Here is a 72,089-nt window from a genome sequence, read left to right on the forward strand (position 1 = left end):
GTGGTTGTACAAGTTTGCAATCCCACCAACAATGGAGGAGTGTTCCTCTTTCTCCACATCCTTTCCAGCATCTACTGTCACATGAATTTTTTACCTTAGCCATTCTGACTGTTGTGACGTGGCATCTCAGGTTTGTTTTGATTTGCTATTCCCTGATGATTAAGGATGCTGAGCATTTTTTCAAGAGATGGGGTTTCTCTGTATAGCCCTGGCTGTCCTGGAACTCACTTTGTAGACTAGGCTGGCTTCGAACTCAGAAACCCACCTGCCTCTGCCTCTCAAGTGCTGGGATTAAAGGTGTGTGCCACCACTGCCCAGCTCAGGGTTAAAATTTCGAGATGGCTGACTGGCTGCTTCGCTCAACTGAGAGCCATGCCTATGCACTGAGGGTAGTCTCTTAAGGTTCTATCTCTCCTTTGCTCCTTATTTCAGCTAGGGACATGTTGGGAACAAAAAAAATTGGGGGGGGCAGAGGAAGGCCCTGGGAGGAGGGGGAAGGGAAAAGGGGCCCATATCTGGCCAGAGTTCCTGTACTCTGGGCAGGTGGACGCAGGCACTGGAGGGCTGATGGACACTTTCCACTTGGCCCTGGGTGAGCATAGCTTCTGTCCCAGTTAGCAGGGGATGGAGAAGGGGCAGCCCCTGATCTGAGAACCCCAAGGCCACACCCTGTAGCCCCAGGGTTAGGAGAGCGAGGAATAAGGGAAGAGGTTCCCAACACTGACCAGAGTGCACAGTGGATCTTGATGGAGCAGAGACTCTCTCTGGTTTAAGAGCTTTATTATAGAAATGCAGGGAGAGAGAAGGGAGAGAGAGAGAGAGAGAGAGAGAGCAAGCAAGAGAGAGAGAGAGAAGAGAAAGAGGGAGAGAGAAGAGGAGAGAAGACAAAGAGAGGGGAGAGAGAGGGTGAGAATGAAGGGTAAGAAGTAAGAGCATAAGAGTAAGAGAGAGTGAGTTGTGGGCTGAACACCTCTTTTATGGTCTTTACTGTTGCTAGGTAACTGTGTAGGAGTTGAGCATGAAGGTCAGAAGCTTGGGCCATTGTCTATGTCACTACTGACCATGCTTCTCTTGTGGGGGCTGTGGTGGGCGGTAACTTAGGGAGGGGTCAGAGTTCCAGGACCATGAGGGAATGCCTAACATGTCATGAAGGTGAATTATGACCATCGGGGTTCAGACCTCAGCTCAACTGGATACTAGCCTGCAATTTCCCACAGTGACATCCTCATTGAGTCCTGTGAGTCTCTCCCATTTTTCTATCTACCTTTCATTCACTTGCTTTTTTTTTTCTTTTTTTATTGTTTTTTATTAGGTATTTTCCTCATTTACATTTCCAATGCTATCCCAAAAGTCCCCCATACCCTCTCTCGCACTCCCCTTACCATCCACTCCCACTTTTTGAACCTGGCGTTCCCCTGTACTGGGGCATATAAAGTTTGTCCAATGGGCCTCTCTTTCCAGTGATGGCCGACTAGGCCATGTTTTGATACATATGCAGCTAGAGACAAGAGCTCCAGGGTACTGGTTAGTTTATAATGTTGTTCCACCTATAGTGTTGCAAATCCCTTTAGCTCCTTGGGTACTTTCTCTAGCTCCTCCATTGGGGGCCCTGTAATCCATCCAATAGCTGACTGTGAGCATCCACTTATGTGTTTGCTAGGCCCGGCATAGTCTCACAAGAGACAGCTATATCAGGGTCATTTCCACAAAATCTTGCTAGTGTATACAATGGTGTCAGCCTTTGCAGGCTGATTATGGGATGGGTCCCTGGATATGGCAGTCTCAAGATGGTCCATTCTTTTGTCTCAGCTCCAATCTTTGTCTCTGTAACTCCTTCCATGGGTGTTTTGTTCCCAATTCTAATAAGGGGCAAAGAGTCCACACTTTGGTCTTTCTTCTTCTTGAGTTTCATGTATTTTGCAAATTGTATCTTATATCTTGGGTATTCTAAGTTTCTGGGATAATATCCATATATCAGTGAGTACATATCATTTGAGTTCTTTTGTGATTGGGTTACCTCACTCAGGATAATGCCATCCAGGTCCAACCATTTGCCTAGGAATTTCATAAATTCATTCTTTTTAATAGCTGAGTAGTAGTCCATTGTGTAAATGTACCACAATTTTTTTATCCATTCCTCTGTTGAGGGACATCTGGGTTATTTCCAGTTCGGGCTATTATAAATAGGTCTGCTATGAACATAGTGGAGCATGTGTCTTTCTTGCTAGTTGGAATATCTTCTGCCGAGAGATTAATTCATCAGATGAACACAGATTCTGACTCTTCTCTTAAGTATCATTCTGAAGACTAAAATTCCTCTTGTGCTTAAAATTCAGCTGGGAATGAATGCTCCCAGAAGAACTCTTTTCCTGCTACTCTCTGGGCCTGCTACCCAACAGGAGGCTAGAGATTAACCTCAGCTTTACTATTTACATTTAAATAAAGTACCTGGACTTTCCCAAAAGAATTTCTGCTTTCCTACTTTCTCACTGTCGAGATTTTGTGTTTCAAGCAGGTTAATCAACATTCTCCAGCCAGATCAGCAGATGTACATCCCCGCCCCCTAGAGCGCACAGGTGGCAGCTGTTACTTCAGTCCCAGGACATTCCAGCACGTGGCTTTCAGTCTAAGTTAAAAATTAGGTTTACCAAGAGGGCTAGAAAAGTAGATATTTCTAATATTAATAGAGATTAGTTTTTATTTTGATAGATGGGTTTAGTCCCTTAGCTGACCTCTGGCTTTTCACCCTTGCTGTTACTGCAAGGTGTCCTTAGTTCCTCAGGCTGTGGAAAATACAGGGATGAGGAGAAACGACTTCCAGCTCCTATTTTAGCCACAAATCGTGGTGTTACTAATAACATAATTCTTGCCTAGGCCTTGCTAAATCTGAGGTTGATAATTCTCCTTTAGGAGCTACACAGTACTCAGAACTGTGCATACTATTTCGTAATCATACGAATATAGTATGGGTATCGCTTGGTGCAGAGAACTACTGCAGGGACAAGTCCAGCTTGACCATTTCTGATTTTCCTGTGGGTTATACCCGGTTTAAAAAGGAGGTTGATATCTAATAAACAAAAAATATCTATGGCTCTGCCTCCCCTCCCCAAAACATACCAAGAGCCACAGGTGTGGGTCGTGACAGCACCCATGGGAGGAATCCTGTCAATGTCCACCCAAGCCAAGGTTAAAAGCCCACTCATCTATGGATGAGAAAATCTTTTGATCACCTCAGTTAAGCGTTGCCTTATTTAACTTAATTAATGGGGGGAGAGAGGTTGGAGACCATACTGTCTTCACTGCCTCCCACCCCAATATAAAAAGCCAATTGGCCTTGTACTATGGAGCCGGTCATACACCTCCTCCCTGTTTCCCGCCTGTCATCCAAAAGTGTGGAGGAATATCAACTAAGTGTTATTCTTAATAAAGTGTATTTCAAATTTGTTCAGCCAAACTTAGCCAGGGTTCCAACGCCTTGCTTAAAATTCAACTAGGAAGTTACCTATTCAGTACTAATTAGCATTATAAAGTCAGAGCCTACAGCTCCAGGCTTTTCTGTTAGTTATTTACTAGGATAGAAAGGACAGTCTTAGCCAGATACAGTTTACCATAAAAAAAGTTAGGGAATCCCACTAAGACAGGTTTTTTTCTTTAGCCCTAAAATTCAGGCAAAACTACAGAGCATAAATAAATTTTTTGCCTTAGGCCATCTTTTTCTTTTTTTTCTTTTTTTGTTAACAAAAGGGAGGAGATGTAGTCTCCCCTCCCCCAGCCTGAAACCTGTTTGCTCAGGGGTGGAGCTTCCCATTCAATTGTTCTGCCATGCCCACTGCTGGAACCTGCCTCTTTGCTGTTTGGAGCCGTGCACGTGGTCACCCTGCTATTGGACTCCAAGATTAATTGTGGAGAATCGGGCCCCCTTCCCCTGCTTTATAATTGCATGCAGAACAGTAAAATTGAGCTTTGATCAGAATGCCTGTCTTAGCTGCATTTCTTTATCTTGCCACCTAGCCCCTCTTCTCTTCCAGGTTTCCAAAATGCCTTTCCAGGCTAGAACCCATGTTGTGATCTACTGGCCGGACAGAACAGATATATACCCAAGGGAGGTATTGCAGGTTCCTCCTGCAGTACTATGTCCAATTTTCTGAGGAACCACCAGACTAACTTTCAGAGTGGTTATACAAGCTTGTAATCCCACCAACAATGGGGGAGTGTTCCTCTTTCTCCACATCCTTGCCAGCATCTGCTGTTACCTGAAATTTTTATGTTAGCTGTTCTGACTGGTGTGAGATGGAATCTCGGGGTTGTTTTGACTTGCATTTCTCTGATGATTAAGGATACTGCTCATTTTTTCAGGTGTTTCTCAGCCATTCGGTATTCCACAGGTGAGAATTCTTTGTTTAGCTCTGTACCCCATTTTTAATGGGATTATTTGATTTTCTGGAGTCCACCCTCTTCAGTTCTTTATATATATTGGATATTAGCCCCCTATCTGATTTAGGATAGGTAAAGATCCTTTCCCAATCTGTTGGTGGCCTTTTTGTCTTATTGACAGTGTCTTTTGCCTTACAGAAGCTTTGCAGTTTCATGGCGTCCCATTTGTTGACTCTTGATCTTACAGCACAAGCCATTGCTCTTCTATTCAGGAATTTTTCCCCTGTGCCAATATCTTCGAGGCTTTTCCCCACTTTTTCCTCTATAAGTTTCAGCGTCTCTGGTTTTATGTGGAGCTCCTTGATCCACTTAGATTTGACCTTAGTACAAGGAGATAGGAATAATCAATTCACATTCTTCTAAATGATAACCACCAGTTGTGCCAGCACCATTTGTTGAAAAGGCTGTCTTTTTTTCACTGGATGGTTTTATCTCCTTCGTCAAAAATCAAGTGACCATAGGTGTGTGGGTTCATTTCTGGGTCTTCAATTCTATTCCATTGGTCTACCTGTCTGTCACTATACCAGTACCATGCAGTTTTTATCACAATTGCTCTGTAGTACAGCTTTAGGTCAGGCACGGTGATTCCACCAGATATTCTTTTATCCTTGAGAAGAGTTTTTGCTATCCTAGGTTTTTTGTATTTCAGATGAATTTTCAGATTGCTTTTTCTAATTCATTGAAGAATTGAGTTGGAATTTTGATGGGGATTGCAATGAATCTGTAGATTGCTTTTGGCAAGATAGCCATTTTTACAATGTTGATCCTGCCAATCCATGAGCATGGGAAATGTTTCCATCCTCTGAGATCTTCTTTAATTTCTTTCCTCAGAGACTTGAAGTACTTATCATACAGACCTTTCACTTCCTTAGTTAGAGTCACACCAAGGTATTTTTTATTATTTGTGACTATTGAGAAGGGTGTTGTTTCCCTAATTTCTTTCTCAGCCTGCTTATTCTTTGTGTAGAGAAAGGCCATTGACTTGTTTGAGTTAATTTTATATCCAGCTACTTCATTGAAGCTTTTTATCAGGTTTAGGAGTTCTCTGGCAGAATTTTTGGGGTCACTTATATATACTATCATGTCATCTGCAAAAAGTGATATTTTGACTTCTTCTTTTCCAATTTGTATCCCGTTGATCTCCTTTTGTTGTTGAATTGCTTTGGCTAGGACTTCAAGTACAAAGTTGAATAGGTAGGGAGAAAGTGGGCAGACTTGTCTAATCCCTGATGTTAGTGGGATTGCTTTCAGCTTCTCCCCATTTACTTTAATGTTGGCAACTGGTTTGCTGTAGATTGCTTTTGTCATGTTTAGGTATGGGCCTTGAATTCCTGATCTTTCCAAGAGTTTTATCATGAATGGGTGTTGGATTTTGTCAAATGCTTTCTCATAGTCTAAGGAGATGATTATGTGTTTTTTGTCTTTGAGTTTGTTTATATAATGGATTAAGTTGATGGATTTATGTATATTAAACCATCCCTGCATCCGTGGAAATAAAATCTACTTGGTCAGGATGGATGATTGTTTTAAAGTGTTCTTGGGTTCGGTTAGCTCGAATTTTATTGAGTATTTTTGCATCGATATTCATAACAGAAATTGGTCTGAAGTTCTCTATCTGGTCTGATAGAATTCTGCCCTAAACCCATCTGGTCCTGGGCTTTTTTTGTTTGGGAGACGATTAATGACTACTGCTAAATTTTTAGGGGATATAGGACTGTTTAGATCATTAACTTGATCCTGGTTTAACTTTGGTACCTGGTATCTGTCTAAAATTTGTCCATTTCATCCAGGTTTTCCTGTTTTGTTGAGTATAGCCTTTTATAAACAGATCTGATGTGTTTTTGATTTTTTCAGGATTTGTTGTTATGTCTCCCTTTTCATTTCTGATTTTGTTAATTAGGATGCTGTCCCTGTGCCCTCTCATTAGTCTGGGTAAGGGTTTATCTATCTTGTTGATTTTCTCAAAGAACCAGCTCCTTGTTTGGTTGATTTTTTGAATAGTTCTTCTTGTTTCCACTTGGTTGATTTCGCCCCTGAATTTGATTAATTCCTGTCATCTACACCTTTGTGGTGAATTTCCTTCCTTTTTCTCTAGAGCTTTTAGGTGTGTTGTCAAGCTGCCAGTGTGTACTCTCTCTAGTTTCATTTCGGAGGCACTCAGAGCTATGAGTTTTCCTCTCAGAAATGCTTTTATTCTGTCCCATAACATGGGGTATGTATGGGCTTCATTTTCATTAAACTCTAAAAAGTCTTTAATTTCTTTCTTTATTCCTTCCTTGACAAAGGTATCATTGAGAAGAGTGTTGTTCAGTTTCCACGTGAATGTTGGCTTTCTATTATTTATGTTGTTATTGAAGATCAGCCTTAGTCCATGGTGATCTAACAGGATGCTTGGGACAATTTCAATGTTTTTGTATCTTTTGAGGCCTTTTTTATGACCAATTATATGATCAATTTTGGAGAAGGTACCATGAGGTGCTGAGAAGAAAGTATATCCTTTTGTTTTAGGAAAAAATGTGCTGTAGATATCTGTTAAATCCATTTGTTTCACCACTTCTGTTAGTTTCACTGTGTCCCTGTTTAGTTTCTGTTTCCACGATCTTTCCATTGATGAAAGTGGTGTGTTGAAGTCTCCCACTATTATTGAGTGAGGTGCAATGTGTGTTTGAGCTTTACTAAAGTTTCTTTAATGAATGTGGCTGCCCTTGCATTTGGAGCATAGATACTCAGAATTGAGAGTTCTCCTTGGAAGACTTTACATTTGATGAGTATGAAGTGTCCTTCCTTGTCTTTTTTGATAACTTTGGGTTGGAAATTGATTTTATTAGATATTAGAATGCCTATTCCAGATTGTTTCTTCAGACCATTTGCTTGGAAAATTGTTTTCTAGCCTTTTATTCTGAGGTAGTGTCTGTCTTTTTCCCTCAGATGGGTTTCCTGTAGGCAGGAAAATGTTGGGTCCTTTTTGTGTAGCCAGTCTGTTACTCTATGTTTTTTATTGGGAAATTGAGTTCATTGATATTAAGATGTATTAAGGTAAAGTAATTGTTGCTTACTATTATTTTTGTTGTTAGAGTTGGAATTCTGTTCTTGTGTCTTTCTTTTTTACGTTTGTTGAAGGATTACTTTCTTGCTTTATGTAGGGCGTGGTTTCTGTCCTTGTATTTTTTTTCTGTTATTATCCTTTGAAGGGCTGGATTCGTGGAAAGATAATGTGTGAATTTGGTTTTTTCCTGGAATACTTTGATTTCTCCATCTATGGTAATTGAGAGTTTGGCTGGGTATAGTAGCCTGGGCTGGCATTTGTGTTCTCTTAGTGTCTGTATAACATCTGTCCAGCATCTTCTGGCTTTCATAGTCTCTGGTGAAAAGTCTGGTGTAATTTTGTTAGGCCTGCCTTTATATGTTACTTGGCCTTTTTCCCTTACAGCTTTTAATATTCTATGTTTATTTAGTGCATTTGTTGTTCTGATTATTATGTGTCGGGAGGAATTTCTTTTCTGGTCCAGTCTATTTGGAGGTCTGTAGACTTCTTTTATGTTCATGAGCGTGTCTTTTTTAGATTTGGGAAATTTTCTCCTATTATTTTGTTGAAGATATTTGCTGGCCCTTTAAGTTGAAAATCTTCATTCTCATATACTCCTATTATCTGTAGGTTTGGTGTTCTCATTGTGTCCCGGATTTTCTGGATATTTCGATTTAGGATTCTTTTGCATTTTGCATTTTCTTTGGTTGTTGTGCAGATGTTCTCTATGGAATCTTCTGCACATAAGATTCTCTCTTCCATCTCTTGTATTCTGTTGCTGATGCTCTCATCCATGATTCCTGATTTCTTTCCTAGGGTTTCTATCTCCAGTGTTGCCTCATTTTGTGTTTTCTTTATTGTGTCTACTTCCCTTTTTAGGTCTAGTATGGTTTTGTTCATTTCCATCACCTGTTTGGATGTGTTTTCCTGTTTTTCTTCAAGGACTTCTACCAGTTTGGTTGTGTTTTCCTGTTTTTCTTTAAGGACTTGTAACTCTTTAGCATATTCTCCTGCAGTACTTTAACTGAGCTATTAAAGTTCTTCTTGGTGTCCTCTACCATCATCATGAGATATGCTTTTAAATCCAGGTCTAGCTTTTCAGGTGTGTTGGGGTGCCCAGGGCTGGACAAGTTGGGAGTGCTGCGTTTTGATGTTGGTGATTGGTCTTGGTTTCTGTTAGTAAGATTCTTACGTTTGCCTTTCTTCATCTGGTATTCTCTGGACATATTTGTTATAGTTGTCTCTGGTTAGAGCTTGTTGATGTCGTGATTCTGTTAGCCCTCATCAGCAGACCTGGGAGACTAGCTCTCTCCTGAGTTTCAGTAGTCAGAGCACTCTCTGCAGGCAAGCTCTCCTTTTATAGGGAAGGTGCCCAGATATCTGGCGTTTGAACCTGCCTACTGGCAGAAGTTGTGTTCTACTCACCAGAAGTCCTAAGATCAAGTAGAGAGTCCTCTAGTGACCTTGGGGGTGTCCGCTGACTTCATGCCTAAGGTGACCAGGTCCTGGCGCCAAAAGGAAGGAACTTGTGACCCTGGTCAGGCCGCATTTTCTGTTTCCCTAATTAATGCTGTCTCAGGTCCAGCGCTATTAGATTGGAACAGAACTTGTGTTCCATTCACCAGGGGGTCCTAAGATACTGTAGAGAGTCCTCTGGGGACCTTGGGGTTGTCTGCCAACTCTGCGCCCCCTTGAATATTTTTTATGCAGAGCACATCACTGAATTGGAGTTGAATTGAACCCTGTTAGAGTTGGCATATTTTGTTCACTACTTTGGGCAGCTGTGAAATCTTTGAAAAGTCTTCCTGGTATCCCTTCCTGGTATCACCTTTCCTATTTTCAATAGAACAAGAGTCAGAGAAGCCAAGTGTATCAACAAGTTTACTTCTCAGTTCTTCTTATTCAACTGTCTCCAGCAACTTTTCATGTTCTGCGTCCATTTTTTCATATCCCAGATGAATCAGGTCCTACGGTAGGCCATAATGGAGAGCTGGTTCAGCTATCAGAGCAAGTCTGTCTGTCTTATCATAAGGATTAGTGGTACATGATGCCAGCCAGCCACTAGGAACAAACATTTAGAGACCAATAAGAATCAGAAAGTTATGTCTTGTTTCTATGTACACTGAGATAAACAAGGGAAATTTTACAAGGTAAATCAGTGTCTCAGATGAGAACTCCTGATGGAGAGAAGCGATTGGGTGTAAATAGTAGGTTAGAGCTAGTAAAAATTAGTTGTAATTGAAATCATTCCCACAGAATCAAATGGAAAGGGAAGAGAAAGGGGAGACTGTAGTGAGGAGTAAGGGTACTCATTGGCACATTGTGAACATGGGTTATATGGTCTGAACTATGAGAGTAGCCTTCTATATTTACCCAGTTTCCATGAGTGAAATATTTTGAGCCCAAGTAGCACTGAGTGCATGGGATAGGAGGTAGAGCTTGGGCTGTAAATGAGAGCAAGCATGACTGCAGTGGGAATGAAAGTATGCAGATTCAGTGAACACACAGCAAATATTGGGATCCTGTCAAAAATTTCATGGGATGGAAATTTCTTCTGAGTGCTTTCTGGGCTTAAGGAATGAATTGATTTTTAGCTTGAGAGTGAGGACAGGAGATGAATTGTGGGGTTGAATGGACTGAACAGGTTCCAATAGAAAGTATCATAAATGATGTCCTTGATCATTTAGTCAAACTGAACTTGGGGCACGCACCTGGTTCTTTCTACTCAGTATATCCCTGCCAAACCTCTACAAGACCATTTGACTGAACTAACTCTCTGTCTCCTTTAACCCTAGGTTCCTTGTGACACCCTTGAAGACCCTCTCCATTAGTTACTCCCTAATTTCACAGAGAGACCTGGATTCCTTCTCCTGCTGTCAGATCCTCTTTCAGCTAAAACATCTGGGATTGAGAGGTGTGGTTTTACTGGATTTTGATCTTATGGCTCTGAGGTGTCTCCTCATGAAAGTGGTAAGCACTCTTGAGACTCTGGATTTGCAAGGATGTAGGGTGAATGACTCCCAGGTCAATGCCCTCCTACCTGGATTCAAACAATGCACTCAGATCTCCAATGTCAACTTCTACAACAGTGATTTCTCCATGCCCATTGTCTTAGTCAGGGTTTCTATTCCTGCACAAACATCATGACCAAGAAACAAGTTGGGGAGGAAAGGGTTTATTCGGCTTACACTTCCATGCTGCTGTTCATCACCAAAGGAAGTCAGGACTGGAACTCAAACAGGTCAGGGAGCAGGAGCTGATGCAGAGGCCATGGAGGGATGTTCTTTACTGGCTTGCCTCACCTGGCTTGCTCAGCCTGCTTTCTTATAGAACCAAGACTACCAGCCCTGAGATGGTCCCACCCACAAGGGGCCTTTCCCCCTTGATCACTAATTGAGAAAATGCCTTACAGTTGGATCTCATGGAGGCATTTCCTCAACTGTAGCTCCTTTCTCTGTGATAACTCCAGCTGTGTCAAGTTGACACAAAACTAGCCAGTACACCCATCCTGAAGGACCTTTCGCATCAACAGCCAACTGGACCAAGATGAATGTGAAACAATACACTGCCCCTCTGGAGTGCTATGATGTATTGGCTCAGGAGCCCATAGATACACTCAGGGCAAAAAGGCAGCCCAAGAAGAGTTCATTTGTTACAGATATATGCCATACATGTGGTGAGTGCTGTGTCTAACACCAGGTGTTCAGACGTTGTTGTTGTTGTTGGCAGCAAATTGGGAAATATGAGTTCTGGATTTGAATAAACAATAGGCTTGATATACATCTTTCATCTGGGGACCTAGGAGCCCATGGTTTCTGATACTGCTCAGATGGTTGGAAACATAAGGATGTACAGTGACTGGTGTCTTGGAGACTGAGCTTGACATGGAGGAACAGTTGGAAGGGTGGAGGGAACAGGGGCCAATTGGAGTCAGAAACACAGTTTGGCATTGATACCTGGCTTCTCCCCAGACAAACTAACTAGATGCTTAGTTCTATACTTATAAACCTGGATGTTCTCTCTGTGTGGTCTTTGACTGTTACCAACCTCACTATCTGGTTCAGAGTCAGAAAGGTTAGATGGGCCCAGGAATGGAAAACACTGGTATTTCATGGGAAGAAAAAGTCTGTTTGAAATTGGAAATGTAGTGACAGACAAGTAGACCAATGGAACAGAATTGAAGACCCAGAGATGAATCCACACACCTATGGTCACTTGATCTTTGTCAAGGGAGCTAAAACCATCCAGTGGAAAAAAGACAGCCTTTTCAACAAATGGTACTGGCACAACTGGCAGTTATCATGTAGAAGAATGCAAATTGATCCGTTTCTATCTCCTTGTACTAAGGTCAAATCTAAGTGGATTAAGGAACTCCACATAAAACCGGACACACTGAAACTTATAGAGGAGAAAGTAGGGAAAAGCCTCGAAGATATGGGTACAGGGGAAAAATTCCTGAATAGAACAACAATGGCTTGTGCTGTAAGATCAAGAATCGATAAATGGGACCTCATAAAATTGCAAAGCTTCTGCAAATCAAAAGACAACATCAATAAGACAAAAAGGCCACCAACAGATTGGGAAAGGATCTTTACCTATCCCAAATCGGATAGGGGACTAATATCCAATATATATAAAGAACTCAAGAAGGTGGACTCCAGAAAGTCAAATAACCCCATGAAAAATGGGGCTCAGAGCTGAACAAAGAATTCTCACCTGAGGAATATCGAATGGCAGAGAAGCACCTGAAAAAATGTTCAACATCCTTAATCATCAGGGAAATACAGATCAAAACAACACTGAGATTCCACTTCACTCCAGTCAGAATGGCTAAGATCAAAAACTCAGGTGACAGCAGATGCTGGCGAGGATGTGGAGAAAGGGGAATACTCCTCTATTTTTGGTGGGATTGCAAGCTTGTACATCTACTCTGGAAATCAGTCTGACCATTCCTCAGAAAATTGGACATAGTACTACAGGAGAATCCCACAATACCTCTCCTGGACATATATCCAGAAAATGTCCCAACTGGTAAGAAGAACACATGCTCCACTATGTTCATAGCAGCCTTGTTTATAATAGCCAGAAGCTGGAAAGAACCCAGATGCCCCTCAACAGATGAATGGATACAGAAAATGTGGTACATTTACACAATGGAATACTACTCAGCTATTAAAAAATGAATTTATGAAATTCCTAGGCAAATGGATGGACCTGGACGGTATCATCCTGAGTGAAGTAACCCAATCACAAAGGAACTCGCACAATATGTACTCACTGATAAGTGGATATTAGCCCAGAAACTTAGGATACCCAAGATATAAGATACAACTTGGCAAACACATGAAATTCAAGAAGAACGAAGACCAAAATGTGGACCCTTTACCCTTTCTTAGAAATGGGAACAAAACACCCATGGAAGGAGTTACAGAGACAAAATTTGGAGCTGTGAGGAAAGGATGGACCATCTAGTGATTGCCTTATGCAGGGATCCATCCCATAATCAGCTTCCAAATGCTGACACCATTGCATACACTAGCAAGATTTTGCTGAAAGGACCCAGATATAGCTCTCTTGTGAGACTATGCCGGGGCCTAGCAAACACAGTAGTGGATGATCACAGTCAGCTATTGGATGGGTGACACGGCCTCCAATGGAGGAGCTAGAGAAATTACCCAAGGAGCTAAAGGGAACTGCAACCCTATAGTTGGAACAACAATATGAACTAACCAGTACTCGGGAGCTCTTGTCTTTAGCTGCATATGTATCAAAAGATGGCCTAGTCGGCCATCACTGCAAAGAGAGGTCCATTGGACTTGCAAACTTTATATGCCCCAGTACAAGGGAATGCCAGGGCCAAAAAGGGGGAATGGGTGGGTAGGGGATTGGGGGGTGGGTATGGGGGACCTTTGGGATAGCATTGAAAATGTAAACGAGGAAAATACCTAATTTAAAAAAAAAAAAGAGTATTGTTGTGGAAAGAACACACACACAAAAAAAAAGAAATTGGAAATGTATAAAATGAAACTTTTCTTGACACTTATTTCCCTTGTACTTTGCCTGGGTTACATGTACAACCCTCCTGGGTGGCTGATCAGTTATGTGCACAAAATATTTAAACAATTTGAGCTACATAGTCACACCTCCTATGAAGGAAGATTAAAAGGATCACAATTAATATCTAGTACATTCAGATTTCAAGGCACCTTGGACTCAACCGAGATGCCTAAAGGAAAGAAGACAACATAGGGCAAAGTAAACAGGATTTCCAGTCTGGCTTTGTAATCTTGATCTTTTTATCATGCTTTAATGAAGTGACTACTGGAACCTCTTTATCCATCCATTATGCCACATGTCTCTAAAGCCTTATTCCAGTGGACTCCAAAACTCTATGACACACCAATATTTTATATAAAGGTATCCCATAATATGCAGGTCTCTCCACTACATAAAGCATGTACTTTACAAAACAAATGTACTTTAATTCTTCAGTTGTAATAAAAAAAAGAACAAAAGAAAAAAGACTCCCTCTGCCAAGTCATTATACCCCTTTTCTGTATAGTAAACCATCAATAAAATAATTTGTTACTCTGCATTTATTGAACACTTAGAATATGAGTTCTTCATTTACACATCATTGTTACTGTCTGAATTGAATAAAGTATCTAAATTTAAGGACTCTGCTACAAATGCCCTCTGGAGTGAAGTTAAAATGTACACATTGATGCCAGGCCTTTCACAATCTTTGGAAGATGGATAAAGTTATCAGCTAAGGTGGGACCCATATGGACATTTAGGCTGGCCTAAGGTAAAGAAGAAGAAAGACCAAACAACAAATCTCTCTTACACTCCTTCTTTCTGTCTTCCCTTGCAACCTGTCTTCCTATCTCAACAGTTCCCTGACCTTGTTCCTTAGGACTCACCTGAGATTTCCCCACATTTAACGTGCATTTGTATTCTTAAAATAAACAAGGCATAGATGGAGAGAGACTCTTCATTGGTGGAGAGCACACGCTGCTTTTGCAGAGGAGCAAAGTTCTGTTTCAGAGCTAATAATCAGGTGTCTGTCCAATGGAACTCAGGCTTCAGGTGATAGGACCCTCTTTTCTGGCCTCTGTGAATGCCCCCTTTCACATACACAAACCCACATAATATACATGTAGCTATACACCTAGTCAAAGAAGTTCTTAAAGAAAAAAGGACTCAGTTTCACAAAGTAATAAAGAAAATGGCCCAATTAATTAAAACTTGGATGGTGATCATCAACAGTTGTGTGGCTCTGTGAAGAGAGCATGTGAACTTACAGGTGTGTCCATTGAGCTCAGCTGGAGAGCAATAGGGTAGGGTGCTTTGGGCTCCAGAGTTTGAGCTCCTAAACTATGGATGAGTAGAGGAAATTAGGAATTTGTCAATGTACAACATTTATTTCTGTATGCATTTTATGTTTATTCCTGTTCTATTACTATGTAAGCTGGCATGACAGAAAAAGGCATCAGAACCCTGTATAGATGGTTATCAGCTACCAGGTAATTGTCTAGAATTGAACTCAGGTTGTCTGAAAGAGCAACCAACCAAGACTCTTACTTACTGAGCCATCATCTCTCCAGGCCTATGTTTGAAAAGGGAAAAAAAGCACTCACAGATACAGATTCACAAGGAAGCAGGTATCTATGTTGCAGGAAAGCTTACCAGTTTGGCATTATATTTAATTAATTACATTTCAAATATTTGGTGACCTTGTGCATGTTGATGGTGTGTTTGTTTGTTTGTTTGTTTGTTTTTAGATAATCACTGTGTAGATATATCAAAGTAATACCAATGTCCTAAGTCAATCCAAGAAATCTCTGGATGTGTTTTACTTTGTAAAGTGTTTTTCTATCCATTCACTGGATCTGTGAACCCCATTAACAGGATGTAATAATACATAAGAGTTATCTCCACACCCTGTAGGTTGAGACTGCAGAGGAGAAATTCTATGTCATTCTATCTACTTATCTAAATAACTAATATCAAAATCCACAAAACTTCCTCCTGACATGGAGCTAGAATCCCTTAGCACTTTCCTTCCGGTCTCTCTTGACTTCATCTTATCCCTGCTCAGGAATGGAATAAAAGCTGTGACAAATAAGTAAATAAAATTCAAAAGAATAAAAAACCTGAACAATTTTTATAGTATAAACTTTAAGCATATACTGATAAGAGAGAAGAAAGAAACAATGTGCAGAGGGGGGAGATAAGGAACTAAAATAAATATAACCCTACCTATTTATATCTGTAGGATGATGTCTGACTGAACAACATTGTGTGTGTATAATTTGCATATGCTAATTATCAGTTATAAGTACATACTAACTATAGCAACCAAGCTTCACACCAATCCTCACAACTTTATCATATACCAAAACTTTTGCATATTTAATCATTATTTAGTTTAATTATAAGTAGCTCATGAATACATAGGTTGCTAACATATTTCAGGGAGAACACATTTCTATTCAGTTTGCAGTTGACAAAGTTTAAATGTTAAACATGTCTAGCTCCCTATTTATCATTTCTGTTTATTTTCACTCATTCATTTATGCACTTTACCATTTGATCACATCCTGCCTTCCCTTTCCTCCTAGGCCTACCCTTCGACCCTTTCTCATCATTTCCTCCTCCCATTCTCCCAAGAGAAGGAAAGGTATTCACTATGCAACCCCATCAGCTACCACACCACCCTGGCAAACCAAGTTGCATCAGGAACAAATACATCCTCTCCTACTGTGGCCAAACAAGGCAGCCCCACTAGGTTCCCATAGATTCCAATAGAAGGCAGCAAAGTTCAATAAGAGACAACCCCCCATCTACTTGTTAGGTGACACACATTAAGACCAAGCTTCACATCTGCTCCACATTTGTAGGGGCCCTAGGTCTGGACCATGCATGCTTTTTGGTTGGTGGCTCAATCTCTATGAATGCCCAAAGGGTCCAGGTGACTTGGCTCTCTAGGTCTCCTTCTGGTATACTTGACCCATCTGGCTCCCTCAATCCTTCCTCTGACTATATCAAAAGATTCCCTGAATTCTGCCTAATATTTGGCTGTGCATGTCCATCTGTTGCCATCACTTGCTGTATGAATCCTCACATGATGTTTATGCTAGGCTTCTGTCCTGAAGTGCAACCAAGTATCATCAAGAGTGTCAGGGTTTGGCTCTCCTCTATGAGGTAGGTCTCAAGTTTGTGCACTCATTGGTTGGTTATTCCTTCAATCTCAGCTCCATCTTTATCCCTGTATATCTTGTAGGCAGGGACATTTTTGGATGGAAGGTTTTGTGGGTAGGTTGTTGTCCCCCTCCTTCCACTGGAAATCCTGCCTGGCTACAGGAAGTGGCCATTTCAGTCTCCTTATTCCTAGCTCCTTGAGTCTCACCCAGGGTAACTCCCATATCCTCCCAGGAGCTTGACCCACCCCAGGTCTCTGCTTGTCCCTGAGATTCCCCCACATGGACTGCTTTTAGCTATCCTTGAAGACTCTTTTTCACTTTCTCTTCTACTAGATTCAGTGTGTCTTGATTTATGTTGAGATCCTTAATCCACTTGGACTTGAGCTTTGTTCAAGGTGACAAATGTGGGTCTATTTTCATTCTTCTACAAACAAACAGCCAGTTAGACCAGCATCATTTATTGAAGATGCTTTCTTTATTCCATTGTATATTTTTGGTGTTTTTGTCAAAGACCAAATGACCATAAGTGTGAGCTTTTATTTCTGGGTCTTCAATTCTATTCTATTGTTCAACATGTCTGTCTCTCTACCAATACTGTGCAGTTTTTATCACCATTGCTTTGTAGTAAAGCTTCATGTCAGGGATGGTGATTCCCCCAGCTGCTCTTCTACTGTTAAGAATTGTTTTCACTATTCTGGGATTTTTTCCTTTCCAGACAAATTTGAGAATTGCTCTTTCTATGTCTTTGAAGAATTGTGTTGGGATTTTGATGGGGATTACATTGAATCTATAGATTGCCTTTGGCAGAATGGCCATTTTTACTATGTTAATTCTATCAATCTATGAGCATAGGAGCCATGAGTCCCATGATGTGTAGTCTTTAGTTGGTGGTTTAGTTCCTGGGAACTCTGGGGATAATGGTTAGTTCATAATGTTGTTCCTCCTATGGTGCTGCAAAACCTGTCAGCTCCTTGGGTCCTTTCTGTAGGTCATTCATTGGGGATCCTGTGCTCAGCCAATGGTAGACTGTGAGTATCCACATCTGTATTTGTCAGACACTGGTAGAACAACTGCTCTGAGTGCAGCAGGTCCTCTAGGATAGATTGGGATATGGAGTCTTCACAGAGCAGACCAACTAGAAGTCTGCCACAGCAGGAAGGATCAGGTAGAAGGGGTGGAATGGATGGAAGAAAGGAGAGCAGTATTCGGGGATGGGGGTGGGGGGTGGTTGATGGGTTCCAAGTCTACCAGGCTCCCAGCAGCAGCTCCAAGACTCTGAATGCAGTGGTTGCTCTAGGATGGACCAGGATATGGAGTCTACTCGGGAGCAGACCAACAAAAGTTTAACCCAGCAGCAAGTACCTTGCTAATTCTTTTTTTTTCTTTTTCTTTTTTTTTTAATATTTTTTTATTACGTATTTTCCTCAATTACATTTCCAATACTATCCCAAAAGTCCCCCATACCCTCCCTCCAACTTCCCTACCCACCCATTCCCATTTTTTGGCCCTGGCATTCCCCTGTACTGGAGCATATAAAGTTTGCATGTCCAATGGGGCTCTTTCCAGTGATGGCCCACTAGGCCATCCTTTGATACACATGCAGCTAGAGTCAAGAGCTCCTGGGTACTGGTTAGTTCATAATGTTGTTGCACCTACAGGGTTGCAGATCTCTTTAGCTCCTTGGATACTTTCTCTAGCTCCTCCATTGGGGGCCCTGTGCTCCATCCAATAGCTGACTGTGAGCATCCACTTATGTGTTTGCTAGGCCCCAGCCTAGTCTCACAAGAGACAGCTATATCAGGGTCCTTGCAGCAAATGCTTACTAGTGTATGCGATGGTGTCACCGTTTGGAGGCTAATTATGGGATGGATCCCTGGATATTGCAGTCTCTAGATGGTCTATCCTTTTGTCTCAGCTCCAAACTTTGTCTCTGTAACTCCTTCCATGGGTGATTGTTTCCATTTCTAAGAAGGGGCAAAGTGTCCACATTTTGGTCTTCGTTCTTCTTCAGTTTCATGTGTTTTGCAAATTGTATCTTATTTTTAAATTAGATATTTTCTTTATATACATTTGAAATGCTACCCCGAAAGTTCCCCCCACCCTGCTCCCCTACCCACCCACTCCTGCTTCTTGGCCCTGGCATTTCCCTGTACTGGGGTATATAAAGTTTGCAATACCAAGGGGCCTCTCTTCCCAGTGATGGCCGACTAGGCTATCTTCTGCTACATATGCAGCTAGAGGTATGAGCTCTGGGGGTACTGGTTAGTTCATATTGTTGTTCCCACCTATAGGGTTGCAGACCCCTTCAGCTTCTTGGATGCTTTCTCTAGCTTCTCCATTGGGGACCCTGTGTTTGATATTATAGATGAATGTGAGCATCCACTTCTGTATTTGCCAGGCACTCATATGAGACAGCTATAACAGGGTCCCTTCAGCAAAATCTTTCTGACATATGCAATAGTGTCTGGGCTTGGTGGCTGACTATGGGATGGATCCCCAGGCGGGGTAGTCTCTGGATAGTCCATTCTTTCATCTTAGCTCCAAACTTTATCTCTGTTACTCCTTTCATGGATATTTTGTTCCCTATTCTAAGGAGGAATGAATTATCCACAAATTGTTCTTCATTCTTCTTGATTTTCTTGTGTTTTGCAAATTGAATCTTGGCTGTTCTATGTTTCTAGGCTAATATCCATTTATAAGTGAGTGCATATCTAATGACTTCTTTTGTGATTGGGTTATCTCACTAAGGATGATATCCTCCAGATACATCCATTTGTCCAAGAATTTCATAAATCCATTTTGTTAATAGCTGAGTAGTACTCAATTGGAACTTAGTGCTATGAATTTGCCTCTTAACACTGCTTTCATTGTATCCTTTAGGTTTCGGTATGTTCTGCCTTCATCTTCATTGAATTTTACAATGTCTTTAATATATTTCTTCTCTGACCCATTGAGTAATCATTGAGTAGAGGGTTGTTAGTTTCCAGGAATTTGTTGGCTTTCTGTTGTTTATACTGCTGTTGAAATCCAGTTTGATCCATTTTGGTCTGTTAAGATACAGGTAATTATTTCAGTTTTCATGTATCTCTTAAGGTTTGCTTGGTAAGCAACTACATGGCCACTTTTGGAGAAGGTTCCATGGGGTGCTGAGAAGGTATATTCTTTCTTGTTTGGGTGAAATGTTCTAAAGGTATCTGTTAAGTCCCTTTGATTCATAACTTCTGCTTGTTTCATTATTTCTGATTTTTTTGCTTAGGTTCTGCCTCGATAATCTGTCTTTTGGTTAAAGCAAGGTGTTGAAGTCTCCCACTACCAATGTATGATATTGGAAGTGTGATTTAAGCATTAGTAATCTTTTACAAATATGTGTTCCCTGGCATTTGTGGAACTATTCATAATTGAGACATTCTTATAGTGGATTTTTATATTTTTTGAATATGAAGTGTCCTTCCATAATGTACATTGAAAGTCAAAATATATTATGATGGCTACACTGACTTGCTTCTTGGTCTTTTTGCTTAGAAAATCTTTTTCCTGCCCTTTACTTTAAGGTAATGTCTATCTTTGTTGTTGAATTCTGTTTCTTTTATGAAGCAAATTCAGGGTCTTGTTTTCACATCCATTCTGTTAGTCTGTGTCTTTGGACTGGAAAATTGAGCCCATTGATGTTGAGAGATATTGATGAGCAATAAGTGATGATTCCTGTTTTGATGTTGGTTATGAGTCTGTGTGCGTGCGTGTGTGTGTGTGTGTGTGTGTGTGTGTGTGTGTGTGTGTGTGTTTGTGTGTGTGTGTGTGTGTATCCAGTTTGGGTTTGCTAGTATGGGATTATTTCATTTGTTGTGTGGAGTTAACTTACTTGAGTGGAGTTTTCCTTCTAGTATCTCCTATGGGGCTGTATTTGGTGATGGACATGGTTTAAATTTGTTTTGTCATGGACAGTCTTGTTTTCTCCATATATAGTGATGTAAAGTTTTACCTGGGTATAGTAGTCTGGGCCATCTATCTGTGGTCCCTTAGAGTCTGCACCAGGACCTTCTGGATTTTAAACTCTCTTTTGAGAAGTTGGGTGTAATTCTAATAAGTATCCCTTTATATATTACTTGGCCTTTTCCCCTTGCAGCTTTTGATATAATTTTTGTTTGTTACATTTAGTGTCTTAATTATTATGTGGCAGGAGGATTTTTTTGGTCCAATCTATTTGGTGTTGTTTAAGCTTTTTGTATGTTTATAAGCAACTCTACCATTAGGTTAGGAAATTTTTCTTTTATTATTTTGTTGAAATTATTTTCTGTATCTTTGGAGCTAAGAATCTTCTTCTTCTATTTCTATTGTTCTTAGGTTTGGTCTTTTTATAGTGTTCCAAATTTCCTGGATGTTGTGCATCAGAACCTCCTTCGATTTAACATTTTCTTTGACTGATGTATCAAATACTTCTATTTTATCTTTGACACCTGAAATTTTCTTTTCTATGTCTTGTATTATGTTAAAGATGCTTGTGTATGTGGTGTCTCTTCTCTTACCTAGGTTTGTAATCCCTAAGATTGCCTCTGTTTGTATTTTCTTCAGTGGTTTCTCTTCTATTTTCATGTCTTGAACTGTTTTATGTGTTTCCTTCACCTGTTTGATTATATTTCTTGTGTTTGGTTAACGGATTTATTCATTTTCTCTTTAAAGGTGTCTATCATCTTCAAAAAATTGAGTATAAGATCATTTTGTTCTGCTTCAGCTACATTACGTTATCCAGAGCTTACTGTAGTAGAATATCTGGGATTTGGAGTTGCCATATTGCCTTGGCTGTTGTTGATTGTGTTCTTATGCTGACCTTTAGCTCTTGGGTTGTCTCTGGTGCCAGCAAGCCTCCTGAAAAGCAGGGCAGATTTGTGAGCAAGCAGGTGGAGTGCAGGGTACAAGGTGAAATTTGCTCTGCTGTGTGTGGCCTAAGGAAACCTGGCAGGCAAGAGACCTTGGGCAGAGACTGACTAGAACATTCTAGATGCTGAGAGACCTGCAGAAATGCAGGCAGAGCGATGGACTGGAAAATGGAGCTCAGTGGACAGGGTACATCTAGGTGCCGCAGGTGGATCTGGCAGGCAGGTGACTTGGAGGAGACTGGATTTTTTTTTCAGAGACTGCACTTTCGATGTGATTGAATTTGTAAAGGTTGTGAAGGTTTAATTATTCATGTTTTATATTTGTGATATTTATTAACCCGAGATCTTGGTGATCAACACCCGCCACCCAAAAGTGAAGGGTTATGTCTCAAAAAGCGTTTATGTGTTAAGCTGACAGGGGAAAGATGTGCTGGATAGTTTTATGTCAACTGACACATGTTAGAGTAATCTGAGAGGAAGGAACAACTGTTCAGAAAATGGCTTCATAGGTATGGGCTTTGAGCAGGTCAATGGAGAATTTTCTTAGTGCTTGATGGGGATGTCCAGCTGACTTATGGTGGTGCTATTCCTGGTCTGGTGGTCCTAAAAGAAAGCAAACTACAGAGAACAAGGCAAGAAGTTGCACCATTCCATTTCCTCTGCATCAGCTCTTGCTTCTAGGTTCCTGTCATGTTTTTCTGTCCTTGCTTGCTTTGATGATGGACTACAGTGTAGAAGGGTGAGCCAAATAAACCCTTTTACCCTCAGCTTGCCTTTGGCTATGACTTTTCACCACAGCAATAGAATCCCAAAAAATGTGTGGTGTATGTGTATGGGTGTGTGGTTGTGTGTGAGTTTGCATGTGTGATTTAAATACTCTTACTCATGGTTCTAAGTAGCCTGTAACTTATTATGTGGAACAGGCTAGAAAGCAAAATCTCCATATCTTTGCATCCTGAGGGCTGGAATGAAAGGCATATACTTCAATGTGTGGAGCACTCTTTTTGTTTGTTTGGTTTTGTTTTTAAATGTTTGGCTTTATTTAGGTGTTCTCCACTGCATGGCTGATCTGTAACTACTTACCTTCTGGCACTTCACCCACCCAACTACCCTGGTCCGAGATTAGAGGCCAGAGACAGGAAGACTGAAAGAATATGTTTAGTAACTTTATCAGATTGTAAGCCTTTAGTGATACTTGTTGGACACTGATTTGTGTTTGTGTGAGTTAAAGTTTACTTGTTTGTTCTATCTTGGAATTTTTCCCAGAACCAATCAGGATGGCAGTTCATGGCCCACCCCAATTCCTGGAGCTGATAAGGAAGAAGGCACTGAAGTATGAGACCTTGGTTGTCTCTGGAGAAATTGCTCATTGATCTTCTCCCAGCACTGTTCGAGGAGGCTTTCACTGATAGATTCACTAAGGTTGTGAAGGCTATGGTGTCAGCATGGCCTTCCATCTACTTTCCTGTGGTGCCTTGATATACAGGCTCCAGAAGGCAATATTTCAGGCTTTGCTGGGTGGATTATATGTCCTATTTACACATGAATTTCAACTCAGGTAAGCATGGCCCATGTAATATCAAGTGGGGGACACTGGTTTTTGGGGAAGTAATCCACTGGATCTTGCAGGATGGGAACAGAGGTAGATTGGAAGTTTCACTAGTAAGATTACAGATGCCTTGACTGATGTTGTTCTCTGATGAGAAAATACTGTTCAGTGTAGAGTGGACTAATAGTAAAGATGTAGGTACAGGGAAAGAGCCTTCCCTTGACTCTCCCACAGGTAGTAGTAGTACCAGTTAAAGAGTAACAGAATGGAGTAAACTCACAGGGCTATGGAGGCAGCTCAGAAAAAGTCATTAACAACATTAGGTTGTTAGTGGATACTCAGCACTAGGAGAAAAACCAACACTGCCTAGACCAGATAGGAGAAAGGAAGTGCTGACTCCATGGAAAGTCATCTCTTTTCCACTGACACTTCACCTGTTACCCATAGGAGGTGGAAACTTTGAGTACCCGATATGCAGAATGAGCATCATGATGTTTGGGATGTATGGGCTGGAATTGCTGGTGCTTCCTGCTCAGGAGAGACCAAGATCCAGAAGTAGGTAGAAGAGCCTGAGCTGGAAGCTGTACCAAATCCCGCTGTGAAGGTGATAACTGCTGACTTCTGTTTTGGAAAACTTACAAATGAGTGATGCACATACTTCTTGGATTGAGCCTAGGAAAGAAAAGGTTGCTTGCAATCCTGAAGTAAAATGTTGACATCTTCATTTTTCAAAGGCCAGCTTTGACATCCAGGGCAAACTGAGGCTGTGCATAGAGTTGGTAGCTGATCACCCAGCTGACTTTTCTCTGAAGGAGCAAAGGTTGATTCTACGGGGTTGGCAAGAAGCAATCTGTTGCCAGCAAAATACTCAGTGGGACTGGCCAGAAGTGTTGATGGATCATACATAATTTCTCTCTCTCTCTCTCTCTCTCTCTCTCTCTCTCTCTCTCTCTCTTTCTCTCTCTCTCTCTTTAACACACACACACATAATTTACATATATATTTTCTCTCTCTCTCTCTCTCTCTCTCTAACACACACACAAACACACACACATACACACACACATACACACACACATACACACACAGACACACACACACACACACACACACACACACACACGAACACACACGGTGGATGAAGTAAGCTTCAAAACCTTCAACTTTAAACATATACATACATACACATTTGATGGGTGGAGCAAAGCTCCAACACTCTTTTTCTACCACAGCCTATATATCCCAGCTATATCTTCCAAGCAGTACAAAAATAACAGTGTACTTATAGTCTATGGTTTAAATGAAAGTTTACAATGAGTATACTAAGAGAAAATATGTTTCCGAATACCTTCACATGAGCCAATATTTTAAGTATTATGAATAAAATTATTATTCCCAAGAACCTAATTACATTTGTAACTAAGCAGCTTGTTATAGATCAGCAATGTGTAAGCAAACAAGGTATTTTTTTCTTTTTTTCTTTTTTCTTTTTTTTTGTTTGTTAAATGTCAATAATAAAATAAAAAAAATATTTACTTATATTTTTTCTTCCAAACAACTATTTTCACTTTAATTATAAATAACTATGGAAGCATTTGTAGCTGATAGGAAAACTGTCCACAGCATTTCTGATAATGCCATTCCTAACTTATGGGGAACAGTCTCTTGTTCTTCAGTTCAATTTACTTTGGTTCTTTAAGGGAGTAGCTTATATAAACATTGTATTAGTGTAAGATTGAAGCTTTTCTGATGGGACTGAGACAAAGGTCTCTAGTGTTCTCTCTTCATAGAGATATCATAAAAGGAATTTCATCCTCGATCTTGTCAATGTTTCTGTACTTTAAGAGTACAATTCTTTTGTAGTAAGATATGATGATGATTTTTGGATGTCCTCAGTTTCTGTAGCTAAGTCTCCCTTTTCATTTCTTATTTTGTTCATTTGGATTCTTTCTCTATAGCCTTTAGTTAGTTTGGCTAAGGGTTTATCCATTTTATTGATTTTTCTCAGTCAGCTCTTGGTTTTGTTGACTCTTCATATCATGCATTTTGTTTCTTTTTTTATTCTTGGATATTTTATTTGTTTACATTTTGTCTTAGTCAGGGTTTCTATTCCTGCACAAACATCAGGACCAAGAAGCAAGTTGGGGAGGAAAAGGTTTATTTGGCTTACACTTCCATGCTGCTGTTCATCACCAAGGAAGTCAGGACTGGAACTCAGGCAGGTCAGGAAGCAGGAGCTGATGCAGAGGCCATGGAGGGATGTTCCTTACTAGCTTGCCTCCTCTGGCTTGCTCAGCTTGCTCTCTTATAGAATCCAAGACAGCCAGCCCAGAGATGGTCCCACCTACAAGGGGCCCTTCCCCCTTGATCACTAATTGAGAAAATGCCTTACAGTTGTATCTCATGGAGGCATTTCCTCAACTGAAGCTCCTTTCTCTGTGGTAACTACAGCTGTGTCAAGTTGACACAAAACTAGCCAGTACAATTGATCCCTTGTCAACTTGACACACAAACACATCACTAGTAAGCCTCAACCCTTACATTCTTATTCATCCCCAAGATCTAAATAACTTTAAAAGTCCCACAGTCTTTACATATTCCTAAATTTTCAATCTCTTTAAAATATCCATCTCTTTTAAAATCCAAACTCTTTTTTTACAATTAAAAGTCTCTTAACTGTGGGCTCCACTAAAACAGTTTCTTCCTTCAAGAGGGAAAATAACAGGGCACAGTCACAATCAAAGCAAAAATCAATCTCCAACCGTCCAATGTCTGGGATCCAACTCACGATCTTCTGGGCTCCTCCAAGGGCTTGGGTCACTTCTCCAGCCATGCCCCTTGTAGCACACGCGTAGTCCTCTAGGCTCCAGATACCTGTACTCCACTGCTGCTGCTGCTCTTGGTGGTCATCTCATGGTACTGGCATCTCCAAAAGGCTGCATGACCCCTTCAGTCCTGGGCCGTCAATTGCAACTGAGGCTGCACCTTCACCAATGGCCTTCCATGGCCTCTCACAGTGCCAAACCTCAGCTGCTTTGCGTGACCCCTTCATGCCTTCAAAACCAGTACCACCTGTGTGACACTTACATATTACCAAGACCCACTGCAGCAGGAGTACAACCTTGGCCATCTCTGGAACACAGCCTCTTTGTGCTTTCAGAAAACACTTCCCAGAAGATGTCATCTCAATGATGCTGGTCTCTTCTTAATCACCGCTAATTTCTTAGCTCCAGCTAACCAGCATCAATAGTCCCAGTAATGCAAAGTTTTTGCTTTGGTAGTTCTGGTATCTTGTTAATCACAGCTGATTCTTCAGCCCCAGCTAACCAGAACTACAGAATCTTCACAATCAAAACAGCAATGGCCCTGAAAAGAGTCTTTAATTTTCCCTCTGAAATTTCACAAACCAGACCTCCATCTTCTGCAGTGTTCTCAACATTATCTTCCAAGCTCCTACACAACATCCGACAGAGATTTAACAACGGATGAATCTTCAAGCCCAAAGTTCCAAAGTCCTTCCACAGTCCTCCCCAAAACATGGTCAGGTTGTCACAGGAATACCCCACTCCTGGTACCAATTTGTCTTAGTCAGGGTTTCTATTCCTGCACAAACATCATGACCAAGAAGCAAGATGGTGAGGAAAGGGTTTATTTGGCTTACACTTCCATACTGCTGTTCATCACCAAGGAAGCCAGTAAAGAACATCCCTCCATGGCCTCTGCATCAGCTCCTGCTTCCTGACCTGCTTGAGTTCCAGTCCTGGCTTCCTTGGTGATGAACAGCAGTATGGAAGTGTAAGCCAAATAAACCCTTTCCTCCCCATCTTGCTTCTTGGTCATGATGTTTGTGCAGGAATAGAAACCCTGACTAAGACACATTTCAAAAGTTTTTTTTTTTCCTTTCCAGGTCTCCCCTTTGGGACCCTCCTTTCCCATTACCCCTCCTCCTGCCTCTATAAGGGTGCTTCCCCACCCACACAGAGCCTGGGTGCTCTGGGTCAATATCTTAGAAATGATATGTCCTAATCTACTTTCCATACATATTTCTTTATTTTTGAGTCAGTCTGACGTAGACTAACCTAGCCTGCAGCCAATTATGAAGCTAAGGCTAGCTTGAATATTTACCCTGATGCTACCACCCCTGAATCCTGAGACTGGAACTGTGGACCACCAAACCAGCAGTGAGATCAGTTTCTGTGGAACTGCATTCTTTTTGTTTGTTTGATTGTTTGTTTGTTTGTTTTTGTTTTTGTTTTGTTTTTCGAGACAGGGTTTCTCTGCATAGCCCTAGCTGTTTTGGAACTTACTTTGTAGACCAGACTGGCCTCGAACTCAGAAATCTGCCTGCCTCTGCCTCCCGAGTGCTGAGATTAAAGGCATGTGCCACCACGCCTGACATGGAACTGCATTCTTTTAAGGAGAAATTGGAGAGTACAACGCACCTTTGATACTGCAAGTTACTGATTGAAATGAGAGGTCTAAATTCAAAGGCCATTGAAAACCTTGCTGGAGACTGGGCTTGATATATTGCCCTCTTGCCTTCACATGGAAAGAAGAGGGAGGAGTATCAGGAGTACACAGCTGTCTTACTGCAGAGGCAGCTCATACATGACAGCCTGTGTCAACAGCAACAAAGAGCCCAAAGAAGCTAGTAGAGAGACTGATTCCCTGGATGAAGTCACTGTCTGGTCTCTCAGACACTGAGTGCTCTACTAACCTGGTTCCATGTGTCCACACCTTGACCAAATGGGCAAGCACCAATCCCATGTCTACAGGCTGTCTCTAAGATAGGCACATGGCCCAAGATGACACCAAATATTTTTCTTTCCTCATATAAAGACATTTGAGGCGTTGTTTTTAAATGATGTTTATTGGTATGAGAAGATGAGGCAGGAGATTTGTAAATTTGACCAAACATGATCTGAAGAATCAATGGCCCCAGAAAAATATTTCTGAGGGATTGCAAATCCTCTTAGGTAGACAAAATTATCAGCCAGGATAGGCTACAAAGTAAGACCCTCTGGAAGTAAAGCATCTTACAGAAATGAACAACTGGATGAGTTGATCAAAATCAACCTGAGATGTACCTCAGTGGTTCTATGCTTGCTTGGCATGGATGATGTCTTGGGGCTCCATCTCACATATTGTGAAAATAATTTGAAATTTTCAAACTTCATCTTTCATCTCAGTGACTAAATACCACCATAGCTCAAGTCTAGTTACTGGTCTTTCTCTTTCCACCATGGGTAAACTAAGGGTATCAGGAATTGCTATAGGCCAAGTACTTGGAGGTATAGAATAACAATGAATCAAAAGTTTATTTCACATACTGAAAATATTTGGAATTACCTTGAAATTTTCATTCTCAATTTTTTTTATTCATTTGTTTGGTGTGTGTATGTGCACGTTAATGTATTTGTGTATTGTAGATTCTTTAGAGAGAAACTCACCATATAGAACTGTTGAGCAATACTAAGGGTCCCAACCACTGTCTTGAAAAGGACTGGCAGGCAAATAGACAGATATTGTTCTAGGACAAACTCCTAGTATTCTTTCACCCTTCTAAGGTGCAGGCTTCAAACCAGAGAACAGAACAAACTGGGCTACTGGTCCCCAATTAAGCTCAATGAAAACACCTGAAACTTCACACATTCTCTTCACACTATGGTAGAGGGGAATACCATTGGAGGCACACAAAACTCTGGGAACTGCTACTGACCAATATCATTTTAATCAATTACTTCATTTTCTGAAACCTGTGTGAAATGGTGTGACTTTCTCTAAGATGTTCTCAATTTTGTGTATATGCAGATTTATTGTACATATGGTGCTTGTAAATGCTAGGATCCACAGATGTCTGAAGAAATGAGATTAACACTTGAAGCCTGAGTTACTGCTGTAGGCATCTGATGATAGTTCTGAAATCAAAATCTGCCCTCTTCTAAAGCAACATGTACTATTAAACATGGCTCATTGCCTTTTTGGGCTCATGAGCTTTTGTTTGTTGATTTGTTTATTTTTCTGAAGAGCATGAAAGGAATTTTCTGTGAGCAAACTTCCAGCAGGTTCATAGGTTCCAAGCAACAAGGCCTGTGAAGTTGACAGGCAGACAGGGAGACAGGGTGAGGGGAAGGAAGGAAAAAGGAGTGTGAGAGACACAGAGATTGGGTTTATGAATTTTTTTTTACCACCGGCCAACCTAGATATCCATATGTGAACCACCTTAGCTGATAACTTTATCCACCTATCCCAGATTTTGAATCATGACATGCTAGCATCCATGTGTTCATTTTGACTCTCTCCAGAGGACATTTGCTCAAAATGCTTAAAGTTAGATATTTTATTCTACTCAGACATCAGGAATAACATCTAAAAAAGCACCCATGTTCTATTTATTCAATTATATATTACAGTGAAGAACAAAAAGTTTACAAGTCCATGACAAAGGATCTAGTTAATCTGTCCTGGCAGAGTCAATTCAAAACATCCAAGTTGCCTTTGTCAGTCCACAAGTCTGCTCCCCATGTCAAGCTTAGCCTCCAAGATCCCAATTATTGCACATCCTTTCCTTTCCAAGTATCTGTACATTGCCTGAAGTCAGTCTCTGAGCACCCCAGATGAGAGATGTGTCTCAAGACTGTCATTTATTCACATGCAGAAGTTCTGAATCCATGTTCACCGCCAGCAAAAACAAAGTCTGGCTCTCTTGCCATAGACACAGCACTCACCACATTTGTGGCATATACGTGTAGCAAAAGAGAGGCTCTTGGGCTGCCTTATTGCCCTTAGTGTATCCATGAGTTCCTGACAAAGTTGGGCAAATCTTTCTACAGAGACATGTCCCAACTCATTATAGCACTCCAGAGAGGCAGGGTACTGTTCCACATTCATCTTGTTCCAGTTGGCTGTTTGCTGTAAAAGGTCCTTCAGAATGGGCATGGAGAAGTCATTGTTGTAAAAGTTGACCTTGGTGAGCTGAGAGCATTGTATGAAGGAAGGTAGGAGTGCATTGAGCTGAGAGTCCTTCAGCTTACATCCCTGCAAATTCAGAGTCTCAAGAGTTTTTACCACTTTCTCTAAGAGACCTCTCAGAGGCATCACATCCAAAACCTGTAAGACCACGCCTTTCATCTCCAGATGTTTTAGCTGAAAGAGACTCTGACAGCAAGAGAAGGAATCCAAGTCTGACTGTGAAATTTGGTAGTGAGTGATGGAGAGGGACCCCAAGGGTGTCATCAAGCACCTAGGAATAAGTGAGACCAGATGGTTAGTTCTGGCAAGTGGTGATGGAGAGCGTGGAATGCAGTTTATACAGTTGTAGAAGGGACCAGGTGACCCAAGGTCACCCACACTTAATCTGCTGGCTTCAGTCCCACACAGAAAACCAGTTTAGCCCATAAGACACATAGAGGAAGTTCTGTGACAAAAGAGTCCTGACAGTATCTAGGGACATTACATGTGGGCTCATTCAAAGCTGCATTTCATCCAAGTTTCTGAACAGTCACTCTTGCTATCCCTTACAGTTCCACACAATCCCTCATATCCCTTGTACTCCACAGTACTGGGGCTCAAAACCATGGGAAAGTAGGGGAAGATATTAGGCTGTTCCCACAGATCTTAGCACAGAGCTAACCTCCTCACTTTGATGGTCTCCCCCAGCTCCTAACTACAACCTTAACTCTCTGTTCCCTTCTGATCATTTTTGTTTGGTTGGTTGTTTGATTATTTTGTTCCTTTTCTCTAGACAGGATTTCTCTGTATAGCCGGGCTGTCCTAGAACTCACTCTGTAGACCATGCTGGCCTCTAACTCAGAAATCCACCTGCCTCTGCCTCCCAAGTGCTAAGATTAAAGGCATGTGCCACCACTGGCCAGCGCTTCTGATCATTTTGTTGGCTGTGACTCCAAGAAGAATTACAGTCTCTTCTGATCAGATCTGTGCTACTCCTTACCTCCCTTCAGTCTTTTGCTTCAGGAGTAATTATTTGAGACTTTGAATCAATACACATAACGGCCATATTCTAAAAGGTCCCTAAAATTTGTTCCAGGTGGCTGACTGTCAGGCATTGTACATGAATAATCCTTAAAACGGACAAGAAAAAATGCTCTGCTAGGTAACTCAGATCTCCATCCTTGCTTACCTGAAGACCTGACTCATGTGGTCTGTGAGAAAGTGGACACCTTGCATGGAGAGATGCTGGAGACAATTGAATTTGGAGAAGATAGAAACGAACTCCTTGACACACTTATCTTTTCTGTCTCCTGTCCTATTGGCAATCTTGAAGACATTCTTATAGAGGGGTGCCAGGAGAAGTTTGCGAAGATTTCTCATCTGCCATAAGCAGGGAGCAAAACGGGCCAGATTGAACACATTTCACTCAGTGTTCAGTTCGAATTCCTCGATGTGCTCTGGATGAAAGACATTCAAAATCTCTAAGACAAAGTCCACGGGCATAGCCCAGATCTTCATGTTTATACAGCACAAATGTAGGGAGTCCTTTCTCTGCTGGGCCCACTTCAAGAAGTATGCTTGTGTTTCATCACGGCGGGGCCTGAGGCACAGGTCTGCTACCACCTTCAGCTGCCTCCTCCTTGCATATCTGCGAAGGACCTTCACTACTGTAGGCTTCTCATCCAAGGGCTCTGAAGAACAGCTACCATCCTCTGCACCAGCCCATATGTCCCAGAAGGCATGGTGCACATTCCTCAGGTCCAGAACCTGAAGTTTTCCCCTGTCGGGAGTGAAACATGTCAAATGTCAGCAGACATGACTACCCACAGTCAGCTTTGACTACCTGACTCTAAACTCAAGTCTCCCCAACTTTGGTAAGGTATAATTTCTTGAAACAGAGTGCAATGTGCACACAAGCATGCTACAGAATCTTTCCCTGAGCTGCATGTGTAGACCTGACCACTTTCCTTCCACTAAGGTACTCTTTATTTCTCCTTAGTCCCATTAATAGTGGTTGTGGGAAAACCAGGAATAAGCTCATTCTACAGGCTACTTAGAGTAAGCTGTAATCCACTGACAACTGTCAGTTACAACTGTCCTTAGTCCAAGAAGACAATAGCTTCAAGGTTCCTGCACCACTGTCTGATGATCCCATCAGAAGCCATTCTCCCTGAACCCACAATCTCTACTGTGTACCCAAATGATCCCTTATAGACGACTTGATTATTACGCACCTGGGGTGAGATTCTCTTGTCAGTTGCATGTCTATTCCATCTAGCACAGCCTGCAAGGTCTCCAAGTTAGGTGACTTCATCAAAGCCCCCACAGGGAGACAGGGAAAAGTCCAGGCTGCCATGATTGCCTTCATGAGCTTCTTAAGTCTGCCAGCAAAGGCCCTCTGGAACAGTGCTGGGAAGAGCAGAAAAGGCACCTCCTCCAGACAGGACAAGGCCAAAGCCTCATCTCTCAGCAGAGCCTTCAATGTCAGATTCTGGAGAGTGGACAGAGTCTGAACACTCATCCTCTTCAGTCTCCAGTCAGAAGGCTCCTTGGGAAGGATTCAGAAAAAAATATACTTTCAAGACAAAGTTTGTAAAACTTCCTCACCATTACATCAACCACTAATCTTCAGAGTTACTACTCTGACAGTGACAGAGAAATCAATTTACCTCTTCAACCTAAACTGGTGGTGGAAAGACAGACTCCCACAACCGGGGTCTTTCTAAAAACCAAATGAGCACATAATTTCAAATCAAAATACTTTTTGTGTGACCCTTTCTCAAAAACATTCTTAAAAAAAAATTCCAGGGGCTGGTGAGATGGCTCAGTGGGTAAGAGCACCCGACTGCTATTCCGAAGGTCCAGAGTTCAAATCCCAGAAACAACATGGTGGCTCACAACCATCCGTAACAAGATCTGACTCCCTCTTCTGGTGTGTCTGAAGACAGCTACAGTGTACTTACATAAAATAATAAAAAAAAATTCCAAAATCAAACAAAACCAACCGACTGACCAACCAACCAAAAAAACAAACATACATCTTTGTGATGCAGATCAATATTAATTCCCAGTAAGCAGAATGACTTCAGTGCATTTCTACAATTTTTAGGGTTTCCTGGGTCTGGTAAGCAGATCATGTACACAGAAGAAAGCTATGTGGAAAAGATGAAACGCAAAGCCTAAGGCAATACATATGCATAACTCAAAAGTTTCACTCGAGCAATTGGGCATTGAAGAAAACCAAAGATACATGGTGTACAGGTCTACAGTGTGACCCAGAGCCTGTCTCTCTCTCTCTCTCTCTCTCTCTCTCTCTCTCTCTCTCTCTCTCTCTCTCTCTCTCACACCACACACACACACACACACACACACACACAAATTCAGTGAAGAGGAAACCTGAAGGAACAGGTTAGTCAGAATGATCTGCTTTCCAGCTTCCCAGGAGCCACATGGCCAGTTCTAAGAGAGTTTGAACAAGATACAGAATACTTGTCTCAAAAATTTTATGAAACACACTAATGAACTATGCAAGCTATAGAAATATATCAGTGATGCTACAGAAATATATCGGTGATAAGGCTAAAAATTCAATTGGAATGAAACCCAAGGTCTTCAACCTGTTCCTCTAAAGAAGTCTAAACTTCTCTACATCAAACAGCATTACCCAAGGAAAAACCAGTACATACCAGTTGAGCACTGCAGATAGGTCTCCAAGTCCCAGCTGCACCAGGCAGTTATCAGGCTGCAGGTCTCTGAGTGTGTTCTCTGGATCAACTGGAGCCTTTATATACCTCTGTGCTAACCCCTCCCTATTTTAGCCACACCCTTCAACCAAAACTGGAATTGGATTTCCTGGTTTAATCTCCACCCTTCAAATTCCAGATCAAAGATCTAATCATTTCATCGGTTAAATCAGAAGGACTTGTATTCACATACTCTCCACTCTTCCTCACCCCCCCCCAAAAGGTTTCATGGATAAATATGAACATTCCACTTGTTAATTAACCATATAACATCAAGTTTTTTTATTTGTTCTTTCATTTACTTAAGGTTTACTTAGTTTTCAATTTGTTCCATGGGTCTTGTCATGCTCAGAAGCCAAGGGTGTTTTAGAAGTCTAATTCTAGAAATTCTTCTGCCTCAGAATCCTTCTTATTGCTAGGATTACTGTTATGAATAAACACATCTGGTTGGATTTCATTCATGGGACCAGAGTCATTTTTAGTTTTCATCAGCTAAGGGTTTAATCTGTTATTGATCAGAGACATACCATAATTCAAAGGTATTCTTTTTAGCTGGATTTGGGACAGAATACAGAGTCAGAGTTAGGAATAGGTACTGGAGCTCAAGGGCTGAAGTGGATGTTCTGTCAGTAAACTGCAGCAGCAGCCACACAAAAGGTAGGGCAGGAGCAAGGCTTGATTCCATTACTATAGTGGCCAGGGTGTTGTGTGTGTACTCAGTTGGTAGGGAGCTACCCAGCATTCAAAGATTCCTCTCTAAAACTCTCTGTGCAACAGACAAGATGGGGCATGCTGGTAAGCTCAAAATTGGAAGTGGGAGGTAGGAGGCTCATTTTAATGTCATCTTCAGCCAAACTGTAAGCTGAAGTATAGTCTGATCCCTAAAAGACAAGGGAAATGGTGCCCTTGGCTGCTCAGGCAACTTAGATTATGACAAGTAGGATCAGCCTAACAAAATTCCTCAGGGATGTGGGTCTTGGGCTGGAGACTTGGCTTAGAAAGAAGGAACACCTGTCAACCTTCTATTCCTATCATCTACATGGTGGCTTGAAATGATCTGTGACTCCAGTTCCAGCAGTTGTGAAACTGCGTTCTGACCTTCTAGGGGAGCAGCCATGAGAGGGCTGCCCATTCATAGTTGTAGGCAAAGCACCCCTACACATAGAACAAATCTTACTAAAACAATACATTTATACTGAGAATGGGAGCATACACATTGATTCCCTCCCCTCAGGAGTCAAAGTTTGACTGATTCAGGGAGTTCAGAGCTACCCTTATCTTAATAACTAAACCCCAACCAGTGAAATCTATGGAGTGAGGATCTTTCACAAAATTAAACCAGAGCTGGGCAGGGTGGCACAGGGCATAAATCCCAGCACTACAGTCAGAGGCAGGAGCATCTTTGATTTCGAGGCCAGACTGCTCCTCAGAGTGGCTTATGGGACATTTAGGGCTTTTAAACAAAGAGACCCTGTCTAAAAACAACAAAACAAACACACAAACAAGATGAAATTTCCCAGATGGTGCAGGTGCAGACTTAAAACCCAGGATTAGGTAGGTAGACACAGGAGAAGCTCTGAGGTCAAGGTTAATCTAGTATACAACGTGAGTTCAGGAAGAACCAGAGATGGGTAAACTGACCAACCCTGTCAAAAATCAGTCAAACAAACAAACAGACAGAGAGACAAAAACCAAACAAAAAAGTACCCAAAACACAAAATAAAATTCTTAAATTAACTTCAAGGGAGCTTAAGAGCCAGTGAGTTGGCTCAGAGGGGAACGGCACTTGCTGTCAAGCCTGAGTTCAGTAGTGGTAACCACAGCTGTACTGACAGAGACCACTTCAGTTTACAGTCCACCCACTCTACATGCACACTCCCTAGCTGATCCACCAATTCACAAATGAACTAAGACAGTCAGCATGTACAGAAGAGCAGGAGAGCTATCAAGGGTGGTGGTGCAAGTTTCAGTGGACTGATGAAGGATGACCCCCAAACTACATAATGTAATTCTGTGTCTCCCATTCAAATACCAACAATGGGAGCTGGGTGTTTGATTGGCAGCTCAGCCTCTTGTTCTGGCTTCATGAATTAAAATATCTGCAGTAAAACTCCTTGGGTCAAGAAAAAAAGGCTTTCTCCAAAATGCTAATGAGATCTCCTTGGAAAAGAAAGAAGAAATCCAAAGTAGAAAGAAAGATTTTCAGAGTAAAATGGGACCAAGAGAAAGGAGACTTTGAGCTGGATGGGGCTCATGACCAGGGAATTCTGGAGCCTAGGGGCATTGACCTTGCCGAGTTAATAGGCACTACAGTTTTTAATGAAAGAGCCACAAGTACCACTGTCTAGAGATAAAGACAATGACCCGCCTTTTCATTGGATATTTTCTTTATTTACATTTTCAAATGTTAGCCCCTTTCCTGGTTTCCCCTGTGAAAAACACCCTTCCCCTATGCCCTCCCCCTCCCCCTGCTTACCAATCCACCCACTCCTGCTTCCTGGCCCTGCCATTTCCCCACACTGGGGCATACAGATAAGTGGATATTAGTCCAGAAGACCAGAAGCTCAGAATAGCCAAGATAAAATTAACAAACCACATGTAACTCAAGAAGAAGGAAGACCAAAGTGTGGATCTTTTATCTATCTTAAAGGGGGTGGACAAAAGGGGGAACATGGAAGGAGATACAGACTCAAAGTGTGGAGTAGAGACTGAATAAACGACCATCTAGAGACTGGCTCACCTGGTGATCCATCCCATTTACAGTCACCAAACTCAGACACTGATGTGTACACACTTTTCAGCATGCATAAACAATGTCACACCTCAGAGTTGGAATGGAGGCTTTGTATACATACCCAATGGTGGGCAAAAGCTTTCTTCAGGTCCAGGCTTTGTGCTCAATGGGAGACAATAGATCCCTGATCATATTATATTGCAATAAGTTTTTTTCTAGAGATTTTCTGAAATTGACCTGTGTTCCTCTGAGCAGCTTGTCCAGGCTGTCCTTGGGGAATTTCATGCACAGTAGAATCTGTTGTTTGGGTAGTATTGTTGCACCAAGGTTCAAGGAGCCCTGTCCTGGTGAGGTTGACCTTCTGTTCCATGCTCATCAGAGTAGAAGAATGGAAAGTCTCAAAGTTTTTCTTGATCTGGTTTGTTTCTTGTTTGTTTGTGGGGGGTCTGGGGGGTATTTTTTACATCTGTCTTTGTTTGAGGGTTTCCTCTGGACCTGACTGTGGCTGAGATCCTGTTACTAAGCACTATTCTCTGTTTGGCCATGAAACTTCTAACCCCCTTGCTATTCAGGTGCCCAGAGCTTTTATTCTGGTAGCTTGGTGCTCTCTATCACCTATGCAGATATAGCAGATGCTTCAACAACCGTGCCTATAGTATTTAGCCATTCACATCTTCCTAGCACACACTATTCCTTTCTTTTTTCACCTCTGAGCCACACCAGTAGGACCTGGGAAGGAACATTGTGAGGGTCACACCAACACCTGTTTGTTGCCCAAAGCTATGAGCAACCATTTTCTTCCTTGACTGACAATTGAATTTAACAGGCAAAATCCAGAGACTACAGGCTCAAAATCCAAAGGAACTGATGATCTTGGCCTCTCCCATTGATTTTCTCCAGAAATGTGGCTGTCACAGGACAATGGTAACATCTAGCCTTGATCCTCAACCTTTGCATATCTTGAAAATCTCTACCAGATGTGCCTAGAGAGTAACCTCAGGGGTCATTCCAGAATTGCTTCTTCCAGGGAGAGAGCATCAATGACACTGGTTCCTATGAAAGTACAGAATATAGATCAGTTTCCTTCCAGTCCAGTGTACACAATGAAAAGGCTTGCTAGCTACAAGTCTTGGAACAACTTCTCTTGAGGCACTTTCCTCAAGATTGGGTCTCATTCAAGGAGCCACTGGCCTTCTCCATGTTGTGGGTTCTCTCATGATCAAGAGTTCTATAGCTCCCAATTTTCAAGCTTCCAAAACTGTACTACCTCACTTATCAAGTCTGGATACTGAGATCCTTTCCTGTAATGAACCCCCATGCTATTCGTTATGGCTGCCTAGGTGAAATAGTCCTCATCTATAACCCTGTCTACACGCAAATTAAAGAAGATACTATCTCTGCCTCTTTGTGTAGTATGAGCCTTCAGCCTGCCTAGTTCCTATCTCAGTGGCATTATCTGTAGACAATGTGCTAAGCTGGCACTCCTTCATGTTAATCAGATATGGGATAAAGAGATAGTTCAGGAGTTAGGAGCATGGGGGACAAAAACACAGGACCTGACACACAAAAGCTAGGATATGTACCTGAGGTATCTGTTAGAGAAGCCAGTGCTCTAACTACTCAGTCATATCTCCCTCCCCTTTTCTTTGCGTCTCCCTTACTGAAATATTTTTTTCATACAACGTGTTATGATTATGGTTTCAACTCCCCCAACTCCTCTGAGGTCATTCCCACATTATTTTCCATCTCAATCCACACCCTTTGTATCTCTCCTGAGAAAAGAAACAGGCACTTAAAGAATCCAGAAACATGTGTGGCAGAACACAAGTGTACTGCCAGGACAGGGGAGGAAGAGGCAGGACCACCTCCAGACTGGCCTAGCAAGTGAGGTACAGAACAGTTTAACATACAATGAGACCCTGCTTGAAAAACAAACAGAGAAATGAACAAATAAACAAAAAGAGCAACAGAAAATCAAAAGAAAAGAAGAACACACAACTTGGAACAGGACAAAATAAATAAGCCAACAGAAAAAGAGAGCCAATCCCACCCCATCAAAAAAATAAAGTAGAATCATCAACAACAACAGCAAAAAAAAAAATCCCAAAGAAATACAGAATACATTCAAAGACACAGAAATCCCAGAAAAACAGAAAGAAAGAATTTATAATCTAAAAGCAGAACAATATAAATAAACAAAAGTGTATAACACAACTTTCTAACACTCAGATCTGCTAAATTGTCTTTGAGTTTGTTTTGTTTCCCTCCTACAACTGGTTAATTAGTCTTCTTTTAAGAGTAGGATTTGTATCCAACAGAAAATTTCCATTTAACTCCAGGCAGTGGTGGTGCACATCTTTAATACCAGCATTTGGGAGGCAGAGGCAGGCGGATTTCTGAGTTCAAGGCCAGCCTGGTCTACAAAGTGAATTCCAGGACAGCCTGGCCTACACAGAAAAACCCTGACTCAAAAAACCAAAAAAAAAAAAAAAATTCCATTTAACAAGTTTAGTGTTTCATTTGGAAGACTTTACTTTATAGATTGGAGACAGCTTCTGGGTTCGGAATGGGAGCTTCTCTCAATACTGTCATGTGGTACAAATTTGTGCATGCCCTGTGCCCGCTGCTTCAAGCTCTCTAAATTCATATGTGCATCAGTTCTGCTGTGTTTTAGAAGGCCTTAAGGTATCTTCAGTAGAACGATGGCTACTATGAACATAGTCAAGCAAGTATCTTTGTGGCATTGTGGGTCCTCTTTGGCTTTCTGTCTGTGAGTGGTAAAGCTGGGTCTACAAGGTAGATTGAATCTCAGTTATTTGAGAAACTGCCAGATTGATCTTACAAGTGGTTGTGCAAGTTTGCACTCTCTTCAACAATAGAGATGTGTTCCTCTTGTTCCATAACCTCCCCACATGAGCTGTGAAATGAGGTTGAGAGCTCTGATTCAATCACTGAAAAGGTTGCATGTTACAAATACGATTAAAAGGGTGGAGTTTAATCATTTACTCCAATTCCAGTTTGGGATTGGTGGGTGTGGCTACAAAAGGGAGTGGTGAGCAGAGAGGTATATAAAGGCTTCACTGGAGCCAGAGAACACATTCAGAGAACTGCAGCCTGAATAACCGTCTTGTTTGACCAGCACTCAGAGACCAGTCTACAGTGTTCAGAACTAGTAGGTAATGATATTCCCCTGGGTCATGCGGTTTGATGTAGAGACATTTAGACTCCAAGTTAGGACAAAACATGTTAATTTTTTCTTCTTAGAGGAATACATTGAACACCTGGGATTTAATTTCAAATGAAGTTTTAGCTTCATCACAAACGTATATGTTAACCAGGTGATTTCATTATTATGGTTGATTTTCTATTTTGTTTAAGCTGTCCTACAAATGGCCATGTGGCATTGGGTAGGGTGAAAAGCAATAACCTTTTGACTCATAAGACTCCTCAGTATTAACATTACTAGTGTGTTCCCTCACATTTCCATTCACTCAAATGTTTGTGCTTGTTTTTGTGAGTCACTGGCTCACCTGGAGACCAGGGGACCATGTGTCTTTGAACACCTTTAACTCACAATAGCTTGAGTTACACTTGGAGTGTCTTAATGTCTCACTCAATGTCTTACATTAGGCTTTGCTTGATATCGCTTTCACACAGCTTTGATTTTTTTATATGGTCTGTATATGGGACCCAGAAAACCCTGAAAATTATAGGAACCCATTGTCATCATCATGCTTAGTGGATCAATATTGATCCAAGACACAGGGTGTTGTGTGTGTGTGTGTGTGTGTGTGTGTGTGTGTGTGTGTGTTTACTGCTTCCATGATTGTTGTGTGTTGCATTTTTGTTTTGGGTTTTTTTTTCTTTTTTCTTTTTCCTTTTTTTTTTTTTTTTTGTTGATTATTTAATTACATTTGAATTGTTGTTCTTTTTCCCAGTCTTTTCTTTGGCAGCCGCTGACCATCATCTATCCACTTTGACTCTAAAACAATACTCCCTTACACACACACCCAGTCCCCAACAAGCCTCCACAGGACCAAGCATCTCCCTTCCCATGGATATCAGATAATTCAATCATCAGCTACATATTTATCCAGAGCCGTGGATGCACCCGTGTACAAACTTTGGGTGGTGGTTTCATCCGTCAGAGCTCTGAGGGGTCAAGTTAGTGGATATTGTTGTTATTCCTATGGGGCTTTAATCTCTTTCACCTCTTCTGTTCTTCCCTAAGCCTTCCATTGTGTTCCCCTGGCTCAGTCCAATGGTTGCCTATAAGTGTCTGCAATTGTCTTACATGCTGGCACAGCCTCTCAGAGAACAGCTATACAAGGCTCTTATCTGTAAGCACATCTTGGCACCAACTATAGTGTCGGGGATTAGTGTCTGCTGATGGGATTGATCCCAGGGTATGCAGTCTCTGGATGGTCTTTCCTTCAATCTCTGATTCATTTTTTGTCCAAGTTTTTCTTTAGATGGGAACAGTTCTAAGTTAAAAATTTTGAGATGGGTGACTGGGCCCTTCCCTCACATGGGGAACATGCCTATCCACTGAGGCTGGTCTCTTAAGGTTCTATCTCGCTTGTGCTGCACATGTTGTCTTGGGCCATCCACATTAAGTCCTGTGAGTCTTGTCAATTCAATATTACTTTCATTCTTTCTTTTTTTAAAGAGTGTGTCACAAACAAAATTTTTGATCCAAAAATTATATACCCATTTGGGTGATAGAGAGGCTGCCATGATGACAGTGTGGGCGACTGTCTTTCTATGACGTCTTAGGATGAAGAGGTAAATTGATGTCTCTACCATTGCATGAGCAGTAACTCAGAAGCTTAGTGGTTGATGTGATGGTGAGGAAGTTTTATAAATATTCTCTTAAACGTATATGCATTTCTGACTCCTTCCCCAGGATCCTTCTGATTGGAGACCTTAAGAAGATGAATGTTCATACCCCACCCACACTCCAGAAGCTGGCAATTCAGACTCTGGTGAGAGAGGAGGCTCTAGGCATGTCTGATCTGGAGGAGATGGCCCATGGACTCTTCCCAGCACATTTCAAGGAGGCCATTGATGGCAGGTATATCAAGCTCATAAAGGCATTGGTGATAGCCTGGCCTTTCCACTGTCTCCCTGTGGGGGCATTGATGAGGACTACTGACCTGGAAACATTGCAGGCTGTGCTAGATGGAGTAGACATTCGTCGAACCATAGGGTTTCACCCCAGGTAAGCAATTTCCAAGTCCTGTAGAAGGGAGCAGAAGGAGTACACATTAGACATTGTCAGGGAGATTAGATCTGTCATAAATGGATCAGATGCTTCTGATGGCATCATCAGGCAGGGATACAGGGTTCTTGACAGCTACTGTTTACTTGTACTGAGCACAGTTCGATATGGATTAACCTTGAATATGGACTAGAGTAAATGTGGCCTCACAGTGGAATGAGCCTATCCCTGACATTCCCACAAGAACTAATAATATAAGTAAGGAGAAGTAAAGTGTACCTTATTGAAAGAAAAGTATTCATGTGTACAGAAGCACAGGAAAGCTTCAGTAGCAAGCCTGAGTCCAACTTGGATATCAGGTCCTGAAAAAAAAATGTACACTTTAGCACAGAAGAGAGACGAGTTTAGATATATGTAGTAAAAGCTAATTCAGGGTCTGTCATCATTCTTATGTTTCACCTGCAGGAGGAAAAAACTACAGTATCTCGACCTGAGGAATGTGCACCATAGCTTCTGGAACATATGGACTGATTCAGAGGACAGTGACTATTCAGCAGAGATCTTGGATGAAAAGAAAGCCCTGCAGGTCCGTCCCAGATATGCACTGAGGCAGCGTCTGAAGGTCACAGTTGACCTGTGCATCAGGTCCTGCCTTGATGAAGCACAAACATGGTTCTTGAAGTGGGCCCAGGAGAGAAAGGGCTCCCTATATTTCTGCTGTACAAAGATGAAAATCTGGACTCTGCCAGTAAAAGCTCTCAGACATATCTTCCACATTTTTGATCCAGAGCACATCATGGAGTTAGAACTAAACACTGAATGGACTCTTTTAGAGTTGACACATTTTGCCCCCTATTTTGGGCAGATGAGAAATCTTTGCAAAGTATTCCTGGCACCCCTCCACAAAATCGACTTCCATTTACCCAATAGAACAAGAGTCACCGAAGTCAAGTGTATCAACAAGTTTGTTTCTCAGTTCTCCAAATTCAACTGTCTGCAGCATCTTTTCATGTTCTGTGTCCATTTTCTCAGATCCCAGATGAATCAGGTCCTAGGGTAAGCCATGATGGAGAGCTGGTTCAGCTATCAGAGCAAATCTGTCTCTCTTTTCTTAAGGGTTATGGGGACATGATGCCAACCAGTCACTAGGAACAAATATTTAGAGACTCCAAAGACTGGAAGTTATGTCTTGTTTCCATGAATACTCAGTTATACAAGGGAAATTTTACAAGATAAATCAGTATCTCAAATGAACACTCATGAAGTAGGAAAGTGATTTGAGGTAAAGAGTAGGTCAGATCTAGTAAGGATCAGTTGTATTTCTTCCTAGAATCATGGCCGCCCAATCAAATGGAAACTGAAGAGGAATGGAAGTGTGTAGTGAGAAGTCAGGGGACTCACAAGTACAGGGTAAACAGGAGCTATATGTTCAGATCTGTTAGAACAGCCTTCTATCATCACCCACTTCCCATGGGTTAAATGTTTTGAGCCCAGTAGTGCTGAATACATGGGGCAGGAGGTAGAGCTTGGGCTGTAAATGAGAGCAAGCATGACTGCAGAGGGAATGATAGAATGCAGATTCAGTGAACACAAAGCAAATATTGAGATCCTGTCAGAATTCTATTGGGATGGGATTTCTTCTGTTGCTTTCTGGGATTAGGGGATGAACTGGTTTTCAGGTTTAGAGTGAGGCCAGGAGATAAATTAAGAGGTTGAAATGACTGAGCAGTTTCCAACAGAAAGCATCATAGATGATGTCCTTAATCACTTAGTAAAACTGATCTTGGGGCACCTGATTCCTGCTACCACTCTGTATATCCCTGCCAAACATCTACAAGCCCATTTGCCATAACTAACCATCTGTCTCCTTTACCTCTAGGTGCTTGATGACACCCTTGAAGACCTTCTCCATTACTTACTCCCTGATTTCACAGAGAGATTTGGATTCCTTTGCCTGCTGTCAGAGCCTCTTTCAGCTAAAACATCTGGAATTGAGAGGTGTGGTCTTACTGGATTTGGATCTTATGCCTCTGAGAGGTCTCCTCATGAAAGTGGCAGGCACTCTTGAGACTCTGGATTTGCAGGGGTGTAGGATGAAGGACTCCCAGCTCAGTGTCCTCCTACCTGCATTCAAACAATGCTCTCAGATCTCCAATATCAACTTCTACAACAATGAATTCTCCATGCCCTTCCTGAAGGACCTTTTGCAGCACACAGCCAACTGGAGCAAGATGAATGTGGAACAATACCCTGCCCCTCTGGAGTGCTATGATGAATTTGCTCAAGTCTCTGTAGAAAGATTTGTGCGACTTTGTCAGGATCTCATGGATACACTGAGGGCAATAAGGCAGCCCAAGAACACCTCCTTTGCTACAGATATCTGCCACACATGTGGGGAGCGCTGGGTCTTTGACCAGGTGGCCAACCTTTGTCGTTGCTGGCAGTAAAATGGGAACATTCTGGATTGGAATAAAAATAAGGTTTGGGACACATGTCTTACCAAAAAAAAATGTATTTTCCATCTTCAGTTGTAATAAAAAGAACAGAGAAAAAAATCTCACTCAGCCTAGTCATTATACCCCCTTTCTGTAAACTATCAATAAAATAATTTGTTACTCTGTATTTATTGAAAACTTAGAACATGATTTCTTTGTTTAAACATCATTGTTATTGTCTGAATTGAATAAAGCATCTAAATTAAAAGACTACAACAATCACCCTCTGGAAAGAAGTAAAAAAGTACACATTGAAGCCAGGCATGTCAAAATTCACAATCTTGGGAAGGTGGATAAAGTTATCAGTTATGGTGGGAAATATATGAACTTCTAGGCTGGCCTAAAGTACAGAGGAAGAAAAAAAAATAAAGAACATACCTCTCTCAGACTCGTTCTTTCTGTCTTCCCTCACACCCTTTCTCCCTGTCTGAATGTCCAATTCCCTGAACTTGTTCCTTAAGACCAGTGAACTCACCTGATATTTTCCCACAATTAACATGCTTTCATATTCTTAAAACAAACAACATGTAGATTGAGAGAGACTCTTCACCAGTGAAGAGCACATGCTGCTTTTGCAGAGAACCAAAGTTCTGTTTCAGAGCTAATAACCACGTGGCTGTCAAATGGAACTCAGGCTTCAGGTGCTAGGACCCTCCTTTCTGTCCTCTGTGGATCCCACCTTTCACATGCACAAATCCACATAATACACAGGTAGCTATTCAACCAGCTGAAGAACTCTTTAAATAAAAAAGGACTCAATTTCACAAGGGAATAAAAAATGGCCCAATTAATTAAAATGGTGATGTTGTTCAGTAGCACTTGTGTGTCTGTGAAGGGAGCATGTGGAGTTTTAGGCATATCCTTTGAGCTCCATTGGTGAGCAATATTGTAAGATGCTCTGAGCTCCAGAGTTTGAACTCTTTCACTATGGGTGAGTGAGAAGAAATTAGTAGTTTGTCACTCTGCAATATTTATTTCTGTATGTATTTTATGTATATTCCTCTTTTATTTGCATGTATCCTTGCATGATAGAAAAAGGCATCAGAACGTTGTATAGATGGTTGTCAGCTACCAGGTGCTTGTCTAGAACTGAACTCCAGTTGTCTGAAAGAGCAACCAGGATTCATAATTTTTGATCCTTAAAGGCCCATGTTTGAGAATGGTAAACATACTCATGGATAGAGAATCAAAAGGAATCAGGAATTTATTTTGCACAAAAGCTTACGACTTTGGCATTATCTTTAATTCATTACAATTCAAACATTTTGTGTACATGTGTGTGTTGCTGGTATGCTTGATTGTTTCCTTTTTTTAGATAGTCACTATGTAGATCAGCCAATGATATAGCAATATCCTGAGTCATTCTAAGAATGGTCAGGATGAGCTTCATTTCATAGAATGTTTACCTAGCCATTCACAGGATCTATGAACCAAATTAACAGGGTGTGATAATATGTAACAATTATCTCAGCACCCTCTAGGTTGAGAATTCAGAGCAGGAATTCAGTAGCATTCTATCTACTTATCTAATACCTAATATAAAAATTCAAAAAACTTCCTCTTGATAGGGAGCCAGAGTCCCTGAGCACTTTCCTTTTGATGTCTCTTGAACTCATCTTATCCCTGATCAGGAAAGGAACAAAACTGTTCAAAATAAGTAAATAAAAATCAAAATAATAAAAAATCCTGAACAATTTCTATAGTATAGTCTTTACGCATATCTTGATCAGAGAAGAGAAAGAAACAATGTACAGAGGGAGGGAAATAAGAACTAAATATAACCTTACCTATTTATGTCTTAGGGAAATGTCTGACTGAAACAACATTCTTTGTGTAATTGACATATACTAATTATCAGTTATAAGTACATACTAACTAAAGGCACCAAGCTTCAATCCAATGTTCAGAACTTTGTCTTATATCAAAATAATTGCATATTTCATGACTATTTAGTGTAATTATAAGTGGCTCATGAGAATATATGTTGCTAACATGTTTCAGGAAAAACTTGTTTCTGTTCAGTTTGTTGTGGGCAAAGTTTAAATGCTAACATGTCTAGCTCCCTGTTTCTCATTTCTTTTTGCTTTCATTAATTCATTTATGTATTCACTTTACCACCTGATCACTTCCTGCCTGTCTTTTCCTCCCAGTTCTACCCTCTGACCTTTTCATCTTATTTCCTTCTGCCATTCTCCTCAGCAAAGGAGAGGCACACACTCCCCACCCCTACCAGGTTCCACACCACTTTGACACACCAAGTTGCATCAGGACTAAATGCATCCTCACCCACTGAAGCCAGACAAGTCAGCCCATCAAGGGGAAAAGGTTCCAAATGCAGAGAACAAAGTTTAAAAGGAGAAAACACCCAGTCTGATTTTTAGGAGACCCTCATTTAAGACCAAATTTCACATCTGTTCCATATGAGTAGGAGGCCTAGGTCTAGACCATGCATGCTCTTTGATCGGTAGTTCAGTCTGTGTGAACTCCCAATGGGTCCACATGACTTAGTTATGTAGGTCTCCTTCTGGAATGCTTGACTCTGTTGTAAAGCTCTGATGACCCTTAGCTAATGGGGACCCTCGAGTGAAGAACTCGTAGAAGGTGATGATTTCAAAGTCAAGAGAAATTTATTGTTCCAGTATGCTAGGATCGTCATGCACCTCAAGAAGAGGCCCCAAACCCACATGGCCCATTTGGCCAGTTTTTATACAGCAACTAGGCACAGTATGAATTTTAAACTGATTGGTCTTTAGGGAATGAGGTGGCAAGGACTTCTCTTGTCTGTAGGTGGCAAATGGACGCTGTGCCCATGGGTATTCCTGAGAAATGTAATCCAGGAAGGGAGGGTGCCTACATGCTTCATGACCTCCTCTGTCTTCCAGGAATGGCTGGGTCCTTAAGCTCTGCTGTTTGGTCAAATTTGGTAAAAAGCCCTGGGCTGATCTTTTCACCATCTGGCTCCCTCTATCCTTCCTCTGACTTTTCCACAAGACTCCCCAAATTCTGTCTAATGTTTGGCTGTGGGTATCCATCTGCTGCCATCAGGTGCTGGATGAAGCCACTCCCAAGACAGTTATGCAAGGCTTCTGTCCTTAAGTATAACCAAGTATCATTAAGAGTGTCAGAGTTTGGCTCTCTTCCATGGGGTAGATCTCAAGTTTGGTTAATCATTGGTTGTTTATTCCTTCAATCTCTGCTCTATCTTTATACCTGCATATCTTGTAGGCAGGGAAATTTTTGGATAGGAATTGGTGGATTGGTGTCCCCCTCCCTCCATTGGAAATCTTGCCTAGCTAGAGGAGGTGGCTACTTCATCTCTTTATACCCATCTGCTGGGCTCTCAGCCAAGGTCCCTCCCATATACTCCCAGCAGCCTGCTCCATCCAAGGTCTCTTGCTTTTCCCTGAAATGCCCCCACATGGATTGCTTTTCTATCTCCCAAATCTCTAAATCCCTTGGCCCTTCCCACCATACCTGATACCCCAAAATGTTCCTGTCCCTGTACCCTCTCCTATATAGTTCTCCCTAAGAAATCACCACTGATACCGATTTTATTTCCTCTTCTGAGTGAGATTCAATCACTCTACCTTGTTCCCAATTGTTACTTAGCTTGTTCGCGGATTTGGATTGTAGCATGGTCATCTTATACTCTATAAGTAATAATGCATTAACAGTGACTACATAACACGCAATTCCTTCTGGGTCTGAGTTACCTCACTCAGAATGATCTTTTCCAGTTTCATCCATCTGCCTGAAAATCACATAATATTCCATATTTTTAGTAGATGACCACGATTCCATGGCATAAATGTACAAAATATTCCTTATCCATTCTATGGTAGAGGGACAGGTGGGTTGTTTCCACTTTCTGCCTATTATGAATAAAGGTGCTATGAATGTAGTTGAGCAAGTATCCTTGTATTATGGGGAAACATGTTTTGAGTATTTGCCCAGGAGTGATATAACTGGGTTTTGAGGTAGAATTATTTGTGAGAAATATCAAGATTGATTTACAAATGTAGTATAAAAGTTGACACACTCACCAGAATTTGAAGACTGTCTCCCTTACTCCACATCCTCACCAGCATGTACTGCATCTTGAGTTTTTAGTCTTTTTTTTTAAAGTGGAAATCTTTTTTTATATATATATTTTTTATTATAACATATTTCCTCAATTACATTTAGAATGCTATCCCAAAAGTCCCCCATACCCTCCCCCCGACTTTCTTACCCACCCATTCCCATTTTTTTACCATGCTGATGGTTATAGGATGGACCCTCAAAGTACTTTCAATATGCATTTGACTAGGAAAGTAGAATATGTCGTGAATTGCTTCTTGACCATTAGAGATTCCTCTGTTGAAAATTCTCTGTTGACCTCTGTACCCTATTTTTAAATGGGGTATTTGGTTTGTAGATGTCTGGTTCCTTGAGATATATATTTTGTTTGGATATCAGCCCTCTGACAAATGAATAGATGGTAAAGATGTTTGTTTGTTTGTTTGTTTTTTCATTCTATAGGCTTCTGTTTTGACATACTAATTCTGTCCCTTGTCTTCCAGAGGATATTCCATTTAATGGGGTCCCTTTAATTAACTGTTGAACTGAGTGCCTGAGCCATGGGTGTTCATTTCAAGAAGTCATCACCTTTTCCAATCTGTTCAAGAGCCCTGACATTACTAATGATATTCTGCAGACAGGAGCCTAGCACAACTGTCCTTGGAGAGGAATCACATGGCCATAAATAGAATCACATGCAGAGACCCCAGGCAAACGAAGTTCAGGGAATTTTGTAGGCGGTGGGGAGGATTGAAGGAGCCAGAGAGATCAAAGACAGCACAAGAAAAACCTACAGAATCAAGCTACCTAGCCACAGTTGGGATCATTGAGATTGAACTACCGACCAGAGAACTTTCATGAGACAGACCTAGGCCCCTTACACATATTTAACAGTTCTGAAGCTTGGCTTTCATATGGAACAGAAACGACAGGACAAGGGGTGATTACTGACTGTTGCCTAACTTTTGATCACTTTCCCTTATTTGGGCACCATTGTCTAGCCTTAATTGAAAAAGATGCACATTGATAAGCTAATATTTATCCATGGGAGGTTTCCCCTTTTCTGAGGAGAATGGGAGGCAAGGTGTGGAAGAGAATAGGGAGTGATTGAGAGGAGTGGAAGTGACTGAGGGTATGCTATGAACTGTAAACTAATCATATGACCCTGCTGCTGGCTTCTGTCCTTAAGCATAGCAAAGTATCATGAAGAGTGTCAGAGTTGTGACAGACATGTAGACCAATAGAATAGAATTGAAGACCCAGAAATGAACGTACACATCTATGGTCACTTGATCTTCTACAAGGGAGCTAAAAGCATCTAGTGGAAAAAAGACAGAATTTTCAACAAATGGTGCTGGCACAACTGGTGGTTATCATGTAGAAGAATGTGAATTGATCCATTTCTATCTCCCTGTACTAAGGTCAAATCTAAGTGGATCAAGGAGCTCCACATAAAACCAGAGACACTGAAACTTATAGAGGAGAAAGTGGGGAAAAGCCTCAAAGATATGGGCACAGGGGAAAAATTACTGAATAGAACAGCAATGGCTTGTGCTGTAAGATTGAGAATTGGCAAATGTGACCTCATGAAACTGCAAAGTTTCTTTTTTTTGCGTTATAAATTTTATTCATTTATTTATTTATTTGTATATTTTTGTTAAGTATTTTCCTCATTTACATTTCCAATGCTATCCCAAAAGTCCACCATACCCTACCCACCCCTCACTCCCCTATCCACCCACTCCCACTTTTTGGCCCTGGTGTTCCCTTGTACTGGGGCATATAAAGTTTGCAAGTCCAATGGGCCTCTCTTTCCAGTGATGGCTGACTAGGCCATCCTTTGATACATATGCAGCTAGAGTCAAGAGCTCCGGGGTACTGGTTAGTTCATAATGTTGTTCTACCTATAGGGTTGCAGATCATTTTAGCTCCTTGTGTACTTTCTCTAGCTCCTCCATTGGGGGCCCTGTGATCCATCCAATAGCTGACTGTGACCATCCACTCATGTGTTTGCTAGGCCCCGGCATAGTCTGACAAGAGACAGCTATATCTGGGTCCTTTCAGCAAGATCTTGCTAGTATATGCAATGGTGTCAGCGTTTGGAAGCTGATTATGGGATGGAACCGTGGATATGCAGGCTCTAGATGGTCCATCCTTTCCTCACAGCTCCAAACTTTGTCTCTGTAACTCCTTCCATGGGTGTATTGTTCCCAATTCTAAGAAGGAGCAAAGTGTCCACACTTTAGTCTTCGTTCTTCTTGAGTTTCATGCGTCTAGCAAATTGTATCTTATATCTTGGGTATCCTAAGTTTCTGGGCTAATATCCTCTTATCAGTGAGTACATATTGTGTGAGTTCCTTTGTTATTGGGTTACCTCATTCAATATGATGCCCTCCAGGTACATCCATTTGCCTAGGAATTTCATAAATTCATTCTTTTTAATAGCGGAGTAGTACTCCATTGTGTAAATGTGCCACATTTTCTGTATCCATTCCTCTGTTAAGGGACATCTGGGTTCTTTCCAGCTTCTGGCTATAATAAATAAGGCTGCTATGAACATAGTGGAGCATGTGTCCTTCTTACCGGTTGGAACATCTTCTGGATATATGCCCAAGAGAGGTATTGCAGGATCCTCCGGTAGTACTATATCCAGTTTTCTGAGAAACTGCCAGACTGATTTCCAGAGTGGTTGTTCAAGCTTGAAATCCCACCAACCTTGGAGGAGTGTTCCTCTTTATCCATATCCTCGCCAGCATCTGCTGTCACCTGATCCCACACACCTATGGTCACTTGATCTTTGACAAGGGAGCTAAAAGCATCCAGTGGAAAAAAGACAGCATTTTCAACAAATGGTGCTGGCACAACTGGCGGTTATCATGGAGAAGAATGTGAATTGATCCATTCCTATCTCCTTATACTAAGGTCAAATCTAAGTGGATTAAGGAACTCCACATAAAACCAGAGACACTGAAACTTATAGAGGAGAAAGTAGAGAAAAGCCTCAAAGATATGGGTACAGGGGAAATGTTCCGGAAAAAACAGCAACAGCTTGTGCCGTTAAGATCGAGAATCAATAAATGGGACCTCATAAAGTTGCAAAGCTTCTGCAAGGCAAAAGACACCATCAACAAGACAAAAAGACCATCAACAGATTGGCAAAGGATCTTTACCTATCCTAAATCAGATAGAGGACTAATATCCAATATATATATATAAAGAATTCAAGAAGGTGGGCTCCAGAAAAACAAATAACCCCATTAAAAAATGGGGCTCAGAGCTGAACAAAGAATTCTCACCTGAGGAATACCGAATGGCAGAGAAGCACCTGAAAAAATGTTCAACATCCTTAATCATCAGGGAAATGCAAATCAAAACAACCCTGAGATTCCACCTCACACCAGTCAGAATGGCTAAGATCAAAAATTCATTTTCCATTCTTTATGCTGCCATTTTGTCCTATTGATGCTGTCTTTTGCCTTACAGAGGATATTCAGTTTCATGAAGCCCATTTATTGTTGATCTTAATGCATGAGCTATGGTTGTTCTGTGCAGTAATTAGTCAACTTTTACTATAAGTTTGAGAGCCCTGACACCATTAATGATATTCTTCAACCAGTAGCAATTAGGAGTGGAGGATATAAAACTATTTACACTACTACTGTTTTGTTTTCCTCTAATCTGATTGTGACTGTGCCCCTTTTCTTTTCTCTTGAAGTAAATAGTATTTCATATGCAAGGGCCACCATGAGATATAGCCTAAAAAGGAAGCTCCTGTTACTCGAAACTCGGGATCACTGAGCAAGAGTGAGGGAGAGTGACTGGCATTTCTTTCTTTTCCTTTCTTTCCTCTTCGTTTCCTTTTTTGATATTATATTTATTAGATATTTTCTTTATTTATATTTCAAATGTTACCCCCTTTCCTAGTTTCCCCTCCAAAAATCCCCTATCTCCTACCCCTCCCCATGTTCACGAGCCCACCCACTCCCATTGCTTGTCCTGGCAATCCCCTATATTGAGGCAGAGAGTCTTAGCAGGACCAAGGGACTCTCCTCCCATTGATGACCAACTAGGCCATCCTCTGCTACAAATATAGCTAAAGCCTCAACTTCCACCATGTGTTTTCTTTGGTTGGTGGTATAGCTCCAAGGAGCTCTGAGTGTACTGATTAGTTCATATTGATGTTCCTTCTATGAGGCTTCAGTCTCCTTCAGCTCCCTGGGTATTTCTCTGGCACATCCATTGGGGACCTTGTGCTCCATCCAATGGACAACTATGAGCATTCACTTCTGTATTTGCCAGGCACTGGCAGAGCCTCGCAGGAGACAGCTATATCAGATTCCTGTCAGCAGACTCTTGTTGGCATCTGCCCAGTGTCTGGGTTTGGTGGTTGTTTATGGGGTAGATCCCCAAGTGGGACAGTCTCTGGTTGGTCATTCCTTCAGGCTCTGCTCCGAACTTTGTCTCTGTAACTTCCTCCATGAGTATTTTGTTCCCCATTCTAAGAAGGAACAAAGTATCCACACTTTGGTCTTCCTTCTTCTTGAGTTTCATGTGTTTTGCAAATTGTATTTTGGGTATTCTAAGGGACTGGCATTTCTTATCAATGATTTCCTGAAGGACAAAACTCTGCTACCAGGAAAGCAGAAGAACCAAAAGAAGAAAACAAATAGAATAAAATCATTCAGAGGCCCATTTAGTTATATTTCCATATCTCTATCTCTATCTATATATCTATATCTCCATACATCATATATTTCCATATATATTCCATATACTCCATATAATTTATATATAGTTATATTTTCAAGTACAAATTAATCATGGTTGCAAGAGCTGGGGAGAGGGTGTTGGTGTATGGAAGCTTCTCAGCCTAGCCCTTGGTGAGAACACACAACTACCCGAGGCACCATTTATACTCTGTGTCAGTGCTGCCCCCTACTGGAAACCAGGTTGATCTTGGCCACAGGATTGCTTCAGAGATTCAAGGATCCTACTACCTGCACTCCCAGCCCGTAAGGATCATTCTTCAAAATCACATGTATTTTTTGAGACAGAAAAGTCACAATCCATTAATAACTGCATTCTATGGAATTGAGCAGAGCTTACAGACCAAAATCATTATCTTACTTAAGGTTTCTATTGCTGTGATAAAATCATGACCAAAACAAATTGGGGAGGTTTATTTGACTTCCCCTCAGAGAAGAGGAGTCCTCACACAAATGCACATTAGCTTACCAAGGTGCATCTGTTTTTATTGAGGCTAGACAAGGTTTTCCAGTTAGAGAAAAGGGGCCAAAGGCAGGCAATAGTCAGAGGAGTCACTAGAGTGTAACACCCCCCCACTCCCACCCAACCTGAAGTTCACTGAATCAGACCTCCTCAACTTTGTTGCCACTAAGGAGATTATCTAGGGTGGATCCTGCCTCCATAGATCACTCTATTGTTCAGCCCCTGTCCGCTGCTACCTACTGGGAGTTGGCCTAGATATACAGGAGTCTACATCTGATCCTACAGGTGGTCACCTGCAGCTGGACTCCAAGGATGATTTGGTGGGAATGGGCTTCCTCTCTCCTTTATACAGCGTGTCTGCCATTAAAAATTTGAACCTTGATCAGAACACTGTCTTGGTTTCATCTCTCTCGTCACCTAGTTTCCCTCTCTTTCAGCGCCTGCCTGTCATTCAGGTGTACCTGTCCTTGTGAGCTGCTGGAAGGCACGCAACACTAGAGGACTTCAGATCGGGAACTAAAACAGGGCAGGAACCTGGAGGCAGAAGCCTACACAGAGGCCTTGAAAGGTGCTGCTTACTGGCTTGCTACACTCAATGCTGCTGTTGTTCTTGGGGTCATCACATGATACTGGCAGCTCCAACACACTGGAGTCTTCTGCTGTGTCAAGATTGCACTTTTAGCAATAGGATCTCATAGGCTCTCTCAGGGTCGAAGCTTCATCTTCTCTCCATCACCCCTATAAACATGTGCCTTCAACTGTTACTGAGGCTTTAACTTCACCAATGTCCTCTCCTGGCTTCTCACAGGGACAAACTTCAGATGCTCTCCTTTACCCTTCATGCCTTCTAAACCAGTATAGCCTTGATGACTCTTAAACAACAAAGAATGGCTGCCAGTGCAGGAGGTTTCTCCAGTATTCCCCTCCAGGTTCCTGCTTGACTTCCTCCCCTGATGCCCCTCAGTTAAGGACTGGGACCTGAAGGCTGTAAGAGGAAAGAAATCCTGACTCCTCAAGTTGCTTTTGGTCAGAATGTTTTGTCACACAGCAGAAAACTGGTTAAGACAGCATGTCCCAAAGTTTTCATGTGGGTGATGGGAAATGATCCCAGTAGTCTGAAAGAGCAGCCTCTTAACCACTGTGTGGTCTCTCCAAAACACCCCCATTTTTTTAAAAATTCAAACCCATCCCTAGTGGCAAATATCCCCCAGCAGGATCATAGTGACTGAGTATTCCCAAACAATGCCACCAACTTGAGAGCAGGTATTAAGATACCCCCACGACTAGAAACAGCATCATATACATCCCACCAGAGATTGTTCATTCACAAAACTCAGCATCAGCTTATAATTTATTTTCTTGATGTAAATTATTACAAAAAGAAGGAGGGAATAAGGCACTCAGTTGTTGAGTATAGTCTTTAATAAAATGTAGACTTTCCTAAGGTAACATTGTTTTTTCTTGTGACTTGTCTTCTAGATTGTAAACAATACGAGGACCAGTAACTTTCTGTATGAGGGGACATCATTAGACCTGACAACTGTGAAGCAGATGAACAGACTGAAGTCATCAATTCCTCATGTTCCTTTCTGAATCTGTCCCTCTGGTGTTCTCATTAGGCAATTACAAGTCATGTGACTCAGCACAGAATTATTCTCTTAGAGAATGATGACTGTGGTGATGAGACTCCTTGGACACTCTGAAAAGGCTTCAAGGGGTCTTAGGACTCAGCATGCAGGCATGCCAGCTGGGATGAGGAGCTGGTCCTTGGAAGAAGGGCTGGAAGAGCTCAGTGTGTTTTCCACCAGCTTAGCTGATAAGCCCAACTCACTTGTGTTGAATCTGAAATTGAGAACCACTTTACCTTTCTAGTTACAAATGTATCCCCTCCTCACACATAAGAACCACCTGCACATTTCACTGTGAGAGCATTCACTCCTGTAACACTGTTGTCAGATTGGCTTGTGAAAGTAAAGCTGGTTTCACAATTTAGCCAAGTTTTCCCTTTTCTGTGGTGTCCTGGTACTTCGTACAGGTCGATTTGTTTTGTGCCCAGTCACTGATGAAAGAAACACAAGTCCCTTTTTGTAGCCTTTGCCAGGTGGATTTCTAAGTTCGAGGCCAGCCTGGTCTACAAAGTGAGTTCCAGGATAGCCAGGGCTATACAGAGAAACCCTGTCTTAGAAAACCAAAAAAAAAAAAAAAAAAAAAAAAAAAAAAAACTCTGACAGGAAGTGTTGGTAAGTATGCAGATTGAATGGAGCACTAGTCATGGTTGCCTGTACTGCAAATTATACAAGAATTGTAAGAAAGTGTCTGGAGATGTCTCAGAATGAACTAAAACTAACAATAGTATCTGACCTTGCTTTTTCACTTCTGGGCATATGCAAAGAGGATTATATACCCTACTACAGAGGTACTTCACACCCCAATGTTTGCTGCTGCTGTGTTCACTAGAGCACTGAATTACATTACAACTAGTAGTTCATCAACAGACAGAATAAAAATGAAAGGCTGATATATATGTAACATTGATTACTATTCAGATCTAAAGAAGAACAAAGTTATAAAATATGCAGAAAAGGCATAGACATAAAATGATTAACACCAAGTGAGATCACCCAATATCAGAAAGAAAAATGCATGTTCTCTCTCCTATGCAGTATCTGTCCATATATGTACATGAGTAGTCATTTGGTTACAATAGAAAGAGTCAGAAAGAAGACAAAAGGACTAAATACTAGAGGACCAGGGAGGACAGAAGTGCTGACTGACATGAGTTGTACATTGTAAAGAGGATATATATCACATGGTTTTCTCATTCAAATGTCATGGGATTTTCAGGCTTTGTGGTAGATAGGTGCACTAGAATATATTCCTTATTGAAATTATAGAATCAATTGTGAAGTTCCACAGATCAGAATACTGTTTTTAATGTGTAGAAGTTTATAAAGATATACAGACTTTGAGTCTGGTTGACTTTGATGTGAGATTTTATTGGCAAAGTTCTTATAATAAACACTATAAAATTTTATTTTTGAGATTATGATTACAACATCTCTCTCTTCCTTTTCCTCCTTTCAAACTCTCCAATATAACCCTCCCAACCAACACACACACACACACACACACACACACACACACACACACACACACACACAAAGTTCCACCAGTTCATATTAAAAGTAGTAACTTAAGAATAAGCCTCAATGATCCTCATTCTGGTCGGGGACATACATGCCATCTTCCTTCTGAGCCCTGCGGAGGCCACTAAGGGTACCAGAGTGCTCTCCACACTGCAGGACCTTGGGATGACCTTGGGATCATGGGTGAGTGGAAAGCAACATCAGCTCCAGAGAATGGCAGGGGGTCTTGTGCCAGCAGGAACAGGGACAGAGGAACCCCACCCGACCAGAGGCTGGGACCCATTCAGGTCAGGGGCAGCCCGGCCATCTTCTCCATGAACCAGGCCAAGGGCATCTAGGGCACCAGAGGATGATCCACACCGCAGGACCCCTACCATACCCAGGACCTTATGATCATCTGAGAGCAGTTGGGCAATAGAAGCAACAGAGCATCTTAGTCAGGGTCCCATTGGGCCTTCATCCTCAGCCAGAAGGCTGAGCTGAGACCCAGATCCCTGGGCACGTTCCTTGCCAGAGGAGAGTCAGCCTACATGGATGACTCTGACCCCAGAACTCAGGATATGGATCAGAGCCCCACACTTCTGGACACCTGCCCTGCAAGAGGAGAGCTTGCCTGCAGAGAGTACTCTGACCACTGGAACTCAGGTGAGAGTTGGAGAGTGCAGACAGAGGCTAACAAAATCACAGGAGGATCAAGCTCCACCCAGAGACAGCTTGAACATTAACACCAGAAATTTCCAGATGGTGAAAGGCAAACGTAAGAATCTTACTAACAGAAACCAAGAACACTGGGCATCATCAGAACCTAGTACACCCACCACAGCAAGTCCTGGATGCCCCAACACACCCGAAAAGCAAGATGCAGATTTAAACTCATATCTCATGTCTCATGATGGTGGTAGAAGATTTAAGAAGGACATTAATAACTCCATTAAAGAAATACAGGAGAACATTATTAAACAGGTAGAAGTCTTAAAAGAACTACAGGCAAACACTGCTAAACAGGTAGAAGATTCACAAAAATCCCTTAAAGAAAAACAGGAAAAAACAACCAAACAGGGGATGGATTTGAACAAAACCACCCAACATCTAAAAATGAAAGTAGAAACAATGAAGAAAAGCCAAAGGAAAACAACTCTGGAAATAGAAACCCTAGGAAAGAAATTAGGAACCATAGATGTGAGCATCAGCAACAGAATGCAAGGGATGGAAGAGAGAATCTCAGGTGCAGAAGATCCCATAGGGAACATGGACATAACAATCAAAGAAAATGCATAATGGAAAAAGATCATAACCCAAAACATTCAGGAAATCCAGGATACCATGAGAAGACCAAACTTGCTGATAATAGGAGTAGAGGAGAAAGAAGATTTTCAACTTAAAGGGCCAGCAAATATCTTCAACAAAATTATAGAAGAAAACTCCCCATACCTAAAGAAAGAGATGCCCATGATCATACAAGAAGCCTACAGAACTCCAAATAGACTGGAGCAGAAAAGAAATTCCTCCTGACACATAATAATCAGAACAAATGAACTAAATAAAGACAGAATATTAAAAGCAGTAAGGGAAACAAGGTCAAGTAACATATAAAGGCAGGCCTATTAGAATTACTCCAGACTTCTAACCAGAGACTATGAAAGACTGGATAGATGTTATACAGATCCTAAGAGAACACAAATGCCAGGCCAGGGTACTACACCCAGCAAAATTCTCAATTACCATAGATGGATAAACCAAAGTATTCCATGACGAAACCAGATTCACAGTATCTTTAGACAAACCCAGCCCTTCAAAGGATAATGATGGGAAAACACCAACACAAGGATGGTAACTACACCCTAGAAAAAGCAAGAAAGTAATCCTTCTACTAACCTAAAAGAAGACAGCAGCAAGAACAGAATCCCAACTCTGAAAACAAAAATACCAGGAAGCAACAATTACTTTTCCTTAATATCTCTTAATATCAATGGACTCAATTCCCCAACAAAAAGACATAGAGTAACAGACTGGCTGCACCATCTGGACCCAACTTTTTGCTGCTTACAGGAAACCCACCTCAGGGACATAGACAGACACTACCTCAGAGTAAATGGCTGAAAAACAATTTTCCAAGTATTTGGTCTGAAGAAACAAGCTGGAGTAGCCATTCTAATAAAGAATAAAATTGACTTCCAACCCAAAGATATCAAAAAAGACAAGGAGGAGCACTTCATACACATCAAAAGTAAAATCTACCAAGATGTACTCTAAATTCTAAATATCTATGCTCCAACTGCAAGGGCAGCCATTCATTAAAGAAACTTTAGTAAAGCTCAAAGCACACATTGCACCTCAGATAATAATAGTGGGAGACTTCAACAACCCATCCCACCAATGAACAGATCCTGGAAATAGATACTAAACAGAGACACATGGACATTAACAGAAGTTATGAAACAAATGGATTTAACAGACATTTACAGAACATTTTATCCTAAAACAAAAGGATATACCTTCTTCTCAGCACCTTATGGTACCTCCTCCAAAACTGACCATATAATCAGTCACAAAACAGGCCTTAACATATACAAGCATATTAAAATTATCCCATGCATCCTATCAGATCACCATGGACTAAGGATGATCTTCAGTAACAGCATAAATAATAGAAAGCCAACATTCACATGGAAACTGAGAAAAACTCTACTCAATGATACCTTGGTCAAGGAAGGAATGAAGAAAGAAATTAAAGACTTTTTAGACATTAATGAAAATGAAGCCAAAACATACCCAAACTTATGGAACACAATGAAAGCAGTCCTAAGAGGATAATTCATAGCCCTGAGTGCCTCCAAAAAGAAACCAGAGAGACTATAAGACCATACTCTAGCAGTCTGACAGCACACACAGAAACTCTAGAAAAAAAGGAATCAATTTCACCCAAGAGGAGTAGACAGCAGGAAATAATCAAATTTAGGCCTGAAATCAACCAAGTGGAAACAAAAAGAACTATTCAAAGAATCAACCAAACCAGGACCTGGTTCTTTAAGAAAATCAACAAGATAGATAAACCCTTAGCCAGACTAACTAGAGGGCACAGGGACAGTATCCTACGTAACAAAATCAAAAATGAGGAGGAGACATAACAACAGATCCTTAGGAAATCTCAAACATCATCAGATCCTACTACAAAAGGCAATACTCAACAAAACTGGAAAACCTGGATGAAATGGACTCCTTCCTAGACAGATATCAGGTACCAATGTTAAATCAGGATCAGATTCACGATCTTAACAGTTCCATTTTTCCTAAGGAAATAGAAGCAGTCATTAATAGTCTCCCAACCAAAAATAAAATCCCAGGACCAGATGGGTTTAGTGCAGAGTTCTGTCAGACATTCAAAGAAGACCTAATTCCAACACTCCTCAAACTATTCCACAAAATAGAAACAGAAGATTCTCTACCCAATTCATTCTATGAAGCCACAATTACTCTGATACCTAAACCATACAAAGATCCAACAAAGAAAGAGAACTTCAGACCAATTTCCCTTAGGAATATCGATTCAAAAATATTAAAATCCTCGCAAATGGAATCCCAGAACACATTAAAACAATCATCCATCCTGAACAGGTAGGTTTCATCCCAGGGATGCAGGGATGGTTTAATATATGGAAATCCATCAACATAATCCACTATATAAACAAACTCAAAGACAAAAACCACATTATCATCTTGTTAGATGTTGAGAAATCATTTGACAAAATCAAACAACTCTTCATGATAAAAGTTATGGAAAGATCAGGAATTCAAGTCTCATACATAAACATAATAAAAGCAATCTACAGCAAAACAGTAGCCAGCATCAAAGTAAATGGTGAGAAGCTAGAAGCAATCCACTAAAATCAGGGACTAGACAAGGCTGTCCACTTTCTCCCTAACATTCAACATTGTACTTGAAGTCCTAGCCAGAGCAATTCGACAACAAATGGAGATCAAGGGGATACAAATTGGAAAGGAAGAAGTCAAAATATCACTATTTGCATATGATATGATAGTATATATAAGTGACCCTAAAGTGATTCCACCAGAGAACTCCTAATCCTGATAAACAGCTTCAGTGCAGTAGATGGATATAAAATTAACTCAAACAAATCAGTGGCCTTTCTCTACACAAAGGATAAACAGGATGAGAAAGAAGTTAGGGAAACAACACCCTTCTCAATAGTCACAAACAATATAAAATACCTTGCTGTGACTCTAACTAAGGAAGTGAAAGATCTGTATGACAAGAACTTCAAGTCTCTGAAGAAAGAAATTGAAGAAAGTCTCAGAAGATGGAAAGATCTTCCATGCTTATGGACTGGCAGGGGTAATATAGTAAAAATGGGCTATCATGCTAAAAGAAATCTTCAGATACAATGCAATCCCCATCAAAATTCCAACTCAATTCTTCATGGAGTTAGAAAGGGAAATTTGCAATTTCAAATGGAATAACAAAAAACCTGGAAGAGCAAATACTATTCTCAACAATAAAAGAACCTCTGGGGGAATCACCATGCCCGACCTCAAGCTGTACTACAAAGCAATTGTGATACAGCATCAAACAGGTAGATCAATGGAATAGAATTGAAAACCCAGAAATGAACCCACACACCTAAGGTTACTTTATTTTTGACAAGGGAGCTAAAACCATCCAGTGGGTAAAAGACAGCATTTTCAACAAATGGTGCTGGTACAACTGGTGGTTATCATGTAGAAGAATGCAAATTGATCTTTCTTATCTCCTTGTACAAAGCTCAAGTCTAAGTGGATCAAAGAACTCCACATAAAACCAGACACACTAAAATTTATAGAGGAGAAATTGGAGAAAAGCCAAGAAGATATGGGCACAGGGGAAAAAAATCTAAACAGAACAGCAATGGCCTGTGCTTTAAGATCAAGAATTGTTATTCCAGATGAATCTGCTGATTGCCCTTTCTAATTCGTTGAAAAATTGAGTTAGGATAGAAAAACTCTTCTCAAGGATAAAAGAACCTCTGGTGGAATCACCATGCCTGACCTAAAGCTGTACTACAGAGCAATTGTGATAAAAACTGCATGGTATTGGTATAGTTACAGACAAGTAGACCAATTGAACAGAATTGAAGACCCAGAGATGAACCCACACACCTATGGTCACTTGATCATTGACAAGGGAGCTAAAACCATCCAGTGGAAAAAAGACAGCATTTTCTACAAATGGTGCTGGCACAACGCGGTTATCATGGAGAAGAATGTGAATTGATCCATTCCTATCTCCTTGTACTAAGGTCAAATCTAAGTGGATTAAGGAGCTCCACATGAAACCAGAGACACTGAAACTTATAGAGGAGAAAGTAGGGAAAAGCCTCGAAGATATGGGTACAGGAGGAAAATTCCTGAATAGAACAGCAATGGCTTGTGCTGTAAGATCGAGAATCGATAAATTGGACCTCATAAAATTGCAAAGCTTCTGCAAGGCAAAAGACACCATCAATAAGACAAAAAGGCCACCAACAGATTGGGAAAGGATATTTACCTATCCCAAATCGGATAGGGGACTAATATCCAATATATATAAAGAACTCAAGAAGGTGGACTCCAGAAAATCAAATAACCCCATTAAAAAATGGGGCTCAGAGCTGAACAAAGAATTCTCACCTGAGGAATAACGAATGGCTGAGAAGCACCTGAAAAAATGTTCAACATCCTTAATAATCAGGGAAATGCAAATCAAAACAACCCTGAGATTCCACTTCACTCCAGTCAGTTCTTGTGAGACTATGCCGGGGCCTAGCAAACACAGAAGTGGATGATCACAGTCAGCTAATGGATGGGTCACAGGGCCCCCAATGGAGGAGCTAGAGAAATTACCCAAGGAGCTAAAGGGAACTGCAACCCTATAGGTGGAACAACAATATGAACTAACCAGTACCCCAGAGCTCTTGACTCTAGCTGCATATGTATCAAAAGATGGCCTAGTCGGCCATCACTGCAAAGAGAGGCCCATTGGACTTGCAAACTGTATATGCCCCAGTACAGGGGAACCAAAGGGCCAAAAAGGGGGAGTGGGTGGGTAGGGGGTTGGGGGAGGTGGGTATGGCGGACTTTTGGGATAGCATTGAAAATGTAAACAAGGAAAATACCTAATTTAAAAAAAATAGATCAAGAATTGAAAAATGGGACCTCATGAAATTGCAAAGCTTCTGTAAGGCAAAAGACACTGTCAATAAGACAAAAAGGCCACCAACAGATTTGGGAAAGGATTTTTAACAATCCTAAATCTGATAGGGGAGTAATATCCAATATATACAAAGAGGTCAAAAATCTGGACTCCAGAAATTCAAATAACCCCATTAAAAATGGGGTACAGAGCTAAACAAAAAATTCTAAGCTATGAAAAACCAAAGGGCTGAGAAGCACTTGAAAAAATGTTCAACATCCTTAATCATCAGGAAAATGCAAATCAAAACAAACCTGAGATTCCACCTCACACCAGTCAGAATGGCTAAGATCAAAAATTCAAGTGACAGCAGATGCTGCTGAGGATGTGGAGAAAGAGGAACACTCCTCCATTGAAGGTGGGATTGCAAGCTTGTACAACCATACTGGAAATCAGTCTGGTGGCTCCTCAGAAAACTGAACATAGTACTACCAGTAGATCCAGGAATATCTTTCCTGGGCATATACCCAGAAGATGTTCCAACTGGTAATAAGGACACATACTCCACTATGTTCATACCAGCCTTATTTATAATAGCCAAAAGATGGAAACAACCCAGATGTCCCTCAACAGAAGAATGGATACAGAAAATGTGGTACATTTACACAATGGAGTACTACTCAGCTATCAAAAACAATGAATTTATGAAACTCTTGGGCAAATGGGTGTATCTGGAGGATATCATCCTGAATGAGGTAACCCAATCACAAAAGAAGTCACGTGGTATGCACTCACTGATAAGTGGATTTTAGCTCAGAAACCTAGGATACCCCAGATACATTTTCCAAAACACAAGAAAATCAAGAAGGAAGACCAACGCATGAATACTTCATTCCTCCCTAGAATAAGGAATAAAATACCCACGGAAGGAGTTGTAGAGACAAAGTTTGGAGCAAATAATGAAAGGATGGACCATCCAGAGACTGCCTCACCCAGGAGTCCATCCCATAATCAGCCAGCAAACACAGACACTATTGCATATGCCAGCAAGTTTTTGCTGAAAGGTCCCTGATATAGCTGTCTCTTGTGAGGCTATGCCAGTACTTGGCAAATACAGAAGTGGATGCTCACAGTCATCTATAGGATGTAACACAGGGTCCCTGATGGAGGATCTAGAGAAAGTACCCAAGGAGCTGAAGCTGTCTGCAACCCTATAGGTGGAACAACATTATGATCTAGTCAGTACCCCCCAGAACTCGTGTCTCTAGCTACATATGTAGCAGAAGATAGACTAGTCGGCCATCATTGGGAAGAGAGGCCCCTTTTCTAGCAAATTTTATATTCCACCGTACAGGGGAATGCCAGGGCCAAGAAGTGGGAGTTGTGGGTAGGGGAGGAGGGCCGGGGGAGGGTATAGGGGACTTTTGGGATAGCATTTGAAATGTAAATGAAGAAAATATCTAATAAAAGAAAAGAATAAGCCTCAATTTACCCAACCTTCAGCCCTCAGGATTGTTATAGACATGAGGTTACAATTCTACAGCATCAATTCCTTGGTTCAAACCTATGACTGGCTGTGACCTCAAGATCTCCCACAAAAAGCGTTTCAATTGTTAATAAACTGGCTAACATTCTCTTCCCATCTTATGTCTACAAGTCCAGAAATCCCTGGTTTCGGGGTTCTTGAGCAGAGATAATACCCTTACTTCAACAACCTCCTTCCTGCTACAAGCCCCAATTGAGGTGTGTTATCTTCAGACTGACAACCCCAATAAGAACTAAGTTGTGGTTTGGAAAAGTCACTTTCCTTCCCTATGACTTCGATTTCTGTGACTTTTTTGTTTTTTATCCTAGATCCTGGTGTTTCTCCTGCACTTCACAGTTCCCAGAGCTGTGATGCAGTCCACAGGACAGACTCTCTTCTCACCTCCCTGTCTAGCCTAGAAGCTTCTTCCCTGTGACTATCCTGGCAGGGATGAAAGGGGAAGACAGTCTACACCAGTGGGTCTCAATCTTCTTAATGCTGTGACCCTTCAATGTACTTGCTTATGTTGTGGGAACCCCGACCAAAAAAATTATTTCATGGTTACTTTTTAACTGTAATTTTCCATGGTTATGAATTGTAGTATAAATATCTGATATGCAGGATATTTAATATGGTATATCAAAGGTGTCCTGTCACACAGGTTGAGAACCACTGATTTAGTAGATGCACTGAAGAAAATAGTGCAATTGATAAAACTCATTTTAAACTCATTAAAATTTTAGTATCTGATTCTAAAATCTCTTCACCAGAAGGGATTTGTGTCTGCACTGTGTTTTTGATCACATTCTCCCATATGGTCCTCAGGCAACAATGTTCACCCAGGAGATAAAGAACCAATGCTTCCTTTTGGCATTTCTGCCCTGATAACCAGGGATATTATAAAAACGTTGTTCTAGACCCCTGCCCACCAAATAAATGCTCAGTCAACTCATATCTGCTGTTCTGAAGACTTACTTTTTTTTTTAGATACTTTCTTTATTTACATTTCAAATGTTATCCCCTTTCCTATTTTCCCCCCCAAAAAGACCCCTATCCTCTCCCCCTACATCTGCTTCCCAACCTACCCACTCCCACTTCCTGACCCAGGCATGCCCCTATACTGGGGAATAGAACCTTTACAGGACCAAGGACCTCTCCTCCTATTGATGACCAACTAAGCCATCCTATGATACATATGCAGCTAGAGCCATGAGTCCCTCAATGTATTTTCTTTGATTGGTGGTTTAGTGCCAGGGGACTCCGGGGTTACTGGTTAGTTTATATTGTTGTTCCTCCAAGGGGATTGCTAACCCCTTCAACTTCTTGGGTCCTTTTTCTAGATCCTTCATTGGGGACACTGTGCTACTTCTAATGGATGACTGTGAGCATCTACTTCTGTATTAGTTAGGCACTGGCAGAGCCTCGCAGGAGACAGCAATATCAGGCTCCTATCAGCAAGCTCTTGTTGGCATCTGCAATAGTGTATGGGTTTGGTGGTTGTTTATTGGATGGATTCCCAGATGCGGTAGTTTCTGGATGGTCATTCCTTCAGTCTCAGCTCTGAACTTTGTCTCTGTAACTCCTTCCATGTTAATTTTGTTCTCCCTTCTAAGAAGAAGTATACACACTTTGGTCTTCCTTCTTCTTGAATTTCATGTTTTGCAAATTGTACCTTGGGTATTTTGCCTGCCTCTGCCTCCCAAGTGCTGGGATTAAAGGCATGTAGTTTCCATCCTTGTGTTGGTGTTTTCCCATTATTATCCTCTGAAGGGCTGGATTTGTCAAAAGGTATTGTGTGAATCTGGTTTTGGCATGGAATACTTTGGTTTCTCCACCTACGGTAATTGAGAGTTTTGCTGGATGTAGTAGCCTGGGCTGGCATTTGTTTTTTCTTAGTGTCTGCATAACATTTGTCCAAGATCATCTGGCTTTCATAGTCTCTGGTGAGAAGTCTGGTGTAATTCTAAGAGGTCTGCCTTTATATGGTACTTGATCTTTCCCCCTTATTGCTTTTAATATTCTTTCTTTGTTTTGTGCATTTGGTGTTTTGATTATTATGTGACAGGAGGAATTTCTTTTCTGGTCCAAAACTATTTGGAGTTCTGTAGGCTTCTTGTATGTTCATGGACATCTCTTATTTAGGGTGGGAAAGTTTTCTTCAACAATTTTGTTGATGATATTTACTGGCCCTTTAAGTTGGAAAACTTCCTTCTCGTCTGTACTTTTTATCCTTAGGATTGATCTTGTCATTGTGTCCTGGATTTCTTGGATGTTTTAGGTTAGGATCTCTTTTGATTTCTCATTTTCTTTGATTGTTGTGTCAATGTTTTCTATGGTATCTTCTGTATTTGAGATTCTCTCTTCTATCTTTTGTATTCTGTTTGTTATGCTTGCATCTATGGCTCCTGACTTCTTTCCTAGGTTTTCTATTTCCAGAGTTGTCTTCTTTTGTGATTTCTTTATTTTTTCTACTTCCATTTTTAGATCCTGGATGGTTTTGTTTAATTCTTTTACCTGTTTGGATATTGTTCTCCTCTATTTCTTTTTTTTAAGATTTATTTTATTTATATGAGTACACTGTAGCTGTCTTCAGACATACCAGAACAGGGCATCAGATTGCATTACAGATAGTTGTGAGCCACCATGTGGTTGCTGTGAATTGAACTCACCTCTGGAAGAGCAATCAGTGCTCTTAACTGCTGAGCCATCTCTCCAGCCCTCTCCTGTATTTCTTTAAGGGAGCTATTTATGTACTTATGTATTTATGTACTTCATTTTCATTGTGAGAAGTGGCTTTAGATCCATATATTGCTTTTCTGGTGTGATGGTATATCCAGGACTTGCTATGGTGGAAGAGTTGGGTTCTGATGATGACAAGTAACCTTGGTTTCTGTTGCTTCTATTCTTATGCTTGCCTCTTGCCATTTGATTATTTCAAGTGCTCCTGCCCTCAATTATCTGATTGGAGCCTGTCTTTCCTCTAATCCCAGTTGAGTCAGAACTTCTCAGAGTCCAGCTTTCTTTGTGATCCTGTGACCCTGAGATCCTGATATGACCAAGCTCCTGAGATCCTGGGATCCTGGGTGTTAGAGTGCCTGGAAGTTGTACCTCCTCTGGGGACAGTGGGGCTGTCTGCTGAGTTCAAAACCAATATAGACCACAGCTGACCTGAAGGAACCTGAGACACTGGTCAGTGGGGTTCCTGTGTCTGTGCTCCACCTGGGACCAGGCACTCCCGGTTCTCTTTGAACAGATGTTGTGTCCTACTCACCAGTGATCCTAAGATCCTGGGCATGCTAGGGTACCTGGGGTGGGGGTAGAGAATCGGACAGTCGGTAAGACTGTCCACTGAGTTCGGGCCCAAGGTCCTGATGACTTACTTGATAACTGACTTACTGGGGAAGAGTGACCACATCTGACTTTTTAGGTCTATCAAGCCTCAGGCTCTGAACATTAGTAGCTGCAAAAACAAATGCTGTCATCAGAACGCTCACAAGAAACAAGAGAGAAAGGAGTTTCCTTCACCTACTGTTCTTGGGATGCTGCAGCATGGTATTGTGGGAAAAGACTTCTGGAAAGAGGAGAGGCCTGGTCACAGTGTATCCTAACAGGAAGAAGAGAGAATGTGGTATTCAGCTTGATTTCTCTCTTTAATTCATGTCGCATCTGCCCTCAACCAGCAAAAACGACATGGCCACCAGTTCTTCTCACAGCAGTTTATTCAGCAAGCTTCAGTCTTCATCTCTCTCCCTCTTCATCTCTCTCCCCCAAACCCCGGGCCTCTCACTCTTATATACTCTCAGCCCCCATCCACTCACGGCAGGCTGCATCACCTCACCAGGCACGCAGCTTCAGCCAATTAGGGTGGCAGGGGCACGTCTCCACCAAATATGGACTTGTTTACACCCCCAGCATCTTAGTGCACGTGTGCAGTTCTCACGATGGTCGTGGCTTATTTTCAGGTGTATGAGAAAGTTCATAAGACTTGACAGAAGTCCCGGGCACCATCTTGGGACTGCTGCCACACCCACTCCTCACAAATTCAGTTCTGGCCTTTAGTCCATTTATGGTGCCACTCCCATTTAAGTTGGTTCACCTTTCTACTCAGTCACAGGTTTTAGGAAACATTCTCAGGTGGATTTCCATACAGATTCTAAATCCATAAACATGCTTAGCCATCACTTGGAACCTGTAGTGGCTATTCCTGGTTGTCAACTTGACTATATTTGGAATGAACTACAATCCAGAATTGGAAGGCTCACCAGTGACCCTAATCTGGAGGCTGGGAGATAGAAATTTTTTATCTGGATGTTGGTATGGAGATCTTGAGGCATAGTGGCTATGGATTCCAGAAGAATAAGACAGGGAGATCTCAGAGTTCAAGCTCATCTGGGATTAAAGGTGTGGTGGAACACACCTTTAACCTGGACTACACCTTCTGCTGGAGACCATATAAGGACATTGGAAGAAGGGATTCTCGCTCTCGCTCCTTTGCCTGCTTGCCCTGTGGGACTGAGTAACTGCTAGATCCTTGGGCTACCTTTTACAGCGACTACTGAACCATTGTTGGGAATTGGACTGCAGACTGTAAGTCATCAATAAATTCCTTTACTATATAGAGACTATCCATAAGTTCTGTGACTCTTGAGAACCCTGACTAATACAGAACCTAAACACCAAAATTAGATAAGTAGATATTTTGGCATTGGGATGAGGTATAAGGTTTTGGCAAAAGAGATCATCTCTCAACTAGACAGGCTCTAACCACCTAAGAAAGAGGTCCCTGGGAATTCAGGAGAGTTAGTTTCTGAATTGAGTTAAAGTTGAAGGTGTGGTAGTTTGAATATTTGTTACTAGAAAGCACAACTTGCTCTCACCTTTGAGGATTCCATTTGCTGACTCACTAGGGCTCAAAGAGCAAATTCTTGGACATATTTAATGCCTTTAGCCACAGTTTTGTACCTTTTCGCCAACTTCACTGAAAACTTGTAGTGTTCTACTCTGGGTGCTAAGAGCCATTTATGGGGCTGGGCCTGGTGGATCATACCTTCAATACCAGCATCATAAGGCAGAGAGGTAAAAAGAGCTCTGAGTATTGTAGGGTAACCTTGTCTGCAGGTTTCAAGCACAGCCAAAGCTACACAGAGAAACTGTCCAAAACCAAAACCAATCAAACAACAACAGAAAAAAAAACATTTACATAATGGTTAACTTTGTCACTATGGTGCAGTTTAGACCCATCAAGGAAATATACCTGATGGCGTTGTGTAAAGAGGTTTTTGCAGATGCTCCAATCTGAATGTGGAGGTGCTGTTTCATAGGCTGAGATCATCATCCCATGTGCTGGTGTCATAAGAGAATAAGAAAGGGAGTGCAAACTGACTATGACTCTCTGCTCCTGACGGTGCACATATCCTAACCACTTACCTCTCACTCTTGACACCATGTCCTCCTTTCAATGATGGACAGTATTCCCTTGAACTTTGAGACAACGAAGATCCTTTTCCAGGTAAAACTGCTTCCTTTGGGAATTTCTTCACAGCAAGTGTCACTGGTCTTACTAGGAATCAGGCAGAGGTATTGGGTTTCTTAACAGATGTTAAAGGAAAGTTACTTTCTCTTGGGCATAGAATATGAGAGTTGAGTTATACACCTGACCCTGAAAGAACCTGTCATTTTAATCTGCACCAAAGATTAGAACATTACATTATATTATCCCTTTATCTTATGAGTTAATCCCACAAAGGAGACCATCCCACAGGAGGGCTGGTTCACCTGAAGATATTCCAAGGACATGGGAAGAATGATCAACCCCATAATGAGCGCCTGTTCTTACACTTCCCTACTACCAGTTGGTCAGTCATCTTCACTGCCAAACTAGCCTGTTGCCTTGGTTCCAACTCAAAGTTGTAAATGTAGTCTTTCTCCCTCCCAAGACCTGTGTAAATTCTAAACATGCCTGCTGAAATATTCTGGGCCTTTTGCCATTTTCTTCTGTAGACAGCCTTTTTCTATTCTTTTTCTATTGCAAACCTCCACTGCTGCCCCTAACTGTAAAGACATGACTCTTCCTCATTAATTTCTTTTTTAAAAAAAGAATTATTAGATATTTTCTTCATTTACATTTCAAATACTATCCCAAAAGTCCCCTAAACCTCCCCTGACCCTGCTCCCCTACCCACTCCACTCCCACTTCATTGCCCTGGCATTCCCCTGTACTGGGGCATATAAAGTTTGCAAGACCAAAGGGCCTCTCTTCCCAGTGATGGCCGACTAGTCCATCTTCTGATACATATGCCGTAGAGACACGAGCTATGGGGATACTGGTTAGTTCATATTGTTGTTCCACCTATAGGGTTGCAGACCTCTTTAACTCCTTGGGTACTTTCTCTAGTTCCTTCATTGGGGGCCCTGTGTTGCATCCTATAGATGACTGTGAGCAACCACTTCTATATTTTCCAGGCACTGGCATAGCCTCAAAAGGGACCGCTATATCAGGGTCTTTTCAGTAAAAACCTGCTGGCATATGCAACAGTGTCTGCATTTGGTGGCTAATTATGGGATGGACTCCTGGGTGGGGCAGTCTCTGGATGGTCCATCCTTTCATATTAGCTCCAAACCTTGTCTCTGCAACTCCTTCCATGGGTATTTTGTTCCCTAGTCTAAGGAGGAATGAAGTATCCATGCATTGGTCTTCCTTCTTATTGATTTTTTTTTTTGTATTTTGGCAAATGTATCTTGGGTATTCTAGGTTTCTGGGCTAATATCCACTTATCAGTGAGTACATATCAAGTGATTTCTTTTGTGATTGGGTTACCTCACTCAGGATGATATCCTCCAGATACATCCATTTGCCCAAGAATTTCGTAAATTCATTGTTTTTAATAGCTGAGTAGTAGTCCATTGTGTAAATGTACCACATTTTCTATATCCATTCCTCTGTTGAGGGACATCTGGGTTGTTTCCAGCTTCTGGCTATTATAAATAACGCTGCTATGAACATAGTGGAGCATGTGTCCTTATTACCAGTTGGAATATCTTCTGGGTATATGCCCAGGAGAGGTATTGCTGGATCTACTGGGTCTGCAACAAGTACTATGTCCAGTTTTCTGAGGAACTGCCAGACTGGTTTTCATCTTATCTGGTACCTTCTTGGATTTACTGCTGGCTTCTCTTCTTCTCAGACTCTAATAAGATGATATAGACACTTCCTTCTGAATTTCATTTTCAATTCTTTTTAATGTAATTCATCTCAGTAAGAAGGGCCACGAAGGGATTCCCAGGAAGCTGCTGAGTCTTCAGAGGCTGACTGGCTGACTGGCATTCACTGACATAGGGAAGATGGAATGCTTCAGGCAGGAAACTAGATGCAGTAGACTTGGGGAAGCATTAGTATATTAAATAGCCATGCCTTGCTCTCCCAACATGTCCCACTTAACATCCTGTCACTAACAAATAAAACAGGACCTAATACCGTAATAGATTTTTTAAAATCTTATAGTATATTAAATTAAAAACACCAGTCCCACCAATCAAAAACTTTAGAATGTTCTCAGATGGAATTTGAGGCTGATATGAGAGATTTTTCAGCTTTTTAAACCATACACAATAACATTTCCAGCAATGTAAATATTTTTTAATTTAGTTTTTAATTAGGTATTTTCTTTATTTACATTACAAATGCTATCCAAAAAGTTCCCCAGACCCTCCCCCCACTCTCCCCTCCCCCTCC

General features: G+C 41.3%; 1 protein-coding gene and 1 non-coding gene across 2 annotated transcripts; one reads left to right on the forward strand and one right to left on the reverse strand.

The window, feature by feature from the left end:
* Nucleotides 1-1,069: 1,069 nt before the first annotated feature.
* Pramel41 (PRAME like 41) lies at nt 1,070-44,184 on the forward strand. The gene is made up of 6 exons (XM_017321257.1): nt 1,070-1,237; nt 10,255-10,429; nt 22,806-23,097; nt 41,423-41,737; nt 42,203-42,793; nt 43,617-44,184. Exons 3-6 carry the CDS (start codon nt 22,985-22,987, stop codon nt 44,182-44,184), a joined length of 1,587 nt encoding a protein of 528 aa, XP_017176746.1. The 5' UTR covers nt 1,070-1,237; nt 10,255-10,429; nt 22,806-22,984.
* Nucleotides 29,764-32,573, reverse strand: BC080696. Its single transcript, XR_168623.5, has 3 exons — nt 32,274-32,573; nt 31,229-31,819; nt 29,764-30,331 (listed from the first exon to the last, which is right to left on the reverse strand). It is a non-coding gene; the product is annotated as a cDNA sequence BC080696 (transcript).
* Nucleotides 44,185-72,089: the final 27,905 nt, after the last annotated feature.

The sequence above is a fragment of the Mus musculus genome, chromosome 5 (assembly GCF_000001635.26).
Source record: "Mus musculus strain C57BL/6J chromosome 5, GRCm38.p6 C57BL/6J".
NCBI classification, from domain to species: domain Eukaryota; kingdom Metazoa; phylum Chordata; class Mammalia; order Rodentia; family Muridae; genus Mus; species Mus musculus.

Bases quoted from the DNA above. Each gene is read 5' to 3' on its own strand.
- Pramel41 (XM_017321257.1), top strand. From the start codon at position 22,985: ATGGCCTTCCATCTACTTTCCTGTGGTGCCTTGATATACAGGCTCCAG. The intron at 41,738-42,202 runs GTAAGCAATTTC...TTTCACCTGCAG, and splicing joins ACCATAGGGTTTCACCCCAG to GAGGAAAAAACTACAGTATC. The intron at 42,794-43,616 runs GTAAGCCATGAT...CTTTACCTCTAG, and splicing joins CAGATGAATCAGGTCCTAGG to GTGCTTGATGACACCCTTGA.